This window comes from Neoarius graeffei, chromosome 28 (genome assembly GCF_027579695.1).
Source record: "Neoarius graeffei isolate fNeoGra1 chromosome 28, fNeoGra1.pri, whole genome shotgun sequence".
In the NCBI taxonomy this organism is placed as follows: Eukaryota; Metazoa; Chordata; class Actinopteri; order Siluriformes; family Ariidae; genus Neoarius; species Neoarius graeffei.
The window spans coordinates 46311981-46384069 of NC_083596.1; the positions used below are offsets into that span (position 1 = coordinate 46311981).

A 72089-nucleotide genomic window follows, 5' to 3' on the forward strand; every position below is an offset into this window, starting at 1 on the left:
ATAACATTGAAATAGCTATGCAGTCTGGTTAGTCAAATGACTTTCTATGGATTTGCTCACCAAGTTGCCATTGCCTTGTCCATGGCTAACGTTAACACAGTTAGTTAACTTGGACACTGTTAGTTAGCATGTAAAAACAGAGTTACGCTAAGATGAATAACGTTAACTTATCTGAAGTCCTTTCAGAAATGTTTTAGCATAATCTTGCCAAATAAACAGAATGTAGAAATCTTTCTTTTCTAGTAACGTTTGTGACCCGATATGATTTCGAGTCTGAAAAGAGTTTGCTAGCATGTCAGGTGGAGCTTCACTGACTAGCTAGCTTAACATTAAACCACCATGATGCACAGCATGCGTTCATTTTGTAAATCCAGTAAATCCAGTCGGTTGCTTCAAAGGCATTAGGTTTTGTAAGCATTGTGGCAATAATAACAATGCGCTGACAGAAAATGTACTTTTAATACTTAAGTATTTTTAAAAGCAAGTACTTCAGTACTTTAACTTACAGGGTGTCTGCAGGCTTGAACAAGTTCAATTTAAGACTTTTTAAGACCATAGCAGGTTAAAGACTTATGCCGCACAAAAAAAAAAAAAGAAAATTGGGAGAGCCTGAATTACTTTCGAAATAAAATTTATCATCATTCACCAATGAACTCATTACATCCCTAGGGTGCGCTCCTGCATTAATGAGGAACTAAGTTGCAGTGGAGCCAAAGACATCCCGCAAATCACTTGAGGATGAGGCATTCGATTCCGTACGGTTTGCATGTTGTAGCGTTACAGTTCGCACGGAGTTAGCTGATACACCGTCTCGAGATGTGCTTGGACCTGACAACGGTGATCAAAATTGAGTGATGGCATGCGATTGTTGCAGACTTTTATGGGCAGCCTGGTGCTTCTCCGCTTTCGAGTGTGATTCCGGTGCCTTTACACCCAGGGTGCTGAGTTTGAGTGTTCTTTTGCACAATGTGCATTACGCCTCAAACGGATTGTTTGGTACACGTTTTAACCAGTCTACGAAATCATTGCATTCAAGCCAGCAGTCGTTAAACTTGCATTTGCCCATTTTGCTACAAACCGTGACAATAGGGCTGTGCGATATGGGAAAAAATGAATATCCCGATACATTTTCTCCATTTCACGATATACGATATATTAGGGCTGCACAATTAATCGAATTTAATCGAAAAATCACGATTTTGGCTGCCATGATTAAATTAAAATCGCGATTTATTTCCATTTAAAACGCGAGCTCTGCTGCATATCTGATCAAGCACTTTTTGACCAATACTCCGCCAAACCATTAGGGGGCGAACCGACGCATGTAAGGTTTCATTACTCCGCCTAAATAAGCAAGCAAGCCAAGTGCAGTGTTGCCAGATTGGGCGGCTTTAAGTGCATTTTGGCGGGTTTTGAACATATTTTGAGCTGGAAAACATCAGCAGCATCTGGCAACACTGGCCAAGTGCGCAGAGCTTCAGTGCGGCGGTATCTTCTTCAAGGGGTGATAGCGTGAGAGTAGGTAACAGATTGAGGTGAGAGAGAAAAGCTAACTATGTCGGAACAACAGACTATTTAGCACTGGAGGCAATGCTGTGACCTGCCTTCGCTCATGTTTAAAGCCAGAGCATGTTGATAGGCTGGTCTTTCTAGCTAAAAACTTGTAGGCCTCAGTATAATGCTATGTAATTGAGTTTTCAGTTCCTTCATCCTGTAATTTCTTGGATAAATTTCATTTATTTGTCATTTGGAAATCAGAATTTCTCTTTTAAATTTCATTCTGCACTGAAAGCTGTTCATATTGTTTGTTTGAATATAGTGAAATAAAATTTAAGTGATTTCCCTAACATCAAGAATAATCATGATTAATAATCGCAATTACAATTTTGATCAAGATAATCGTGATTATCATTTTTTCCATAATCGTGCAGCCCTACGATATATATCTTGATATATTTAAATCTCCTCTAAAGGACCCCATAAAATCTAACTTTTACTCTTTACTGTTTTCACTCCAATCCCTGCAGATTAAATAACATTCTTGGTTAACTTTACAGGTGGTTTTCAACAACACATTTTAAATTTTCATGTTAGTGATTAATCACAATTGAATTGAAATAAGACTATTTTTATTCAACAAAGATGTGGCACAAACTGCAAAAACAATCTTGAAAATTGCAACAAAGGGGCAACACAATACAGAGCTGCTCAGAGCTCGAATCAGTAAAGTGCAAGATCAACACTGAGAAAGACATTTAGCCTAAATTAAAGTGCTCATTCATTAAATTATTTTAAAAAATAGATCTCCAAGTTATTAACCTGACTACTGAGAACCACTGGAACATTCACAATAGAGAGAGAGAGATTGAGGGAGAGAAGAGAGAGATCTGCAAAACATCATTTTTCTCTTTGCACACTTTTGAACTGAATGTTTTCTGGCTCCGCCTCTCAGATGTGTATAATTCCGGTATTGCCTTCTCTGTAAAATGTCTGCGACCAGGCAACTCATATTTGGGATCGAGTGTGTTTAGTAATTTTTGGAAGCCTGTTTTTTTCCACTATACTAACTGGGATCATGTCTTCGGCAATGAAGTTAGTGATTGCATCCGTTATAGCTCTCCATCTCTGACTCGTTTTCTCATATGGGGTGGCTTTAGAGAACGAGGCCACTATGGTCATTTGTTTAGCTCGTGGGCAAGTAGTTCGGAGTTTAAGAGACTCTTCATACTGTACCGGGTGAGTTTATGGAACATATTTGTCGTGCTGCTGCCTTTCGTGATGACAGGTTTTTTTTGCACACTTTACAAACTGGCATTTGCTGTTCCACGTCCTCCTCACGATATCCAAAAAAATGCCAGATGACTGACCCCTTACTAGTTCTTTTAGGAACCAATTTGTCCGCTTCCATTTTTAATTTGTCGCTGAAATTGACAGAGCTTACACGGTAGCCTACGCAACACCGGCGATTGCACGAACTGAGTCAGCACTGTAAACAGGAACCAGGAAATCTTCCCGCCCGCAGTGTTGCCAGATACTGCTGACGTTTTCCAGCCCAAAATATGTTCAAAACCCGCCAAAACGCACTTAAAACCGTCCAATCTGGCAACACAACCGAAACTAGAAAATTTTCCCGGAAGTTCCTTTCAGCACCGAGATGTCGCCCGGGATTGGTTGGCGAGTGCGTGACGTTATTGTTTTCTTTACCCTTAAGGCCTCTGCATGCTCGTGCGACAAGGCTTTCGCAGATAGCTTTTCGCAGACAGTTGTAATTTATTGTTGAGCGGGGAGTAAAGGCGTGCGCGATGTTATTCACCGGCACAACGCAAGGGGGCGCGAAGTCGCTAGGAGTAGTTGGTGGGTGTGGTTAGTGGAGTGTTTATCCTCCGGTTACTTATAATGACTAGAACTTTTTTTTTTATAATGACTAGAACTGGAGTCGAATAGATGTACGTACTTCCTCAATCAACCGCTCTTCATGCTGCTCCATCTTCGCTCGTGTTTTTAAAAATGCCAGCCGTGAAAACAAAACAAACCAGGAAAGTAGGGAAGCGGAAGTGCGTGTACAGCGGATGTAGAGTGGACCAATCAGAGCCCTCTTGTCTGCGGCGCTGTCTGCGAGGCTTCTGCGGTGGTCACAATTTTTGGGAGGTGCGCGCAGAGCGTCTGCGAAGGTGGGGGGGCTACGCAGACACTGTCTGCGACGCTATCTGCGAGGACTGGGTTGTCAGCATAAATTGGCCTTTAGGCAGCCTCTCATGTTACTGCCTGAGGGACAGGGAGAAAACCACCGGGAAATGTTTTAAACACACACAACAAACACGAAACGAACGCAAGTCGGAAGATGACCATAAAATACTCGATAGTTACGATATAATAATTTTATGTATCGCACACAGAATTTTCGGCGATATATCGAGTATATGCGATATATCGAACAGCCCTAAGCTAGAACCATGCCCAGTTGCAGCCCTATTTGGAGTCCTACCAGATACAATTAAACTATCCAGGTCTAAATCTGATTTTGTTGCATTTCTTTTACTTATTGCCAAGCGTTTAATATTAATATGCTGGAAAGCCCAGCACCCACCCTCACACACGCTCTGGATAAGAGATACCTTAAAGGGCATATCACGGGTAAATTCAGGAGCAAGATCAATGTAATTCTCCTATTTTATATTAAACTTTGGTCAAATATCTGTAACATTCTGCATTCTCTGCAATTTTTTTACCTTGCGCAATACCAGAAAAATTCAGTTGAAATCGAGCCATTTAAGGCGAATTGGTCCGCCTCTGAAAAAACTTTGCATTTGGATTTCCCAGCAAACATTGATTTTCGTGACGTCATCTGCGGGACACCTCCTTCTGAATCCTACGTCAGCGCTGGTTTGTTTATGAGAAAAAGACCTGGTGGTTTTCTGCAAATTTCTTCACCGCTATCACGTAACTATTAAAATGGTTAACAGATGTATCATAGGAGGGTGTCGCAAAACCAATCTTGATGGGATTAGTACTCAGTTTCCTAAAAGACCGGGCAATGAGAGAGAAATGGGAGCGCTTGGTCTACACAGGCTGTGCACTGAAACCGTGCAAAGCTCGCACAGCCTGCTGGCGCTTCCGCAGGTAACGTCACGATTCTAGCTCCAGGCTCCCTTGGGATTTTTCCAGATGCGTTTTGTTATTTTATTTTTTTCTGCTGTAGACAGATAGCCTTGTGCAAAATTACCCTTCTGGATGAGTATGTAAAGGGACATACTTTCATATAAAAAAAAACAAAAACACGAAATTGGTCCAGAATATGCACTTTAATGTTTTCAAAACTAGAAAAGATTAGGCACCTAGTGCGAGGTGCTGTATCTAAATTTGACAAACTCTGGCAGCCTTTCCTCCTGTATGTGGATTCCCTTGTCCTGCAGCCTCCAGATTTGCCATGAAATGTCCAATATGTCTTGATGGCCTACTATTTACCTTGGCTCCCTTTTTTGTTTTTGATTTTATTTTTCATTTTTTGTTTTCTTTCCCTTCTGATTTTTATACAGCCTGGACAGGGTGGGTTAATGGGTGGTAAGTGGGCGGGTAGAGTAGGGTGGATAGGTGGGAGTGGGGTTTGGTTTATTGTGGCCAAAAAAGCCCAACAGCGTCTGTACTTCCTCTGCAAACTGAGGAGAACAAGAGTCCCGGCCCCCATCATGCAGACATTCTACAGAGGCACCATCGAGAACATCCTAACCAGCTGCATCACCGTGTCCTGCTGCAAGACTCTGCAGCGCATCGTGAGAGCAGCTGAGAGGATCATTGGTGTCTCTCCCTTCTTTAATGGATATCTATAACTCCCGCCTCACCCGCAAAGCCATCAGGATTGCAGGTGACCCCACCCACCCATCCATCCATCTATCTATCTCACAGCCTCTTCAGTCTGCTGCCGTCGGGGAGGAGACTGCGGAGTCTCCGGGCCAAAACCAGCAGGCTCAAGAACAATTTCTTTCACCGGGCGGTCAGGAGGCTCAACTCCCTCCCTGTTCTGCCCCTCCTCCTCCTGCTACAGATTCTGCTCGCACACACCCCTGCCCCCCCTTCAGCATTTGACATGTCACCCTCACAGTCCTCCCCCAACACACACACACACACACACTCTCAACGTTCATTAACACACTGAACTCAGGGACTGCACATTTCACTTTACCTTGCTCATTTGCACTATTCCGCACTACCTCACCTTAACAGCCATTAGTTTATTCTGCTTATTTAATGTTTACCTGCTATCAGCGCTCGAAACTAACGGTGTCCCGATGTCCCGGGGACCATAAAAAATGTCATCGGGACACAAAATTATCATATCTGGGACAATCCCGGGACAATGGAAAAAAATAGATCTAGAAAAAAAGTTCTACATTAATATTATTTACAAAGCCGTAACACATACGTAGACATTCACCTAATTTGTCAATTTTAATTTTAAAACGTTAACAGCGAAAAATACATAGTAGCTACACTTTCGATGCACCTGCATCCGTAGGCTACAGAGCAGCGCATTCTGTTCTAGAATCTTCGGCCGGTGTCCGCATTATATGGACTTGGAATGGAATTGCTAGCGCACACGCTGCGCCGACTCTTGCCAGAACAAAAATGCTGAAGTGGTTGAAGCGGACCGACCGCGGGGAAGAAACTGAAAGCCCAGACATAACGTCTCCGGGACCTTCAGGATCCAAAGTGTCATCGCCTGGTCTGCAGGCAACGCTAGCAACTGAATAAACTGAATCAACACTGTTAGACACGTTATAAAATACAACAGGAATGATATGGATGATATTGACGGAAGATACCGTTCAACAGAATAAGTGAGTTTTCTTGGTGTCTTTCTAGTTCAGAAAGTTTAGTCAGTCAGCAGCACAGCTAGGCTCGGACCTGCCACTATGCTGATGTTGCTAACGTTTGCACCCGGCAGCGAAAGTTCATAAACTGGATAACGGAAAGTTCATAAAAATGGATAACGGAAAGTTCATAAAAATGGATAACGGTAATGGATAACGGAAAGTTCATGAAAATGGATAACGGTAATGGATAACGGAAAGTTCATAAAAATGGATAACGGTAATGGTGAAAATTATAAGTTGGCCTTATAAGTGCCAACAGATATTCAAGGTATAAGTAGATGAAATGAACATAAAAGGGGTCTGATTCTCAACTAAAGTGTACTGCAGATGTAGGGAGTTGAAACATTTTCTGAATGAGCTAGTTGGCCCCTTTAAATAAACGGGTATCTATTCATACAGTGAGATCGCCAAAGTTTAATAAACTGAAAATGCAATAACTAATTTTGAAGTAGATGATGTATTGGACATGTGTCGCTTGTGTCTTGTGACTTATTGTAAAAATGATATAAAGGGTTCAAAATTGCATAGTTACAAATATAATAGTAACTTCATATGATAATATTAACCACTGGTTATTTCAGAGAGGAAAAAATGGGGACACTATTGCTTCCATTCGGGACAATACAACACAGAATTCGGGACCACTGGGGGACACAAAGAAAAAAAGTTAATTTCGAGCCCTGCCTGCTATACCTCAAGTGCCCTTGACTGTTTATTTGCTCCAATTTATATGAGTGTTTAGTCTATGTCTAGTTCTTATCTAGAGTGTTTATACTGTTTATTTCAATTATTCTATCTTTATTTATTGCATCGCCTGTTTGCACCATGGGCAGAGCATTTTTTAACATGGTTACCAAATGGTCTCCCAGTGGCCAGATTTGGTCTCCTAGTCAATGCCAAACCAGCTTCACTGGGAGACCAAATTTTAAACCAAGTTATGTCTTATCATTTGGTTCAATCAGTTGCAATTAATTAACCAAGTACCATGTAAGTATACATTTAACAAGGAAAACGAAGATCTATGTTATAAGATATACACACAAGATCATGTTGGTTAGGAAAAACAAAAAAATTTGGTTACGGAGATGGCTGATGTCAGAATCCAATGTCATTACTGTGTAACTTTGACATAACATTTGTGCTTGGTAATTGCTCTTGATAGCTGTGTAGTCACTGTAGTGTGTTTGTCTGTATGGTGATTGGTGAACCATTTTGCATCACAGAATATGCCACAGCGGTGCAGCCGCATGGACTCTGGGGCCTGTGATTGTATTGCCCAGACCAGTTGGTCTCCTAGTGGAAAATCCTTAAAAAAATGCGCTGACCGTGGGTCAGAAAGGACTGAAATTTCATTAGTGCTGTATGTCGAGCATGTATAGTAGGGTGCATCAGTTGCCCCCTAAAAATGAAAAGTTCCTCCGATCATGATGCATTTTTGTTTTTATGTTCCTTTTGGTAAGAAAACACACTGGGTGAAATATTTTGACAAAATTCAAAAGTTTAATGGTGGCACCACGAGCTCAAAGTTATGGAAAAAGCTGCTATTTTATGACTTTTATGACAAAATTTCGATCACTTTTCATGAAACATTATGGCACCTTATAGAGTAGACCAAATATCTTAGATACACATTTTTAGTGCATATTCTAAATATATTATCAAGCACAGTTTGAGTTTTAGCTGTTCATTGAATCATCGTTCAACTACTTTTAAACAGTACAAATGTATTATGAATCACATTAATGCTTCTCAATCCCTTGCAAAGGTTCTTAACATGATCTCTGGCTCACAAGAAATCAATAAATGGAGTCCAACATTGCGATTCAAACCTTACGCGAAAACATAAAATAAGAGTTTTTTGGCAAAAAATGAACCTCATGGTTTCACCATTAGACTTTTGAATATGGTCAAAAAATTTTACAGGATGTCTTTATTGGTGAAAAGGAACACCCAGACAAAAATGCATCAGATTTTATGAAAGTGAGGGCAACTGATGCACCCTAATGTATAGCATATTTGACAAAGTTGACTTGACTTGATTCTTATTAGATTTTCTGTTGTATTGTTATGGAATGGCTCTCTATTTATTTTATACCTTGAAAAAAAAAAACAAACAAAAATATTCTGCTTCCCAGGCTCAGACCTCACCTTCCTGTGACTGGTGTTCAGACTGCTCTGCTGATAGATTCGGTTTAACGTCCTGCGCGCACTCGATCTTGCAAAACGGTTCCGTGCCACGCGCATACGAATCACCGGGGGCGTCTTTGTGCGTCCGGTTGACGTCCAGCGAGGAATCGATTCGTGGTGCGGACGGAACCGGGTTCGTGTTCACGGCGATGTCGCGCGTCTGGCGGGTCCGGGCAGCGCGCAGCTCCGTCTGCGCCAGACTCAGCCTGGTCTGGAGGTTCCGGTTCGCCAGCAGGGTTTTGTGCAGGTGCTCGCGCACATCACGGAAAGCTTTCCCGACCAGTTTGGACACCTCGACCACCGCGAGCTCTCCAGCGACACCGAAGGCGCTTTGGATGCTCGCCGTGAGCTCATCATGGAAGGAAATAGACAGTTCGGCGCACAGACCCGAGTTGGATAAACTTTCGTGGTTGTGCGCCATAACCGCGCTCAGTAACGACACAGAGCAAAGCAGCCTCGTCCTCCCCGGTGAAACAATACGCTAGTTAATAACCTACCGGCATACCAACCCGGCACAGCGCTTTTCTTCACAGAAAACAAAGTAGGCTCTTCTTATTTCTCACCCGGAACCAGAACCTCGGACCCCACCGCGTCTGAAACCGAATGCAGCCTCAACTTTACCTCAGTCTTTCATTCTGCTAAGTTGACCAGCTAGCAACAAACCGGGTAACACATTTCACTCGGTTTCTCCTCACAGTCCGTCTTCCTGAAAGCCTGAAACTCGACCAACACTCCCGAATAAACCGAAGATTTGCTTTTTAAAGCACAAACCGTCAAAATCGCGTTGTATTAATTCATATTTACATTGTGTGACGCGTTTAGCTCATCACTTCCTCCTCCCAGGACGTTGGGGTTTTTTTTTCCCTCGACATGTCCCGCCTCCTGCTCTGTGATTGGCTAATGTGAACTCATAAAATGTCAATCAAATGGCTGTCTCTGTATCTGTATAACATAATTGATAAACTTTGTAAATGAATATCTCATCTCATTATCTCACTCTTAGAAAATAAAGTACATTACTGTACCTCTTGGGGGTACAATGGCTTGTCACTAAAACAGCAATCTGGTTAGCACTGTCGCCTCACAGCAAGAAGGTCCGGGTTCGAGCCCCGTGACCGGCGAGGGCCTTTCTGTGCGGAGTTTGCATGTTCTCCTCGTGTCCGCGTGGGTTTCCTCCGGGTGCTCCGGTTTCCCCCACAGTCCAAAGACATGCAGGTTAGGTTAACTGGTGACTCTAAATTGACCGTAGGTGTGAATGTGAGTGCGAATGGTTGTCTGTGTCTATGTGTCAGCCCTGTGATGACCTGGCGACTTGTCCAGGGTGTACCCCGCCTTTCGCCTGTAGTCAGCTTGGATAGGCTCCAGCTTGCCTGCGACCCTGTAGAACAGGATAAAGCGGCTAGAGATAATGAGATGAGATGAGATAGTTACCTTGAGGTCCATTCATGAGCCCTAGGGGGATACAATAGTGTAGACTGTACCTTGGGGGACAGAAATGGACTCCTATTGTACCCCTATTTCCAACACTACTACTACTACTAATAATAATAATGCGGGGCGGTACGGTGGTGTAGTGGTTAGCGCTGTCGCCTCACAGCAAGAAGGTCCTGTGTTCGAGCCCAGCAGCCGACGAGGGCTTTTCTGTGTGGAGTTTGCATGTTCTCCCCGTGTCCGCGTGGGTTTCCTCCGGGTGCTCCGGTTTCCCCCACAGTCCAAAGACATGCAGGTTAGGTTAACTGGTGACTCTAAATTGACCGTAGGTGTGAATGTGAGTGTGAATGATTGTCTTTGTCTATGTGTCAGCCCTGTGATGACCTGGCGACTTGGCCAGGGTGTACCCCACCTTTCGCCCATAGTCAGCTGGGATAGGCTCCAGCTCGCCTGTAGAATAGGATAAGCAAGCGGCTACAGATAATTGATGGATGGGATGGATAATAATAAAAATAAATATTTGTAAATAGGCTGAATGTTTAATTAGTCTGTGTAAATGAATTTTATTCTGCCTATATTTAACAGTTATTCCACGAAATCGAGTTGTACATGAGCTGATAGCTGATGAGGTGCATAGCGTTGAGTTGGCTATAAGCCATGTATGATGAGATTGATTGGAATAACTGTTTTATTCTATCCATAGTCACTGGATTTTGAGGAACAGAGCATTTTTATTTTTAGCAAATTTGATAAAAAAAAATCATGTATGTCTTATATAAAAAATACGTCAGATGAAATAATTTCCTCTTAGAATGTAAATAAGCCAGCGAAATAACAGTAGCAATTTGTGAAAAATGCAAAAATAATAATTCTTAAAAAAAAAGAAAGATATATTCTTACCATGGTGGTGTAGTGGTTAGCACTGTCACCTCACGGCAAGAAGGTCCTGGGTTTGAGCCCAGCAGCCGATAAGGGTCTTTCTGTGTGGAGTTTACATGTTGTCCCCATGTCGGTGCGGGTTTCCTCCGGGTGCTCCGGTTTCCCCCATTGTCTAAAGACATGCAGGTTAGGCTAAATGGTGGCTCTAAATTGACAATGAGTGTGAATAGTAGTTTGTCTCTATGTGTCGGCCCTACGATGACTTGGCGACTTGTCCAGGGTGTACCCTGCCTCTTGCCCATAGTCAGCTGGGATAGGCTCCAGCTTGCCTGTGACCCTGCACAGGATAAGTGGCTACAGATCATGGATGCATGTTCTTACCATCAAATACTTTTATTCCATATTTTGTTGCTTTTTTGTATTTTTTGGGGTTTTATTTTTGAGTAGAGTTTTTATTTTGTCCTCGGTTGGTTCAACAACATGCTCTGCCATTTTCGTTTTTCTCTACTCATGGTATATGAGCTGATAGCCTAGTAGTAGAGTAGCCCATTAGAGCGCGCCATTGCTCATATCCAGTGAATGTGTATAGAATAAAGCCTAATAGCCCTAAACAATAATAGTACTAATAATTTCTAAACCTAATGGCAATATACAGTGCGCGACTGGTGATTAAAGAACAGTTTATTTATAATAAGCATGACGATTAATTGCGGCTGTTCATTTGACATATACTACATGGCCAAAAGTTTGTGGACACCTGCCCATCACACCCATATCTTCCCCACACTGTTGGGAGCACATAACTGCTGTATATACTGTAGGATGCCTTTGTACGCTGTAGCATTACAATTTCCCTTCACTGGAACTAAGTGGCCCAAACCTGGTCCAGCATAACAATGGATCAGTGCACAAATCAAAGACCACGAAGACATTTGTGAAGGTTGAAGTGGAAGCACTTGAATGGCCTTTTCAGATCCTTGACCTCAACCCCACTGTTCATTGGGATGAACTGGAACACAGACTGCATCCCAGGCCTGCTCTCCAAACATCAATGTTCAACCTCAAAAATGGGCAAATCCCAACAGCACAGTTCCGAAAGCTAGTGGAAAGCCTTCCTGGAAAGTGGGATCTGATGTTCAAAAGCACATGTAGATGTAATGGCCATATAGTGTATGTATGCGTTCTGTGGACAGAATTTATTTTGGATTTTAGCTCTCACAAAATATACAGGCAAAATATTATGACACCCTGATGAAGACCTAGAGTGACATGTTGGTTTGTTTGTCTGCCTATTTGCTTAAACAATAAATTAAAAATATTATTGCACCGGAAGATGGAGTGCCTACGTCCATGGTTGTCCCCCATGGTTGTCTGCATTATCCTACATCAAGCAAGACTCCTGGGATTTAGTGCTTTTTTAAATAGGCAAAGTATTATAGTATGTGTGTGTTTATTAAATTAGTAGAAACCATATAGTCGACTTTAACAGTATATTCTACTTTAATTTTAGGCTATGTTTCTCCCAAATCTGATTGCAAAGCAGTAAATATAACAAGTGATGTAATGTGAATTTATAATATATTAAAGTCGACAGTGATTAATTTTAAAAGAGCCCTAGGAAAGTTGCATTGCTAACCAGGCAAAATGGCTCAAAGATGTCATTGTACGGTCAGCCTAATGACAGTTCAATTTCATTTCTACTGGTGCTTTAAGCACCTGGATGTTCATCATGTGTACATGCAAGTCGAATGTTTGTTCAGAGCACTAAAGGCACGTTCACCCAGGAAGTGATCTCTTGCCATCTTCTCGTGTTGGTAAGTAGGTTTCAGGAGTGTACAGGCATCACTGGTAGTCTTGTAACTTGAGATGAGTTGGAGCTGCAAACTTTTGCCCTCCAAAGACTGCGATTAGCCTTTTATTTACAGTTAAGTGTGTTCCGTAGGCTTTTGAGCAAACCAAGGATAGTGTTATACGACAACAGGTAAGTAAATCTTTTTTTAAAGCTGTATATGAATGGACTCACTCTGATTTGACAGTCTAAGAGAAATAACTAAGTTTGTGATCAGGTGGTGTCTCTCGCCTTAACGCTGATCTCGAATGCAATTAATTTGAGTATCGGGCTGGGATCTCCTCTTGTAGAACTCCATTATAAGATGCAAACTATGTTAGCATAACAGGCCTTTGTTTGAGAGTTGGATGGTAACTATCCACTTTTATGTTAAAGTGTTATTGAAGGGTTATTCCCTGCGATTTTCATTTATATTGTAGAATTGACACATTGTTTGTAGGAAAGTCTAAGTACGTAATTAATCTTTGTTCATTTATTATTAAGTAAGTGGAAGGTGGTTGTTTGCCCCTAACTGCACCAAATACACTTGCTGCACAGTATTTCACTTACATAGCTACCTCAGTGAAACCCTCCGAATAGGCTAGTAATTTGGCTACTGCATCAACCTAGGTTTAGTGGAAGCAGTACTTGATAATGTTTACAACATGCATTTATTGCCAAGCCCTTCTTGAGCCAGATGATGGCCATGATCAATGTCCCTCTTGACTTGTGGTTGAACACTTAAGGCAGGGACTGACAGGGCTGATGTGCATGAATTGCAGCTGTATGAGTCTAGCAACACGGTCGGCCAGGCTAGCCCAACTAGAGAGCAAAATGAGCTCTCAATTGCCCTCACAGAGGAACAGCACTGTGTCTCCTAGTGCACACAAGCACTGCAGATCTGAGTCACGGGTGGCCCCCTCTAGGGGCAAATGCAGGAAAGTAGATCCCCTGGCCCAAAAGGTTGATACTTTGCCCTCTGAGTTTGCAGAGATTAAGACCCTCCTACTTAATCTGCAACAACCTAGTGCACAGTCTGCTAGCGTACCTACTATAACCACACAATAGTCTTGTTCTGAGGCACTGCCTCTGGCACTGTCACTGACCTTTGAGATCCAGGAGGAAGATGTCCTCTCCACTAGGGCTTTAGAGAGCCTAGTTCTCAGTGGTAGGGGGGTTGAGGAGGGGGTAAAGGAGAGCTCCCACTTCTCTCATCCCAACTCCCAGGAGACAAGCCACAGTTCAGTGAGGGACTCCGAGACTAGCCAGACATCAGTCAGGCCTGCTGTGAAGATGGCTCTAGCACGTCTGGGGTTGGATACAGCACCAGCCCAGATGACTCCTCAAAGTGCATTTTTCAAGAAGACCTCTCGGTCTGCAACTTTCTCTGTCCCACCTTTGGCCCCGTATATTGAGGAGCTGCAGAGATGCTGGGCTGACCCTAGACATTTCTCTCATCTCCCCAGTGACTGCAGAGTGCTGGCTAGCATGCAGGATGCAGGTGATCACAGCCTAAACTGCGTGCCCAATATGGAGCCAGCTGTCACTGCCCTGGTGCTGTTGCCTGACGAAGCACTTAGGCCCGATGCGTGCTGTCCCTGGCCACAATGTCATTTGACAGATGATCTGATTGTAAGGAGCTACAACACAGCAGCTTGTATTGAACACACTGGGAATGTCACACCTTACAATTGCCCTGTCCCAGACGTTGCAGACCTCTGAGGTCGACCCTACTACCCAGAGCCTGAGTGATGCCTCCTTGCAGGCATTTGCCTGTATGACTAGAGAGTTGGGTAGGCTAATGTCTTCACTAACCCTTGCTGGGCATCAGGTATGGCTTGCCTCATCTCTGCTTCTGGAACCCTGCAGGAAAGCCCTCCACTCTCTTCCTGTCATTCTGGTACTGTTGTTTGGGCCTGCTGTGCAGCAAGCTCTGGAACATAGCCTACAGGTTACACAGACCAGACAGCTGTTTGCCAGTCTGCACCATGGCACCCCTTCTCCAGACAGAGGTTCTCTGTGGCAATATATACAGCTCAGACAATACCATGGCCAATAATGCAGCCGAGGGCACAACGCTCAGACAGGCTTCGCCAGTCAACCCACACCCAGCCCCCTTGCTTGGTACAGCATGGCCAGTCTTCTGGCCATTGCTCCTCTAGGAAGGGGTGAGTGGGCAAACAATGATTGTAGCTATCCTGCGGTCAGGTGCTTCACCAGGCAGTAGTTCAGGTGCTGGGAAGTGCTTACATTGGACTCCTGGTTTGTGTCAACCCTGTCACAGGGTTACAGCATTCAATTCGGATGTCGACCGCCTAGGTTCCATGGGGTCAAATTGACTATTGTCAAGGACTTGAACAGGGCTGTGGCACTATCCCAGGAGATCTTGAATCTCCTGGAGAAGGGTGCCATCGAGCCATTAGACAGTTGTTCACAGAACAGTGGATTCTATTCCACTTATTTTATAATCCCAAAAAAGGATGGTGGACTTTGCCTCATACTGGATTTGAAGCCTCTGAACAAGTGCCTTGAAGTTTTCAATTTCCATATGTTAAGAACAGTGGATGTGGTGCAGGCATCAGGTAGAACGACTGGTTTACAACCATTGACCTGAAAGATGCATACTTTCATGTTCCCATCATACCTCAGCACAGGTAGTTCCTTTGTTTTGCCGTCGAGGCCAGGGCTGACCAGTTTCATGTGCTCCCATTTGGAATCTCACTAGCACCAAGAGTCTTTACAAGGTGTGTAGCAGCAGCACTGTCCCCACTACAGGCCAGAGGGATGCGCATTTTCCCATACCTAGATGACTGGCTGATTTGTTCCCAGTCAAGGGTAGATGCTTTTAAGGGAATCAGGTTCACTGATCTCCCATGTCACCAAGCTAGGGCTGACAATAAATTATGAAAAGAGCTCCCTTATACCCAGTCAGTGCACAGTGTTTATTGGCATCCAGTTGGACTCACAACTGATGACTGCCACCCCCTCTCCATGGCAGATTCACAACATCCTCCAGCTCATCAGTCACTTCAAGAGAGGCAGAGCCCTGGCCTTCAGATAATTTCTCAGACTGCAAGGCATGCTCACAGCAGCCTCATCTGTGATCCCTTTAGGCCTTCTGTCATTGAGACCTCTCCAGATCTGGCTGAACGATCTTTGTCTGCACCCCACTCAATACAGATGCAAGCTGGTCAGAGTCACTGCCAGCTGCTTAAGATGCCTGCATCCATGGAGGAGAAAAACATATCTCACCCAGGGTGTTCCTTTAGGGTTCATACCTTCTCACAGAAAGGTTGTGGCCATGGATGCCTCCCCAGCGGGGTGGGGAGCAGTGTGGCAATGCAGAATGATCAGAGGCCAGTGGAGTCTTCAGCAGCAGAAACAACACATGTGTTGGAACTACAGGCTGTTCTGCTTGCCCTCAAACATTTCCTCCCAGTGCTGGTAGGGAAACATGTTCTTATAAGGACAGACAACACATCTGTGGTCTACCATATAAACCACCAGGGTAGCACCAGGTCCAAACAGTCCTTAAGGATAGTGCAACAGCTATTACTGTGGGCCTATACCCACCTATTGAGCCTGAGGGTAATACACTTACCAAGCACTCAGAACAGGGCAGCAGATCTCCTATCCCAGCAATGCCCCCATCCTGGGGAATGGAGATTGCATCCAGAAGTGGTACAAGATATTTGGCACAGATATGGCAAGGCGGAGGTGGATCTTTTTGCCTCACAGGAAATAACACACTGTCCCCTCTGGTATTGTCTGGGGGAATCAACAAGCCCCTTGGGTCAACATGTGCTGGCTCATGTGTGGCCAGATCAGCTACTGTACGCTTTTCCCTCCACTACTGTTAATACTGCCCACTCTCAACAGGATCCTCAATGGGAATAACAAGGTGCTACTAATAGCCCCCAGATGGCCCGGGAGAGTGTGGTTCCCAATATTACACAGGTTACTGGACAGGGAGCCCTGGTGCCTTCCTGTACATTGGGATCTCCTCTCACAGCTGGAGGGTCAAATCTGGCATCCCAACCCAGCTCAGCTGCAACTCTGGGTCTGGCCTTTGAAGGGCTCCTTCAAAGGCTTAGGATCCTGTAATCCAGCAGTTGTTCAGACCATCAACAGCTCCTGGGCACCTTCCACCAATGCACTCTATGCTAACAGATGGAATCTTTTTTCTGAATAGTGTCACGCACAAGATCAGGAACTGATACACTGTTCTATACCAGTAATCAACCATCAATCTGCACATTTGCAAGATTCTATAGGGTTACTGTGGTCTCTCACATCCCAGTGGCAACAGCCATTATTCATACTCCTTCACAGCCAGTGGCGGCTCCTGAATTTTTTTTCGGGGGGGGGCAATTTCCCCCATTATGTCTACACGGACCACAAATGTCCACAGGACTGAAGTAAGTTGACCTAGGTAGCAAGTCAATAGTCAACCAAACCCAGAAAAACACCACGGTGACTGGAGCCCTCAGTTTCGTCTTTGCCTCGTAGAGCTAACTCGAACACTCCACAAAATTTCACGCATTGGGTGAGCCGGTTTAATATGTGCCTGTTCTTGCTCACCTGATCGTTGTGGCGGCGAACTGCTAGCCTGTAGCCCTCATCCGGTTGTGTAGCGATGTTCACTCTCCCAAAAGCTGAAAATTTCAGGCAGCTGCCCATGTGAATCTTTGATGACTCATGTTTTTTTATTTTCTCCGACAAATGATGCATGTCCGAAACTCCAGTGACCGTCCAAGCAGTGTTGTCCGTGGAGCCACCTCCAGGGTGGAAAAGTAAGCAGGGGGAGCAGAAAACCGCTGAGGCGTCCTTGCAGCCAGCTCGCCAGGATTTGCGCTGGGACCATGTTGAAGTAAAACCTCGAGTATATGATTCCCCCCCTTGTCGAAATTTGTTTTATGTTTAGATTTGGTCGAGGGGGGTCCAACTTGTTTTGTTGCCAATTTAGCTCGATTTGATCGCTGACTAAATGGAACTTCTTTTAAGGACCGCACTGAATTGCTTTCCGCATCCATCTCACCTCAGAAACTGACATAGACATATAAACATAGACGCTGCATTGAGCTGGTGGCCCCGTTGCTGGGATACGTCAGAGTGTCCGCCATATTTGATGTGGCAAATCTTCCCCGTAAACCAATGCAAGTAAATGGACTGAACTTCATAAAGCCCCTTTCTACAATAATATTTAACTCGATGCCTTTTATTCACCCATTAAGACACACACGTATATATTTGGGAAACAAACAGGCATCAAAACAACATATATAACTTTCAATGTGATGGTTATAAATAGTGTGCGAAATACCCTGTACACTGCAAACTAGCGACAGATACGCGATAGATAGCTCAGGTAAGCTAATCAGTCAGCATACCGTAGCAAGCTACCAAAACCTGAGGCCAAAATAACCAACCTACAAGACTGAATATGATAAATGATGGAAATAGTGGAAAAACTGGAAATAGTGAATGAAAATAAAAATTTACTGTTTTATTTATTGAGTCACCACACAGACCTACTCTCGTTGAATAAAGTGAGCTGAATGACTGCCAAACTGAGTTCGGCCAGGTTCTAACGTCATACCAAAACAAGATACATCACTGATTCCTTCACATTCAGAAAGGTTAAAAACATTCATCATACGTTCAAAAACGTTCATCATAGTGTGGCACTGTATTCTCTAATTCTCACTGCTTATAACTATACACCTACCCGGTGGAGATGAGCTGGGAAACTGAAGACTGAAGGAACAGCTCCCTCTCTGATCCTGACTGTCTGACCTGTTCTGTCAAAATCCTTCATATTAGCCACAAAGTCAGAAAAATCTGTTCGTAAAATTACGTTATAATGACCAAATACAATGAAAAGTATTTTTCCAGTCTCACCTGTGAAAGGTAATCCCATGTGATCTCGTTTGGACGGTAAACCTGTTGGTACAGTTAAATGCAGCACATGAATGAGGCATCTTTATTCTCGGCTACTGTCTAGACGCTATACCAGAGACGGGTGAAGAATCTCCACTTTGCCACATCCAATATGGCGGCGAGGATGACGTATGATTCTATGCAGAAGGCGGCGTCTATGTTTATAGACCCCTTTGCATGTTTGTAAACCGACCGTTGCCAGGATGCGCGCGCAGCCTGGACTCAGGGTGTATTCAGACCAGGATAGTTCGATAGTTCACTTGCTTTGGTCTGAACCAAATGTTTTTTTTATTTTTTCATTTTGGTGCAGTTCGCTTTCACACTGTACATTTTAGTAAGCGGACCAAAATCTGTCAACAAAGCCACGCGCCCTGAGGTCGTTCAGCTATTGGTCAGAGACGACACGCGCACAAAGCGTTAAGTTCAAAAGTAGTCATGGAGGCTTTCCGTGCTGTTATTCTTTTTAATGTCGTCAAAGCTATATGTTTTTTTCCAGTTTTTACTGTTTTCACAATTGTGCGATTACTATGCTGTTGTACAAGTAATTTATCAACGACGACGACAAAGGGCAAGGCGGCTACGGAGGATAGCGCTGATGAGCGCACATCATGTTGTGACAGTTCTGGCTCTTCACGCAATAGATGAATTTCTTTTTTGCGTCGCTAGTACCGCCACTTTTTGAAAGAATGTCCCTGATTTTAATGTAGGTCTGACGGAGTTTCTTCACTTTTAGCCGACATTGTTCTGGGGAGCGCGTGAACCCCTTCTCCTTCATTTTCTCACTGAATACAGCAAACACGTCGGCATTTTTGTGTGTTCTCTCCAAAAGCTCAGATATGTGGACATCTGCCCATATATCCACAAGGGTACGCGTTTCTTCCTCGGCCCACGTTTACCCCCTACTCATTTTTTGTACTCTGTAGTCTAGCCTACCACTGGTCTGAATGACTGAACGACTGTTGTAAGGTTCCCTTGACAACCGAAACAGTGTTTGCACTTTGCGGTGGAGTGTCAAGACTCTGTTTCCCATAATGCTCAACAAACGACGGAAGCTCCCGAGGTACAAAAAAGCAAAACTGTCGGATTAGGTCCGGTCTGCTTTCACACCTCCAAAAGATCCGCACCAGGGTTCCTTTGGTCCGGACCGAGTCCGACCTTGCAGCTCGGTTTCGGTCCGCTTGTTTGGTCCGGACCAGAGTTCGGTGGTTTGTATTCAGACCAACCCAAAAGGTCCGGACCAAGGGAAATTTGGTTCGTTTGGTCTGGACCAAACAATGTAGGTGTGAATACGCCATCAGAAACAATGGCGCTGCCCATAGACCGGCATTATGAGCTGTCAGATTATGCAAAACAATTGTCGTTACAAGATCGAGAATGCTACATAAATAAGTTAACTCTAACAGGTGGACATCGCCTACCGGATCCGTATTTAATTAAAGAGTGGACGGACGATGTTAGTAAGTTCCCTCCTCATTTTCCTCTGATACCTGAAGGCAGTCATACTATTTACAAAAAATGTCAAACTCAAAAAAAAAAAAAAATTTACAAAAGTAGCCTGCCATCAACATTCTGGTTACAGCAAGACTACAACTTGATTAACAATGGGACATTCATATTCATTTTGTTTTAATCAAATTATGCCAGTGATGTGATGGCAATGTGGCTTTAGCTACAACAGCAAATACCAACACTAAACAGCAATTTGCAGGAGGTGATGGCATGAAAGGAATGATAGTGTAAAGAGTGCAGCTAAGAGAAATCAGAGCTGCGTAAAAAGCGAGAGGCAGAGAGCAGAAATGAAACTGAACGGGGCGGGAGCTAGGTTAGAGCAGTCAACGTAAGGTGGCATTTAGAGTGAGGGCACACAATTTTACCTTTCCATCCTTGCTTTAAAATTGTGATTTTCGGCATACACAAATAACGATGGCACAAAATCTGGACTGCTTGAGTCAAGCGAGACCTCTCCTACAAACAAAATTGCATGCAAAGCTAAGTTAACATGCTAACAATATTCATTACATTGTGTAACTATGACCCAGCTAATCAGACAAACGTTACCAAAGTATTTTGCTACATCAATAAACGAAGACTAGAAAGAATAAAAAAAGAAAGATTTAATAAATAGCCTGATCTTACCTGTGATGAAGTGGGCGCTGCAAACCCGCGCATTTTTGATAGTGCTTTCATCCCAGTCTACACGTTTGATGGCTTGTAGCCATAGACGTCGGCGATTTTTTTGGAATGGGTGAGATCCTGCTGGAATTCTGTACATTTAAACCCCATCACTGCTACGATTCTGACACCCAACAACTAGGCATTTCTTCCAAATATTTCTTCTCGTCTCTATCGTCGCTGAGTCTTTTTTGGGTCCAGGCTGCACGCGCAATCTCCTCTTACGTATGAATGACGTTTACTGCGAAGGGGTCTATATGTCCATAGATTTGTATATGTCTATGAGAAACTGAGCGGATCGAACGCAACTTTGCCGCGCTTCGCAATGACGTATAAGCACGTTAGGGCAAGCCCCCCCGGAACCCATAGAGATTGCATTGAAGTGTCAGTCAGGAGAAAAAAAATATATTAACACGGGACTCTATCAGGGAACTCTTGGGCGACTTTCAGTGTGACCAAAATCGCCCCAAAAGGGGCGGCACTCTAGAAGCAAGACCACCCTGGGACAATGATACCCAGAGACAGATTAAAACTAGTCTGGCTAACGCGACTTCAAAGCTCTGCGAGCATTTGGTCTTGCAAAGATATTAAGCCCAACCGTTTCCCAAAAGCGTGGTTGACCCGCCTCCCTGAAATGCCTCAGTTTGCTACTGGTCGAAGCCAGAAAAGGCTGTGACGAAGCTTAAACCAATCACATCACTCTTTCCTCTGACGTATGTGACGCGACAGAAACTGCTTGAGTAACAGGAAGAAGATAAATACCTCCAGGGCTGCCCTTTGCTCCGTTTTCAATGAGAACTTCCCGTTGAATGCTTTCAATACAGCATCTACCGCTGTGTCAAAGGCTTGCCGCTGCTCCATGTTCGTAATGTTTCTAGTGAATGAAGCGCTTCCGGCATAGATTCTGTAAACAATCTATGGCTTCCGGTCGCAGTTCTACTACGTCACTGCCTTGAACACGCCTCTACCCAGGGCCGTTGGAGATGCTCAAAGTTGATTGGCTCCCGATTTTTCGGGAGCTTGGAAGAGCTGGAGATAGCTTGCCTTGCCAGACTAAGCTCGCAACAGGCCCTCGTGTTGCGTCACACTTAGGATGGGTGGGCCCAGGCTAGATTAAAACGGCCTCGAGAAGCGCTGGTTAAAGTTTATTTTAAAAAAAGAAAAAAAAGGTTTTTTTTTTTCGTTTTGGCAGTCGCCCAATCGCCCTTATGCACCAGCTGCACCTTGTTCACAGCTCTCTTAAAGGGGCAAGTAGGTCTTCCTCGTGACCTTGTTGGTATTAGTCATCCAGGTGCTTAAAGCATCACCTCTGGCAGTCAGTAGAAATTAAATAGAATGATGGTTACGTATGTATGTATGGTTCTATCAATTTCAGATGACCGCCAGAGCTTGGCAGTCACTCGGAATACTTGCGAGAAGAATGCCAAGAGGTTGCTTCCTGGGTGAACATACCTTTAGTGTTGGGGCAGGGAGCATATGTCACCGAGGTCACAGGTGACTTTGTTGATAGAAACACTTGACCTACATGTACACGTGATGGACATCCAGGTGCTTAAAGCACCGCCTCTGGTGGTCATCTGAAATTCATAGAACCGCGGTTACATACATAACCATTGTTCATGCAAATGCTAAAGTGCATGCAAATGGGTAAACACATCATCATTACACACCTTTTTTTTTTTTTGCAATGTTTAATGTTAATGTGTAACTGTGGGAAAAATGTCATACAAATTCATCCAGTGGTTCTGTAGTACCACTGACTATTTACATTTTGTTTTCCCTTCTTAAACCCACCAAGTTCAAGCTAGTTCAAGGTTTTTATTTAGTGGATAAGGTGAATTATTTGAGTTGGGAGTAAGAACAATACCAAAATGTGCACAGTGGTGGTACTCCAGGGTCAGGAATGACAAAAACTGAATTATATTTGAAAGCCAGAACTTTTAATTAAATAGAAGTATTTAATGTATTTTAAACCAATGATGAAAGCCCATTGCCGTCTGCTATATAATACTAAGGCAACAAAAGCTCAACCAGCAGATGTCGCAGCAGCTCAGAGTTGTGACTAGTCCTGTGTTGCCAGGTCGTGGGTTTTTCCTACACTGAGCTATTTCCAACGGCATTGCGTGAAAATGGCTTTAAGATGGAGGATATTTTATAGTATTAACAGTTGTTGTCGTTATATTTGTTTTGTAAACATATGCCTTTTAATTTTTTAAAATATTTTTTAAATGGTATCGATTTTAAACCGATATTGGTTTATGATCTAAGGAATCCAATCTGGCAACCCTGTCTCCAAAAGATACGCGCAGACTTGGCAATGAACATGGAAGGGGTGATCCCGCATTTATTAATAATAATAATAATAATAATAATAATAATAATAATCCGATGTAATAAAATAGTGAAAATGTACAGTTTCTGTACATTAATTCTGTGAAAACGAGTCGTCAGTCATTCTATAATGTTGATATTTAAGACATCAAATATGAGAAAAATACAGAAGGGGGGAAAGGAAGAACAAGAAGCTTAAACCATAGAAGCCCATTATCATGAGGCTACGACAGACACGGGGTTGCCAGATTGTGACTCGAAGGATGGGTTGTGTTAAAAAGTGCTTGGGTGTGTTGACAAAATTCGGGCTGTTTCTTAAATATCTAGTTCTGAGCTAAACTAAATTTGAGGAACTGGGTTGAATTGATTTAGTCTATTGTTCTCAAGAAGAAGAAGAAGAAGAAGGTTGCTATTTTTGTAGATATACTTCTAATTACGGTATTTCAAAGATTAACGTGAATTTGTACTGTTTCAGTATAGGGATGTCTTATGCACAATATGCTTTATGGATTAACTTTGCGCAATGGATAGGATGGAAGGCAGAAAGCCAATCTGGCAACCCTGCGTACAGTAAATAGTTGTGGTGCGCTCTGTCGCGCGCGGCACGGCCTTCAGTGCAGACGTCGCGCGTGCCGCATGTGCGCGCCCGTCGGTTTGGGTTCGTGTTTGGGTTGCACAGGACGCCAGAGAGACTGGGAGGAAAACGCACCTGCTCTCTGATTTCGAGGGCACGATGAGGGGAGAAGGACGAGGACGATGAAGACCATAGCGAGCATAACGATGAGCGAACGTACAAAATAAGGATTCTTGGTCAGGGAAAAAAAAAAAGAAAAAAAAAAGAAAAGCAACCAGCAATGGAGAACCAAGCGGCGACGGAGCCGCGATGCTATGAGGACGTGCGCAAGAGTGGTTACCTGCGCAAGCCGAAATCCGCGCACCGGCGCTTCTTCGTGCTCCGCGCGCCTTCTGAGCGCGGCCCTGCCCGCCTCGAGTACTACGAGAGCGAGAAGAAATTCCGGAGCAAGTCGCCGGTGCCTAAGAAGGTTGTCGACCTGGAATCGTGCTTTAACATCAACAAGCGAGCCGACTCCAAAAACAAGCACATGATCGTGCTGCACACCCGCGGAGAGAGCTTCGCCGTGGCCGCGGACACTGAAGAGCTGCAGAACGAGTGGTATCAGGCCATGCTGGACCTGCAGTGCAGAAGTAAGCGAGAAATAAAAGAAATACACCCCGTGTGGTCTCGGTACCAAATTCGCCATCGATCCGCCCATCAGTAATCCTAATGCACATCCCTGCTGCGCGTGCACAAGCATCATAATTATGTCAGATGCATTTCCCCACACCCTGCTCGCATTTTCATGGATAATGCATGCATGCATGGCACGGCAGGTTGCACGCGAGTGTCGAATGCATTTTTGATATTTACCCATGTGCAGTGTTTTGGTGCAGTCGGGAATCACTACGGTGCGTGTGAGAGAGGGTGTCGCATTGTGCAACGGAGACTGCTGCTGCAGCAGCGCGCGCGGTCGTCTGTTTTTGGTTTTGGTGCGCGTAACCTACATTTCCGTGCCACAGCACCGCGTGTCGGGGAGGGCGTCCGCAGCGGCGACGTGTTTTCATTGGGAAACGGGGTTTCCTTCGCACGTCTCTCGTGTTTTGGCTGCTGCCGTGCTCTCCCACCCCATCTTTGCACGATCACAGGGTTGAACGAGGGCACCGTATCGGTGGGACGTGATTAAGCGATTTGCTCACCAGCCAAAGCCGTGTCCTTGCTCGCTGGATTGCCCGTTATAAACCTTGCTTTATCTGCTTGCATGCATGTAAACGCCCTTGTCCACTGTCGACTCATAGCCTACTCCCGACAAACACGTTTACTATACGCTGGCTGTGTGTTGTTGTTTTTCCCCCCCCCCCCCAGTGCATCAAATTCACAACAGATGTGCAGTACAAACACATGCATAATATGAACCATCAGAAATTATTTCAACATTTAATTATTTCACTTTCCTGAAAATGTGCATTACCTTGCATTATTTATTTAAATTTAGTGCATTCATCCTTTCGAGCAGAAAAGTGAATTCCAGACTTATTTTTAATCATCTACCAAAACATTCAACATTTTGCAGTTCATTCATTCATTCATTCATTCATTCATGCTCAGTAACTGCTTTATCCTGGTCAGGGTCACTGTGGATATGGAGCATATCCTTGGAAAAACAAGGCAGGAATGCACCCGAAATGGGATGCTAGACCATTAAGACACACACACACACACACGTGTACGTGTGTACACGTACCGTACATAGCCAATCTACCTACCAGCATCTTTTTGGGAGATGGGAGGAAAATGGAGAACCCAAAGGAAAATAACACGGACACAGGGAGAACACGCACTGTAAAACCTCACATACAGAAGCTGAGTGCTTTCTGACACACTATATAAGCACTGTAGACTTCATAATCAAAAAAATAAACTAATCCCAAAATTATGTTTCGACAGTATGCTATTTATATGCCATTATGCCATTTTAGTTGTTCTTTTGTGTCTGTTGTCACTGCAGGTAAGACTCCAGATGACTATGGCAGTGGAGGAGAATGTGGACTGCTATCCCCTGGACCTACTTTTAAGGAGGTATGGCAAGTGAAGCTATGGCCCAAGGGCCTAGGGCAAGCAAGGAACCTGATCGGCATTTACAGACTCTGCCTTACTGATAATACGGTCAACTTTGTTAAGCTCAACTCGGATGTACCTGCTGTAGTGCTTCAACTGATGAATGTGCGTCGCTGTGGCCATTCAGAGAACTTTTTCTTCATTGAAGTGGGCCGTTCAGCCATGACAGGACCTGGAGAGTTTTGGATGCAAGTCGAGGATTCTGTAGTTGCACAGAACATGCATGAGACTCTTCTAGAAGCTATGAAAGCCTTGAGTGAGGAATTCCGTCAACGGAGCAAAACCCAAGCAGTAGGTACTTCCTGCGGAGGCGGCACAGCCTCTAATCCTATTAGTGTGCCATCTCGACGCCACCATCCAAATCTGCCCCCTTCCCAGGTAGGCTTCTCCAGACGGGCTAGGACAGAGACTCCTGGTGTGCCTCACAGCACCAACACGTCTCCAACATCTCGACATGGTTTCTCCAGGTCACGCACAGCCAGTATTGGTGCACGGACAGAGGATAGCAGTGGGAGAATGACTGCTCTAAGCACCAGTCCAAGCCTCAATGGCTCCTCTTGCTCCACCACCCCTACCTTACGACCTAAACCTACAAGAGCGCCTACCCCAGCCAAGATCACACTTAGTTTGGCACCATACACCCCTAAGAACCCAGCACCTTCCCCAGCTCCTAGCCTCTCCTCTAGCTCTGGCCATGGATCAGAGTGTGGACTGACTGGAGCTCCATTAGGGACAATGCCCATCTGCACCTATGCTCGGATCCCACAGAGAGTATCCATGTCAGGTTCTCCGAGTGACTATGGCTCCTCTGATGAATATGGATCTAGCCCTGGTGAGCATTCCCTTCTTGCTGCAGGTCTCTCTACTGCATTAGTAGATGGCTCTACTAGCTGCATATTAGTGGGGCACAGAGACACGCCTCACAAGAGAGTGCATGGGCGCAGGATTCTTCGACGCTCCTCTAGCAGAGAATATGAAGCTGAGCGTAGGTTACTTAGCAAGCGTACTTCTCTTCCACCTTCCACTGCTCAGGAGCGCATAGTGCCTAATTGCAGGGAAGAAGAAGATGAAGAAGATGAAGACTATGCAGTGATGTCTCGCAGCACCAGCAGAGAATCATTCACCTCTCGTCGAGGCTCAGGAAGCTCAGTAACTCCAAGTGCACAAGTGGAAACTTCAGCAAATAAAGGCGTCAATACAAAGGAGGGTTTGGAGAACGCATCGATTGACAGTGGCTACATGTCTATGCTGCCAGGTGTTACAACTCCTGCAAGTCTGTCCCTTCCAGTGTCTGAAACAGAACCAAAGGGAGGGGATGAGTACATGACTATGACCCCTAACAGCAGTGTTTCACCCCCACAGAACATCCGAGTTCCTGTCTCTGAGGGCTACATGATGATGTCTCCCCACAGCAGCTGTTCACCAGATCTACATGGCATGAGTGGGTGCTTGTGGGGTAGCAGGAGTAGCATGGAGAGTCGAGCAGGTAGTGACTACATGAACATGTCACCCATTAGTGCCAGGTCAGCCTGCAGCACACCCCCTTCACACCCAGAACAACATCCTCTACAGCCCAAAACAGTGTACTCCTACTTTTCCCTGCCACGGTCTTACAAACATACTACTCTCTCTACTCGCATTGAGGATAATTTGGGAGATGGAAGAAAGCCAGATGCTATTTCTCGGGGTGAAAGTGTTTCTGGAAGGAGGACTGGACGTGGTGGTTATCCCAATAGAGCTGACTCTTCTGCTGGCCCCAATGGAGGTGGAAACCTTTCCCTGTCCTCCTCATCATTCTCTTCCAGTTCAGCAAGCACTGAGAGCTTGGAGGACAAACCTCTATCTTTGCCTGCTGGTGGAATTGGGAAGGCCACCAGGTCCAGCACAGGACACAGGGTAGGGGGTGTTCACCCTAAAGATTCAGCTCACCAGCAGAGACGAGGGCCAGGTGTCCAGAAACAGGGTCATCCACAGCAACGAAAAGGCAGGCCCTTTAGTCTTTTTGTGGACATGTCCAAAGCCAACACCTTACCGAGAGTCAAAGAGACTATACAGCCATTAGTACCCCAAAGCTCTGGTGAATATGTTAGCATTGTTTATCAGGGCGATCAGGGAACGTGCAACAGAGGGGTAACGGGTGTAGATCAGGAAACCACTGTAGTTCAAGGGCATTCAAGAGCCTTATACCAACCATCTTCATGCCAAGTTGGTGGTAACAATCTGCCCCGCAGTTTCTCAGCACCCCTCTCCACTTCCACCTCTGTATCCTCAGAGTATGTTAACATGGAGTTGGGCCATTCATCATCTCCTCTGTCCTGCACATCTCTCACTTCTTTCAGTCCCACCCCAGCAATAGCTCCAAAAACAAGAGAGAATCATGCGAGGGCTCCTCAAGTGGCACAGGAAGCTGAAAAGGGACATATAAAGAGTAGTATGTCCACTTTGCCCTCTGGGGACATGACTGGTGCCCCTTTCACAGACTACACAGAAATGGCATTTGGATTGGGTATAGTAGAAAGCCCTTTACAAGGTTCTAAACCAGGGCAAACAGCTGAGCCTTCCTCTGTTGAGCAGGAACAAAGCATGGATTTCCATTCACCCAAGGCATTCCCCAAATTAGACCAAGGCGCTAGACTGGTCAGAGCAGAATCATCAGCAAGACGACGGCATCGCTCAGATACCTTCAAGGCACCTCCAGGACTGTCTCCCTCTTCCTCCACCTCTGCTTTTGCAGAAGCTCCCCAGGCCACTACACCTCGATGCCATGGACTAGAGAGTCCTCTTTGGGCTACTGGGCAGCCATCTGCTGCACAGTGCATTGGTGCTGGGCTGGTAGCTCTAACTACAGCCCAGGCTTCATCTTTGTCACTGGAGCAAGGTCTAAACTACATTGACCTTGACTTGGCTGGTAAGGACAACCCTCAAATGAGCCTGGATGGATCTTCTGGGCCACACTTCACTGTCATGGGAGAAGGGTTAACAATGGGATTAGGTGGAACAGCAACTGGGGGAAGCAGCAACTCCAGCATCAACACATATGCCAGCATTGACTTTTTCAAGTCAGAGGAACTAAGAGTCCACCAAAATACCAGGAAAGACAGCAAAGGTTTGTAATTGAGTATAAATTTACATTGCATCACAGAATTAGTGATTATTATTTAAATTTACAAGATAATCATCCCAGAGGAATGATTCCCAGTGATCACAGAATTTCCAGATGATGACCCAGAATGATGCATAAATTGTGATTACCCAGGGAAATAGGTTAATATTGATAGGGTGTTTCGTAGGAGTTAATTTGCACACTCAATAAACGTTACTTACCCTTGGAATTTCTGTTATTGTAGTTTATCATGTATTGGGTTTGTTAACCGCGTGCTTTATATATTTGAGTCCACTATGTTGAATATGTACCTATTAGCGCTTATTTTTTACAATGTATGCCTTACATACCACGTTAGTTGTACATATTGCTTTGAAACATATCGGGATTATTTTAATTTGACCAATATTAATTTTAATTTTATGCTATATGCTAATGATAAATGTGTGTTATGGACATCTCTGCTTCAGTGTTTATTTATTTATGGAACAGGCAAACACAGACATTGGTATTTTAATTACAGTATGGCTTTGTTTGCAGCTTAAATATTAGTATGTCTTTCAGTCCTTTTGGTATATTAGTATTTGGAGACGAAGTGTAAGAAGAGTGCAAACATGAAGGTTTCCATGTAGTGGCACTAACCTATGAGCGTGTGTGTGTGTGTGTGTGTGTGTGCGTGAGAGAGAGAGAGTCAGTCTAAGATAAGGGTGTTAAATCTTATGAAGCAGTACTGGGTGAAAGTAGTAAGCATGGGTGTGTTTCTGTAAGGGTTTCCTTAGTATAGCCATATACTATGCCATTTAAAACATGCTCTGTGATTAGACATAATTAAGAAAGTGTAAAAGCGTGTGTGGGTTTGTGTAGAATATAATGTTTATGAGACGGCATACACGGCTGAAACTGCGAAGCTGTTGTTCATCACAGCTGAAGTTGTACAGCCATTGTGTGTTGGGACTGGGCCAGATATTTTAGGTGCTAGCTACTAAGGGATTCCGCTGTGCAGCCTTATAGTTGAATGCATATATTTAATGCACATGGTGATTGTGGATAATTACGGCCATTTAGGTTCACTCCTGCTGCAAATGGCCCTGATTATTGCTTAGTGTTTTCAGTCTCTCTCTCTGGGTGATTTTACATATGCTGTGCACCTGAATTGAACCCTGATATGTTTAGACCCTTGACATTTAGATAGGTGTGAACACAGCAGTCGCAGTTGGTACAGGCCATGAGAACCATTATCTGCTTAGTTTCTTTCTTTATTATAATATCATGTTCATAAGTGTTTTATTCAGATTAAACCACAGCAATTTGCCAGCAATTCCATTTTTTTTGTTTAATAGTCATTCCCTGACTTTCTCTTTTTTATTTATTTATTTATTTAATTTTTTTTTTTTTTAGCATTTTAAGAAAATTCATCAAAACACTCTGACCAATCAGAAGGCCACTGTTAAAAGTGGTCTCAACTTTTTTCCATCGCTGTATTTTGCCTGAAGGACATTAGAAATAGTCAAATCCTATTTATCACATTCACAGCCTCAAGGCCAATTTATGCTGACAACCCAGTCCTCGCAGATAGCGTCGCAGATAGCGTCTGCGTAGCCCCCCCACCTTCGCAGACGCTCTGCGCGCACCTCCCAAAAATTGTGACCACCGCAGAAGCCTCGCAGACAGCGTCGCAGACAAGAGGGCTCTGATTGGTCCACTCTACATCTGCTGTACACGCACTTCCGCTTCCCTACTTTCCCGGTTTGGTTTGTTTTCACGACCGCCATTTTTAAAAACACGAGCGAAGATGGAGCAGCACGAAGAGCGGTTGATCGAGGAAGTGAGGAAGTACGTACATCTATACAACTCCAGTTCTAGTCATTATAAGTAACCGGAGGATAAACACTCCACTAACCACACCCACCAACTACTCCTAGCGATTTCGCGACTTCACACCCCCTTGCGTTGTGGCGGTGAATAACATCGCGCACGCCTATTACTCCCCGCTCAACGATAAATTACAACTGTCTGCGAAAAGCTATCTGCGAAAGCCTTGTCGCAAGAGCATGCAGAGGCCCTCACAGATGCCCCTTTTCCACCAAAACAGTTCCAGGGCTGGTTCGGGGCCAGTGCTTAGTTTGGAACTGGGTTTTCTGTTTCCACTGACAAAGAACTGGCTCTGGGGCCAGAAAAACCGGTTCCAGGCTAGCACCAACTCTCTGCTGGGCCAGAGGAAAGAACCGCTTACGTCAGCGGCAGGGGCGGAGTTGTTAAGACCAACAACAATAACAAGACCGCGAAAGATTGCCACTTTTAAGTGACGAGAAGCAGCAGCTGTACAAACGCGAAGTCATCCATTATTATTATTTTTGTTGTTGTTGTTGCTGCTGCTGCTTCTTCCGTGTTGTTTTTGCTTCGATATTTGCGCCAAGGTTTATGCAAACGTAGCGACGTAACTGATGTATACACTGGTTCTCAGCTGGCTCGCAAGTTGAACGAGTTGTGAACCAGCACCAGCACTGGCCCCGAACCAGCCCTGGAACTGATTTGGTGGAACAGGGGTAGAGAAAGACTGTTGTTCCTGTAGGAAATGAATGACTTTCAGTATGTCATGTCATCTGTAAAAAGCAGTGAAAAGGTAGAATAAGTGCAATAGTTGATATTATTATACATCCACGACACTTTCGATGGAATAAAAACGTGTTCTATTCCCTTCTAGCGGGTTTCATTCATTTGGTTTGATAGCATGCAATATTGTTAGCACGTCGCTTATCCTAAGTGTATTACGCCATTCTACTTAATTAAGAATGAGCATTGAATATGGTTTACAATATTGCAAAGTTGTCAAGACAATATGACGTTACATGTCAGAAACGTAAAACTTCCGCGCGAGCGAACAACTGTGACAATTTGTAAACAGACATGGTTGCCAGGTTTGCTTCATTAAATAGGGAAGATTTGGAGAGAATTTTGAAAAAGAAAGACGCATTGAACACCTGAAAGGAATGTGTATGTATAATAGTAATATTGGCTGGCTTTTTTTTCTTGGTCTATTAGATATATTCCATTCAGCTACTCGTCTTCGACTTGTTCATTGTCGTGCTAACTGAATGGAATATATGTGTCAGATAACGGAATCCAGGGACACATGTCCGCCCGGGGGCATTTTGAGTTATTGACAGATTCAGAAAGTACAGTTTCTAAGCTTTCCAATGATGCCTTCCATGTGGAGATCTGACAATATTTGAAGAATGTGTGGCCTTTTGAAAGTGTATACTTCTTAAAACAGAAAAGGGAGAAAATCGCCCTCAAAGTTTTCCATCTCAGCTACTCTGGGTGTAGGGTGGGCACATAATGGTGCTCATTTGCATGACATTAAGGAAAACCCTACCCCCTACGAGCTAGCACGATGCTACTTTCATGTAAACAAAGATCACCACGTCAATTTTCCTTCCATGCAAAGTATGCCCAACACAATTATGAAGTACAAAAATAAGTCCTAAAGTATACTTTAACGTTTTGTGGTTGAAAAATTATTCACACCGTAAGAAAGATAGCACGATGATAACAACTAACACAACGCTAGTTTCATGTAAAGCCTCGGTCACAACTGGCCGTACGTGCTCCTATGGCCGGTCTACATGCAAAAAATGCAAGAAACGCACGGAGGGCGCGCATGAAACGCACGAGAGCGCACGTGTGACGTGCTGATTTTCAAGCCGTAGACTGGCCACAGAGGTTCTTTGTCATGTCAAACAAACTCTACGGGCGCTTACGTTTTTTTCAGGTTGCAAGACAAACTTACGGCCAACGCGCGTCTTTCTCCATGAACAAAAAAAACCACAGCGATTTGGGAAACGCCAAAAATCGCACGGCCAAAAAATCGTACGTCCGGTTGTGACCTAGGCTTAACCAAACCACAACACTCTCCGTTACATGCAAAAATAACCACACAGCCTTAGATTAATAAACTCACCCCATCAGAAAGAGAAACGTCGCCTTGCACACATCAGTGCCTCCGATGGAAAGTAGTCCTAGAACGGTCTGTGTATCATCCGATCATTCAAGTATTCCATTCAATCTGGAAAACGAGGTTGCTTTTTTTTTGCTAGAAATGGTTATCTCCGATGTAACTACCGTGCGTCTGTTTGCTTCGCGGTGTTTCAGCTCCTCTGCGCTCTGTTTAGCTTGCTCATTCCATAGTGAAATTACATGCCTGTATGCAGCTTAAGTAGCCACGAGCTCAGCTCGTATCATACAGCTGATTCGCGAAAAAAAAAAAAGACTTAAATCATCATGTGAATGGCCCATATGGTAATTTACCCACACCCCCCAGCAGGCTACAGTCCTGACAAAAACGAGACAATTTGCAACAAAAAATGTATGCTTTTCCAACAAAACAATCTATTATCTGAAATACTGATTGCATTCTTCAAGATCTCAACTTGCACATGATGGAAAAAAATGAAAATCACAAATTTAAAAAAAAAATGCTTCTTTTGCGATTATCTCGGATTCGTTTCGGCCGACATGCGTCCCTAGATTCGGTGAGGTGTCACATATTTGATATACCACTCAATGCCAGCCAATATTATTTAATTATAAGGAGTGGGAATATATGTATTGAAAGTCTAATACTAAGAAAGATAAATACTACTAAGAAAAATATACGTGTAAGTTTTTATGGAAATGAAAAGGAGGTAACCAGTCTGGATGCAGGAGGACAAGTAGGGACATGAAGTGTAGAGAAGGAGACAGTCACTGAGTGCAGAGTGTAAGGTGTCATTGTGAATGAGGCATTGCAGACGTGCAATGAACCCCAGTACCGAGGTGAGATGAGGTTAGGTGATGTGAGCTGAGAAGAGAAGAGGCGTCTGTAGAATGGCAAAGGTAGAAGAGAGCAAGAGTGGAATAGGACTAGTAACGCTTGGGCTAAAAGGTGTCCCAATTTTCGCTGGTCTTAAATTATTATCTTCCCAGATTACCCTGTGGCATGGGATGTACGGTAATCTGAGTCATGGCTGCTCCAAATTAAAATATTAAGCATGTTCAATATGTAAGACTCAGCATCCTGTAGTGCATGTGGAGCAAACAGTGATCTGAAAGCAGAAGCACCGTTTGCAGTGTTGGATTTGATCTGAAGTCACGATTGTTCATGAGACATTCTGTGAGAAAACGGAAGGCAAGAATCAAGGAGTGGGAGGCTGGCTTGATCCAGAATTGTCCAGACAGTCAGCTTGCTCTGGGTCAGAGAAGCCATAAATAAGCCAGACAATCAGTGGTCCGAAGAACACTGCTGTCCATTATACACGATTATTTCTAACATTTTGCATACTGCAAGAGATAAAGAGAATTTGAACCCTTATAGAGGTATGTTTTTGTAGCATATTAGTGCGTGAGTCTCAGAGTAGAATAGAACATGGATTTTCAAACCTTTAAAGTCAGATACCTCTTTAATTAAAAAAAAAAAACACCCCAAATCCCACTGATCTTTATTTACTGGTGATGTTTTTACCTTTGCTCTTCCTCTGTCGTCTTTTTGTCATGAGCATCTGTGACTTTGTTACATGGAATACTTTATCTCATATTTTAATGGGTCAGTTTTTCTCAATTTATCACTTTTTATGTGAATATTTAGTCACAATATAAGGACATTTTTCTTGTCTATCTGCAAGCCAAGGACTTTGCTGATACTGATAAAATGGAATATTTACTGTGGAAGAGCAAACAGCTTGGCAATAACAGTGGTACTCAAGGACCTCTTCTGGCTACAACCAATGCACCTCATAAACATCATCAGCGATAATGATGTTTTAGTATCAATAAAAAATTATTGCGTTTAAACAGAAAGCACTAATCTATAATGCGCTGTTGGGAAGTATTGTTCTAAACTTACTGAAAACTGTCCAAGCTAACATCAATAGCTTACCATTATTATGTCTCATGACTTGCCCTAAGATGATTGAGCAACTTGATCCCAGTGTGACATGTGGGAGGTTTTGGCAAGATGCACATGTGCAGTAATCTACATGTACAAATATTTAATTACCTCTGACTGTTACAAAGTGCACACAATGGAGACTTTTTCCGTAAATGCTAAATTAACATTCGAAACTGAATACGAATGTCCAAATCCACACATTTCTATGCATTACTTTGGCTTAATAACGTAGCGAATACTACAGTATTTTAATATTCCTTCCACTACTGTAGTATGTAGATTGCAAGGATTTCAGAATAACAAAGATAAATTGGTGGTTCATGACACCTATGACTTCTTATTGCTGCATTCCATTAGTGCTAAGGCTGTTAGAATATCTTAAACTCAGATAGTGTCAGGCATTTTCAAAATATGCTTTGTAAAAATATATTATATTTTTGTTTTTGTCTTTGCGTCAGTAGCATCAGACCTGACCATGACCTTCAGCGTATAACACTGAGCACTTGGCCTCATATTCTCTCTGTGAGCTCTGATGAAAAGGCTTGAGGCGTATTGTTGCACTTTTTGATTTATCATAAGTCAAAGGAAGTGGTGCCAATGATATTCCCTCTCTATTTCATGCTCTTTTCTTTGGCTACTGTGTAATTGCATACATTTACGGGGTTTGGGATATGGATGTCTTGTTGTTTATGTAGGTTATATTTCCGTATATAAATCTTCACACTCAAGTCCGTGTTTAAATGAGATGTGATTGGATTGTGAACTGATCTGTCTGCTGACCCATTTTACACACACACACACACACACACACACACACACACACACACACACACACACACACGCGCGAATGCATACAATCTTTGATTACATTTGTGAGGTATTTCTATACTTAGTATAGTCCGATGGCAAAAGATAGATCTACATGTCACTTGGGGCCCAGCAAATGACCTCATAATGACCTCATGTTGTTTATTGGTCAGGTTTTTATAATTCAACAGTATAGGATTTCAACAGTAACATCTTTCCAGAAGTGGATCCACAAGCTGAAATTCTGGGAAAACCCCTGGGATAAGAGTTAATACAATTCCCAGGAAACTGTAAACATGGCCCCTGTTTGAACAGAACAAATACATTATCAAGAAAGGGCATGATGTCTTATTGACTGTTTAGCACAAAAGGATAAATAGCACCATGAAGAAACGACAGGAGGGAAAGCCTAAACTAGTTGTTGTTGGCTAGTCGACCTATACAGTCATTAGTTGGCACTGTAGGAATGTCGCCTTGTTGGTGAGGTGGTCACCTGGCCTCTCCTACTGGCCTTCCTACTGGCCCCTACTACTGGTTGCCTGGCCCCTCCTCCTCTCCACTCCTGCCCAGCCCACTCAAGAATGCTGTCTGTCCTGGCTCCCTGTTGGTGGAATGACCTTCCCACTGAGGTCAGAACTGTTGACTCTCTGACCACCTTCAAGCGTAGACTGAAGGCTCACCTCTTCAGGCTGCACCTCTCCCCTTCTTACCTGCCCACTGTGCAACTGCGTTTCAGTCTCAACCAACCCAGGCTGTGTACGGTCTAGTGTGGAGTTAACCGCTTGAGTTCTGTATTTAGTTGTACTTTGTATGGTTGGTTTGTTTCCTTGGCTGTTTGCATATTGGTACTTCAACAGAATATTACACTTGGTATTACTGTCACTTCATGTACCTGACTTTTGCGCTCATTGTACATCGCTCTGGATAAGAGCATCTGTTAAATGCCATGTAATGTAATGTAATAAGAAAATAAAACAGTAGCAAGGCAGCCAGTAAAGAAATCAGCCTACATTTACTTTGTTAATCTGGAATGGTGGCACAGTGGTGGTTAGAACTGTTGCCTCACAGCAAGAATGTTCCGGATTCGAACCTCACATGCAGAGAGTAGCAGCGAGGAGCAGAAGAGGTTCAGCATCTCGATCCCAGGACCAACATGTAACTCATGCCCCTTTTCCACCAAAGCAGTTCCAGGGCTGGTTCAGGGCCAGTGCTTAGTTTGGAACCGGGTTTTCTGTTTCCACTGACAAAGAACTGGCTCTGGGGCCAGAACCAACTCTCTGCTGGGCCAGAGGAAAGAACCGCTTACGTCAGCAGGGGGGTGGAGTTGTTAAGACCAACAACAATAACAAGACCACGAAAGATCGCCATTTTTAAGCGATGAGTAGCAGCAGCTGTACAAACGCGAAGTCATCCATTATTATTGTTGTTGTTGTTGTTGTTGCTGCTGCTGCTGCTTCTTCTGGATTGTTTTTGCTTCGATATTCGCGCCAAGGTTTATGTAAACGTAGCGACGTAACTGACGTATACAGTGACGTAACTGACGTATACAGTGACGTAATGACGTGGCTTCCCTTAGCACCACGAGCTATGGAAAAGCAAACTGGTTCTCAGCTGGCTCGCAAGTTGAACGAGTTGTGAACCAGCACCAGCACTGGCCCCAAACCAGCCCTGGAACTGATTTGGTGGAAAAGGGGTAACAGGGGCCTTTCTGTGTGGAGTTTGCATGTTCTCCCTGTGTCTGCATGGGTTTCCTCCCACTTCAAAGACATGCAGATTAGATTGAACTTGTTGTATGTCGCTCTGGATAAGTGTGTCTACTAAATGCCTGTAGTTCAGACTAGATGAAGCCAATTCTACAGTCTGCTTCCAAAGGAATCTTTACAATCCCACTTGTTCCTGCAGTTATTTTTGTTGTCTTTGAAAGCTAAATATAATTTAAGTAAAATTCTTGCACTGTTGCACAGTGAATTCCATTACTGTGTGAGCACATTTGGTGCCACAGGTTGCACATCACTATCCAAGCCCACTCAGCTAGTTTAGATTGCGTTAGCAGAGCATGCCATAAGACAAAGGCTGATCCAGACTTGTTTGCAGATGCTTCTTAGTCTGGAATACCCTCCCAGACACTACTCTAGACATAGCAACCAAGGAAGCTCGGTCACTGAGCTATACTGAGGGCTCTGTTGATGGACACGAGCTTCCATGCTGCGCAGTCTCAGTTTCAGAATCATCTGTTTCAGCTGAGTCACCAGGTCATCCACAGAAGTGCATTTTTTAAATTGGTACATCCTTAAATGGTGTAATATGATAGACTTTATTTATTTTTTATGTTACTAGTGGGCGGCACGGTGGTGTAGTGGTTAGCGCTGTCGCCTCACAGCAAGAAGGTCCGGGTTCAAGCCCCGTGGCCGGTGAGGGCCTTTCTGTGCGGAGTTTGCATGTTCTCCCCGTGTCTGTGTGGGTTTCCTCCAGGTGCTCCAGTTTCCCCCACAGTCCAAAGACATGCAGGTTAGGTTAACTGGTGACTCTAAATTGACCGTAGGTGTGAATGTGAGTGTGAATGGTTGTCTGTGTCTATGTGTCAGCCCTATGATGACCTGGCGACTTGTCCAGGGTGTACCCCGCCTTTCGCCCGTAGTCAGCTGGGATAGGCTCCAGCTTGGCTGCGACCCTGTAGAACAGGATAAAGCGGCTAGAGATAATGAGACGAATTAGATGTTAATAATGTGATCTGAAAAGCATCTGTGTGGCTGTTACATTAAAGCTTGGGAAGGTCATTTTGGATAAAACCAGCAAGAGAAAGCTAGATTTTGAAAGTATCCAACTGAAAAATCCCACACCCTCCCTTCAGCCCTCCCTCCAAAGCCACTCCTCCAGAACACATGAATGTGCACTGCCTGATTACTCCTGAAGGATAATTCCAAGAGAGAGTATTGGGGGAGGGGAGTGTACCTCATGTATTATTCACATATAAGAAAACATCTAATATGACCATAAATGTAAACAATGAACATGGCTATTAGCACTCAGGACTGTTGACTAACTCGCTAGCTTTAGCAATGTTTGGAGTGTTTCTGCCTAGCCTTGTGGAAGACTCCAGTCACGTGCAATGAGTGCATAGGCAGGTAGGTAGGTAGACTTGCAGGTAGGCCATCTAATCATATCATTTCATTCAGACTGAATGAAACGATTGAACAGGCTTTTTATTCCTTTGTTCCTCTGTTTACTCTCTTTTCCCCCCTCTGTCTGAGGTGGGGTTTACATTAGACCGTATCAGCGGATCATCAGATTAACGTTTTTAAAACGATTAGTGTGCACACAGCAACACCAATACACGATTCGCGTGCACACAGCAACACCAATACACGGATACCCTCGGCTCCGCAGGCATCCTGCGCTCCAAATCACTCCGCCCTGAACAGCGAGTGCCCTCTGGAGGGTGCGCACTCCGGCCCTGCGCAGCTCACAGAGCGCGCGAGTGAAGTGCACAAGCAGTGATTCGGGACTGAGCCGCTGTGTGTGTGATCCCAGCGCATATCACTTACCACTTGCAAGTGGAAGGATGGCAAGCCTAAAGACAATCATAACTACACAATGGGCAGTATTTGCATCAGTATTTGCAGTATTTTCATACTTTTATACTCTTTAATGAAAGGTGATACAAGGCGGAAGTCCGCGCCGTTTTTCAGCAGTCGCGTCACATGACCAACGCCAGCGAATCAGGAAGGTGGATGTCACAGTGACGTTGTCCAATGACGACGCCAGCTAGAGCTCAGTACAGCGTATCCGCGTATTCTCAATGTTTACACAGCACCGGACCAGACACGATCTGGATTGAATACGTGGATGCTGGCGGATTCCCGTTTCCCGGCGTTTCCAGGCGGTTTAATGTAAACGGACAGTGCATCAGCGATGAAAACGAGACAGATACGGTCTAATGTAAACTTGGCCTCACTCTCTTTTTCTTTCTCCGTCTCTCTTTTTGTTTTTGGAAGTGGAAATAGTGAGTCAGGGGTACTCGACCTGAATGAATTAGAGAAGGAGAGATGGAAAAGAAGGACGAGGAGGCAGAGAGATGTGAAAAGCCACTCCAAAACAGAAGTTGATTCATCCTTTCTTTTGTGATAGCTTCCTGTCATGAAGGTAGAGAAAGCGTGAGGGATTCAGGAGGAGGAAAGCGGGGGAGGCATGAAGAGAGATGTTTTTCAAACTTACCTCAATGGAGCTTAGTCAGATCAGATGCCATGCCTGCGTGTGCGTGTGCATTACTGTGCACATGTACACTCAATTTGAGAAGATGCAGAAGGTTTTCTGTACATGGATGTGATGTGCTAAGTAAGGAATAAAGCTTGGGAATATGCTGCTATAAGAAAATAATCAATGACATGGAGGCAGAGTTACTGTTACGACCCCAAACATGATTATTTTCCTATACCACCATGCCCCAAAGTGATCTGTTTCTCTTAAACCACAGTAGTCACATTTTGATTAATTAAACAGCTACACATCATACTCTTTTGTCAGTTTATAATTACATTTTAATGTTGTAGAACATCTGTGAAACAAGTTAGTACCAGTTCTCACTTACATTGCTATAAACATTTGTTCCTTCACTGCTTTTCTTTTTTTGTCTCTAAGATGAAACAAATGCAGCTTGTCATGATATGGAGAAACCACAAAGTACAAAGTCTTCTGTCCTGACTAACATGTGATGGAAAACGTACGGACTGTTGCAAAGTGCCAACACTGGAGACTCCTTCCATAAACGTCTCCTTTAGGGGTGTAAACCTCAGACTTCCATGTGATATGATGTGATTTTGATTCATATTCAATATTTGATGATACTACTGAACGTGGTACGATATTCTATGATGAGTTTTTGTAGCCTCAAATTGATATGTGAATATTATTTTTTCTCAGAATCTGGGGTAGGCCTCCTATTAATTTGCAAATGACATTAACATAGAAAAGGAATATTTTAAGTAACAAATACAGTGGTGCTTGAAAGTTTGTGAACCCTTTAGAATTTCCTATATTTCTGCATAAATATGACCTAAAACATCATCAGATTTTCACACAAGTCCTAAAAGTAGATAAAGAGAACCCAGTTAAACAAATGAGATAAAAAATATTATACTTGGTCATTTATTTATTGAGGAAAATGATCCAATATTACATATCTGTGAGTGGCAAAAGTATGTGAACCTTTGCTTTCAGTATCTGGTGTGACCCCCTTGTGCAGCAATAACTGCAACTAAACATTTGTGGTAACTGTTGATCAGTCCTGCACACCGGCTTGGAGGAATTTTAGCCCGTTCCTCCGTACAGAACAGCTTCAACTCTGGGATGTTGGTGGGTTTCCTCACATGAACTGCTCACTTCAGGTCCTTCCACAACATTTCGATTGGATTAAGGTCAGGACTTTGACTTGGCCATTCCAAAACATTAACTTTATTCTTCTTTAACCATTCTTTGGTAGAACGACTTGTATGCTTAGGGTTGCTGTCTTGCTGCATGACTCACCTTCTCTTAAGATTTAGTTCATGGACAGATGTCCTGATATTTTCCTTTAGAATTTGCTGGTATAATTCAGAATTCCTTGTTTCAACAATGATGGCAAACCATCCTGGCCCAGATGCAGCAAAACAGGCCCAAACCATGATACTACCACCACCATGTTTCACAGAAGGGATAAGGTTCTTATTTTGGAATTCAGTGCTTTCCTTTCTCCAAACATAATGCTTCTCATTTAAACCAAAAAGTTCTATTTTGGTCTCATCTGTCCACAAAACATTTTCCAATAGCCTTCTGGCTTGTCCACATGATCTTTAGCAAACTGCAAATGAGCAGCAATGTTCTTTTTGGAGAGCAGTGGCTTTCTCCTTGCAACCCTGCAATGCACACCATTGTTGTTCAGTGTTCTCCTGATGGTGGACTCATGAACATTGGCTAATGTTAATGTGAGAGAGGCCTTCAGTTGCTTAGAAGTTACCTTGGGGTCCTTTGTGACCTCGCCGACTATTACACACTTTGCTCTTGGAGTGATCTTTGTTGGTCGACCACTCCTGGGGAGGGTAACAATGGTCTTGAATTTCCTCCATTTGTACACAGTCTGTCTGACTGTGGATTGGTGTAGTCCAAACTCTTTAGAGATGGTTTTGTAACCTTTTCCAGCCTGATGAGCATCAACAACGCTTTTTCTGAGGTCCTCAGAAATCTCCTTTGTTCGTGTCATGATACACTTCCACAAACATGTGTTGTGAAGATCAGACTTTGATAGATCCCTGTTCTTTAAATAAAACAGGGTGCCCACTCACACCTGATTGTTATCCCATTGAATGAAAACACCTGACTCTAATTTCACCTTCAAATTAACTGCTAATCCTAGAGGTTCACATACTTTTGCCACTCACAGATATGTAATATTGGATCATTTTCCTCAATAAATAAGTGACAAAGTGTAATATTTTTGTCTCATTTGTTTAACTGGGTTCTCTTTATCTACTTTTAGGATTTGTGTGAAAATATGATGATGTTTTAGGTTATATTTATGCAGAAATATAGGAAATTATGAAGGGTTCACAAACTTTCAAGCACCACTATATATTATATTATATTATATTATATTATATTATATTATATTATATTATATATTCTGAGATGTAATAAAAACATATTTATATGCAAAAGTCAGAACGTAACAGAAGTGTTGTGGACATATATATTCTCAATTTTAACAATGTAGAATTACTTTTTGAAACATAGGAAGGTGATGTTTTAGCAAATATAATTAATAAACATGTGTCGTAGAATAAACATACACATTCTTTCAATAAGATTAACATGGTATAGAGCTAGATTGTAATTAATTTGTAACAGACACGAGATGGACAATCGTAACAGAAGTAATGTAACAGACATCATTTTGGAACTCATAGGCTTGACTTTGGCATATAAATATGTTTTTATTACATCTCAGAAAATTAAAGTTATCTTTTAACATATCATTCATTAAAGATTACATGTTTTGTGACCTGATGGTAAAAAAAGAAATGGTTTTAGGTGAATAAGTTCATGTCCCCATTTCAGTACCCATAAGCGTGGAATCACTCATTTATTTATTTATTAGGGTGGTCCCAAACTGTATGGGAAAAATTGTTTTTTACCAAAACATTCCAACCACCCTACCATTTTTTTACATAGGCTAAAAGAAGACAACAAGCAAAATTTCAGAAAAATTGGTTAATATTTAGAGGTGCCACACGAGGTTGCAAATCGGGTTAAGCCATTAACATTAGTTGGTGCGTAGACTGTTGCAGAGAAGATCTCAAACCCCCTAAAAGTCACAGTTCTAGAGGGAATATGCCACTTCTATGAAAAAGAAGAGGCAGGAAGAGTTTATAGACTGATAGAAGGTTAACTTTCATGCACTAAGGGGTTCTTAAACAATGAGCACTGATCGTAATATGCTGATGAAGTTGTGAATGTTTTTCTTTCTATGTTTTTCAGACGGCTAGCAACAGTAATACAAGTAGCACCGGTGGTGCAAAGCACAACACCAGAAAGGACAATTATGTTTGGTTAATTGGTCCCACTTCCAAGGAACTGTCTGGGAGAAAGCTTCCTTCTGCTAGGGAAGTCCTTAGTGTGTTCTTTTATCTCCACAAGATACCAGAATACTGAAGGGTTTAGAAAATCACAGACAAGTAATAGCTATTGTTACTTTGAACACAGGAAGTTATATTACTGCATTGTTTGTATTAATATGAAACAGTTAATAAGCCACATTATTTTATATTGCGTCTTGAGTGAAAACTTTAATGGCTTTGTGGCACCTCTAAACATTGTTCAATCTTAACCAAATTTCGCACAATAACTTCTTTTAGACAATGTAAAAAAAAGGTAAGGTGGTCGTAACAAAATCCTAAAAAAAAAAATTTTGGGACCACCCTAATATATATATGGTACTGTGCAAAAGTCTTTGCACATGTAAAGAAATATGCTGTTGACCAAAAATGCCTTACAAAATAATAAAATGAAATGTTTCAATATAAAAAAAATACTGTAAACAGTAAGCCATAATAAATGAAACAAAGTCAGTATTTGGTGTGAGATGACCCTTTGCTTTAAAAAAAAAGTAGTCTCAGGTATAATGAGTGCAGTTTTATAAGGAAATGAGCTGTAGGTTTTACTGAGCATCTTGCAGAACCAGCCACAGTTCTTCTGGACACTTTGACTGTCACACTCACGTCTTCATTTTGCACCAAAACCCAGTAGCCTTCATTATGTTTTCTTTTTTCATCTGAAAAGTTCTCTCTTATGGAATATGCTGCTCAGACAATCTGTAATGTTTAATTTTGTGCTGGAAAAAAAGCCCCATGAATGTTTGGAACTCTAAAATGTTTTTGTACTGATCCGATAATGTAGAAGTCATCTAATGGAAATCAGTAAAGTTTGTATGAAAAAAATAGGGGGCCTAAGACTTTTGCACAGTACTGCATATATTTGTGTCATGAGCTGGGCCTGTTTGCACATAAAAAATACAAATGAGTTTTTACCCACCGGGCGGCACGGTGGTGTAGTGGTTAGCGCTGTCGCCTCACAGCAAGAAGGTCCGGGTTCGAGCCCCGGGGCTGGCGAGGGCCTTTCTGTGCGGAGTTTGCATGTTGTCCGCGTGTGTTTCCTCCGGGTGCTCCGGTTTCCCCCACAGTCTAAAGACATGCAGGTTAGGTTAACTGGTGACTCTAAATTGACCGTAGGTGTGAATGTGAGTGTGAATGGTTGTCTGTGTCTATGTGTCGGCCCTGTGATGACCTGGCGACTTGTCCAGGGTGTACCCCGCCTTTCGCCCGTAGTCAGCTGGGATAGGCTCCAGCTTGCCTGCGACCCTGTAGAACAGGATAAAGCGGCTACAGATAATGAGATGAGATGAGTTTTTACCCATTTGTGGTCTTTTTTTTTCTTTTTTTGATAATGATCACTATTATCAATTATATTCAATAACAATTGCTTTAATTATCAGTTATAGACAATGTATAATCGATGTGTGATGGTTGCTTGGATTCATTTCAATCATTGCTTCACTGCATCGATTTAAATCATCCGCTCGCTACACTGCTAGTATCCTTACATAAAAATTCATCAAATAAAATTTTGCTAAATAGCATGTTTTTTGTCCCCCGCTGGCTGAAAGGCCCGAAGGGAGATTATGTCATGGCGATGTCCGTCTGTCCATCCGTCCCGGGAAGGGTACTCACCCTCTGATTTCAACTACTCTCACGATATTTGGAGGAATTTCACAAAATTTGACAGGATTCTTTGTTATATGTCGGTAATACGTATACTGCAATTTCGTTCAATTCAGTCGCATTTTACCAGAGTTATGGCCCTTAATTATCAAACTTGTACTTTGACAATTTCATGAGGGTGTATTAAGCATTTATAGCATCGATATAGTTGCCAGCGGGGGATATTGTGCTCCCAGAGCACTCTTGTAATTCATTTATTATTATTCGCTGCTGTTATAGAAAATTAATTTGAATGGAGAATTAAGAATTGAGGATTCAACAGTGCTGTGGGATAAGTGTTTGTTATATGTCTGGCTTGCGTGTCTTTTTTTTTTTTCTTTCCTTGTCTCTGACTGTGACCTCGTCTGGTCACTGGTGTGTTTCCAGACATGTCTGTGTGTGCAGACTTGTCCAAGCACACACAGCAATATATTATAGTGAAGAAGAAAATGAGAAGGAGTGACAGAGTGAGGAGGGAACAGAGAGAGACAAACTGAGAGGGCTGAGGAAGCGATACAAACGGTGTGTGTGTGTGAGAGAGAGAGAGAGAAACAGTAGAGAAAATCGCTGAGTGCCAGACAGGCCTGCCGAGGTCCCAGGGGAGCTATTCAATAAACGCCTATGTGTGTAGAGGCGACCAGACTGAGGAACAGACAGGCGAAAGACAGAAAGTGAGAAGATGGATAACACCAAGGGAAGTTAATGAACTCTTCAAACACTGAACAGTCACTTCTCCCTCCTTCCACTCTTTGACATTATTAAGAATCATGTCATAGCTCTCTATTGTTATTACCCAGGTGTGTGTGTGTGTGTGGGTGGGGAAGCGTGGGTCGTTTTTGTGGATGCCTAGATGAATATACATATATGTTTGTGAGTGTGTGTATGTTATGCTAGAGCTGATGTCTTGTGTCTGATGTCTCTGCTCTGTTGTTGGCTATAACAACAAGTGTGTATGTAACACTGGACATGCAGTACATCGCCAACAGTTTTTAAAACCAGACTTCTATTTAAGAAAGACACTGAATTACACAACAAACATTTGCTTTAGGGCTCCCAAGTGACACAGCAGTCTGAGCTTCACCCTCTCATTGCGAGATCAGGAGACTGAGTGAGTATAAATCACATTGCTGTCCAAGTGAGCGTTTTTCTCAGCCACAGAACAACACGAGTTAATCATTCCATTTGGCCGATGATGTCAAACAAGCAGCATTTTAAGAAAACGTGTATTTTAAGAAAATCTGGTGGCTTTGAGTGTTTCAGAGCAACCAGATGTGTTTTTCTAACACCAGTGTGAATGGATAATATTGACATTGACATTAATATTATTGTCTCAACATGTTATGCATTGCATTATACCACAGCACTGTTGAATTCTAAGATTTGATTAGTCACAAAGTGCTGATTCATTTCTAGATAAATTCTATAGTACATAATTTCTATAGTACAATTTACAGGGACTTGCATGGCACTAAGAAACTAATGAAAAACAATCACTGATGTGTTGAAGCCTTTGTAAATTTAACATTTATGGAAGGAATCTCCAGTGTCGGCACTTTGCAACAATCTGTAATTTTTTTTTTTGCTATAGGGAAATGGTTTTTGGCTGAACTTATGCTTTCTGGTTTTGTAGCAACATGACAAACTGCACAAAAAGGGTTAAGCTGGTGAAGAAATGATTTTATAGCTGCCATGACACAAGCTATAACAGGCACCAATAAATTGCTGTGGGATAAGAGGAATAAAATACTTCAGGGAATGCAGTTATTGGAAAATAATCAACTCCAGGGAGCTAATGGCCAAGTTTTCCAATTGTCTGTTATTTTCCAAAAACAATAAACAAGTGCTGTCATGTTTCATTTCTTGCTTATTACTACCATTTTCAGTCAGTAAATGCAAACCTTTTTGATTTATATTTGATTGATCCTGTTTAAGGAATATGTAAGAGAATGTATTACTTTTTCATAACTTACGATATAAAATACACATCCAGGCCAAAAAAAGCGCCATTTTTGTGTAAATAAGCAAATAGTTAAGAGTCTTTAATCACTGCAGTAATTATTCAATCAATTTGTTTCAGCTGGCAACAATTCTTTTAACCCTAACTGAAGCAGTGAGTAGCTTCTCATTTCTTAAAGCTGGACCGCCTTTCAATTTCATAAAATCAGTGAAATTTAGTTCCCGCTGAAATTTGGTCAATGTGATATATGTTTATGTTGCATCTGACCAGGTGGGTGGAGCACAGAAGCACGGCAGGCTAGAACTGAGTTCACAAAAACTCTTTTTATTCTTTAGCTTTTCAGCTTTCCACACTCTCCCAGCCACACACGCACGCACACAAGCTTTCTGGTTGGGGAGAGAGCTCCCTTTCTCTGCTCTCTCTCTCCTTTTAAAGGGCGCAGTCACTGGGGAAGACACACAAACACAGGTTAATTCCCATCAGGTGCAATGATTCCACCACTTACCTTCCCTGACTCCACCCTCCATTCACAGGCTGACGCTTGGCCATGCCCACACTGCCACATACCCCCACTGCCTGACTCAGGTCAGGGAGCCATCTGGCCTGTAACCGACTCCTACCCCACCCTTGACGGGAGAGGAAATCCACCACGACCATCTGCGCCCCCGGCCTGTGGACCACCTCGAACTTAAACTCCTGGAGTGCCAGATACCAACGGGTGATCCGCGCGTTGGCATCCTTCATGCGGTGGAGCCACTGCAGGGGCACGTGGTCTGAACAGAGGGTGAAAGGGCGCCCCAGCAGGTAGTAGTGGAGGGCGAGGTCCGCCCACTTGATGGCGAGGCACTCCTTTTCGATTGTGCTGTACCTGCCCTCACGGACTGACAGCTTGCGGCTGATGTACAGCACTGGACAGTCCTCCCCCTCCACCTCCTGGGACAGAACAGCCCCCAGCCCTCTGTACGACGTGTCCGTCTGCAAAATAAAGGGGAGAGAAAAGTCAGGGGAGTGTAACAGTGGCCCCCCACACAGTGCAGCCTTTACCTCTGAGAAAGCCTGCTGGCATTGCTCCGTCCACTGGACCGGATCTGGTGCTCCCTTTTTAGTGAGATCAGTCAGCGGGCTGGTGATGTCCGAATAATTAGGTATAAACCTACGATAGTAGCCAGCCAGCCCCAGGAACTGTCTCACCCCCTTTTTGGTCTTGGGCCCCGGGCAGGCCGCAATCGCTGCTGTCTTATTAATTTGGGGACGCACCTGCCCATTGCCCAAGTGGAAACCCAGATACCATACTTCCACCCGCCCAATCGCACACTTCTTCGGGTTGGCTGTGAGACCCGCTCGCCTCAGCGACCTAAGGACGACCCTTAGGTGTTCCAGGTGCCGCGGCCAGTCATTACTGTAAATAATAATGTCATCCAAATAGGCGGCCGCGTAGGTGGCGTGGGGGCGGAGGACCCTATCCATGAGCCGCTGGAACGTAGTGGGCACCCCAAACAGCCCAAATGGAAGTGTGACGAACTGGTGTAAGCCAAACAGTGTGGAAAAGGCTGTTTTCTCTCGGGATAGCGGAGTCAAGGGGATCTGCCAGTATCCCTTTGTCAAATCCAGTGTTGAATAAAAACGAGCCGTGCCTAGTCGATTTAGCAAATCGTCAATACAAAGCGTTGGGTACGCGTCAAATTTAGACACCGCGTTGACTTTTCTATAGTCCACACAGAACTGGACTGACCCGTCAGTCTTGGGAACCAAGACCACTGGGCTGCTCCAGTTGCTGTGGGACTCCTTGACGATGCCATTTCAAGCATGGCCTCGAGTTCTTCCCAAACCACTTTTTTTTGTGTTCGGGCAGTCTGTAAGGGTTGCTGCACACTACTATCCCCGGGGGCATCTCAATGTGGTGTTCTATGAGGTGGGTGCGGCTGGGCAGCGGCGAGAACACATCAGAAAATTCTGTTTGCAACTGGGCGACCTCTGTGAGCTGGGTCAGGGAGAGGTGGTCTCCACAGGGGACCGGAGTGGTGGGCGATGTCAATTTTCTTTTTTGAACCTCCGGCCCCAGCTCCGCCTTCTCTGGAACCACCAACGCCATGGGGACCTCCTCGTTCCAAAGTTTTAGTAGGTTGAGGTGGTATATCTATAACGCCCCACTCCTGTCCATTCGCCTCACCTCATAATCGACGTCCCCGACTCACCGTGTGACCTCAAAGGGTCCTTGCCACCTGGCGATCAATTTGGAGCTCGACGTGGGCAACAACACGAGTACTTTATCTCCCGGTGTGAATTCCCTAAGGCGCATGCCCCTGTTGTACAGACGGACTTGACGTTCTTGGGCCTGCCGCAAATTCTCCTGGGTTAGGTGCGTGAGGGTGTGGAGTTTGGCGTGCAGGTCGATAACGTATTGAATTTTCGTTTTTACTGGTCGAAGGTTCCTCCTCCCAATTTTCCCGTAGCACATCCAGAATGCCATGCGGCTTATGCCCATATAATAATTAGAACGGGGAGAACCCCGTGGAGGCTTGTGGGACCTCTTGCACTGTGAATAACAGGGGCTCGAGCCATTTATCCCAGTTGCGTGCGTCTTCGCTTACAAATTTTCTAATTATGTTTTTGAGGGTGCGATTAAATTGGGTCATGGTGAAATAGGAAAAAATCGTGGAGAATTTAGGGCCACGTGGTCCTAAATTCATTAATTGTTCTATTTTTAAAAATAAATAATAAAAAAACAACAAAAAAACCCTAATAAAATTGGAAGTCTGTGATTCGAATTCAGTAGCTTTCATTCTACTAAACAAAAATAATTGGGTGTTTTTTTATGACCTATACTTGAAAAATCTGAAATGCAGTCTAACTTTAAGCAACCATGTTGGAAGGTGTATGCTGTCATCGTGGAAAAGATGTTACTGTGTTTCCGAATGGTCAAATTATTGGCCTGCATTAAGCAAAGAAAACAACTAAGGAGATTGCTGAAATGACTGGAGTTGGGTTAAAAAAACTGTCCAAGGCATGATCAAAACCTGGAAGGATAGTGGTGAAACATCAACTTCACGGAGAAAAAAAAATGTATGGGACAAAGATCCTGGCTGACCATGATCAGAGATCACTTAACTGCTTGGTGAAGCCAAATGATAAAAAAAATCAACAAAAAATTGACATCTATGTTTAATAGTGAAACAATATGATGAGAACTCAACTTTGGGACTAAACAGCTGTGTGTCCATAAGAAAACCACTTGTTAGTGAGACTAATCAGAAGAACAGGCTTCAATTTGCTACAGAGCATAAAGATTGGACTCTGGAGCAATGGGAAAAGGTCATGTGGTTTGATAAGTCCAGATTTACCCTATTCCAGAGCGATGGGTGTGTCAGGGTAAGAAGGGAAACACATGAAGTGATGCACCATCATGCATCATGTCCACTGTACAAGCCTCTGAAGGCAGTGTTATGATCGGGGGTTGCTTCAGTTGGTCAGGTCAAGACTCAGCAACGTTATCAAAGTCCTTCCCACGCCATGTGGCACATAGAGCGGCACTGATCTCCATTTCCGTAGCCCTCGGCCTCTCGCCTATTACATGGCTAGGGTTACAGTGGGGGGCTAGTCCTCTGGTAACCGCGAGAGTTTGACCCCCCACTTGCATCTGTATTGCAGTGTGCCTTGCCAGATGGCAGTAGGCACCATTTTTATGATGGTCTCTGGTATGACCTGACCGTGAGTAGAACTTGCAATCAATCGATCGAGAGGCGGACACGCTAACCACTAGGCCAACTCGCGGTGTTCAGCAACATTATGGGGCAATAAAATGACCCCAGCTGATGACCTGAATGACCAGGTTATCACCACATCAGTGGACTTTTTTTTTCTTACCTAATGGCACAGGCATAAAATTAGGGTGCGATTGTGGAAAAAGTGTTTCAGGGAGCATGAGGAATCATTTTCACACATGAATTGGCCACCACCTTCACCCCACTGAAAGTCTTTGGGATGCTGGAGAAGACTTTACAGAGTGGTTCGACTCTTCCGTCATCAATACAAGATCTCAGCAAAAAATGAATGCAACCCTGGATGGAAATAAATGTCGTGATGTTGCATAAGGTTGTCAAAGCAATGCTTAAAGGCGGTCCAAAGAAATATTCAAGTGAGTGACTTTTTTTTTTGGCTGGGCAGTGTGGTTCTTGTTAGTGAACTCTAGGTTACAAAGGCATTTAATGGACATATTAGAGATGTCTATGTAATAAATTTGGGCTGTATCGTGTCACCTTAAGTGAAAGTCTATTTTTATTATGATCTCATCCACATACATGTACACAGGGAAGACAATTCAACATGCAAAGGAGTAAATAATGTGAAAGGTAAGGTCAGTGCTTTAGTGGAATTACACGTTCAACAATAAACACATGAGGCTGTAAGTGTCTGTTCAAAATGGATACAAATACAGATACGATTATGAGGGGCGCTATTCTTTTTTTTTGGAGCAAGTTTGTCAGAAAAATTCACAAGGCGTCTGGTTGAGACTAGACATATATATTTAAATCATAAATAATTTATTAAAATTTACTGGAACAAGCCACAGCCACTTTAAATCCTCATACAGATATTGTCAGTGAGTTAAGGCCAATTTATGCTGACAACGCAGTCCTCGCAGATAGCGTCGCAGACAGCGTCTGCGTAGCCCCCCCACCTTCGCAGACGCTCTGCGTGCACCTCCCAAAAATTGTGACCACCGCAGAAGCCTCGCAGACAGCGTCGCAGACAAGAGGGCTCTGATTGGTCCACTCTACATCCGCTGTACACGCACTTCCGCTTCCCTACTTTCCCGGTTTGGTTTGTTTTCACGACCGCCATTTTTAAAAACACGAGCGAAGATGGAGCAGCACGAAGAGCGGTTGATCGAGGAAGTGAGGAAGTACGTACATCTATACGACTCCAGTTCTAGTCATTATAAGTAACCGGAGGATAAACACTCCACTAACCACACCCACCAACTACTCCTAGCGATTTCGCAACTTCGCGCCCCCTTGCGTTGTGGCGGTGAATAACATCGCGCACGCCTATTACTCCCCGCTCAACGATAAATTACAACTGTCTGCGAAAAGCTATCTGCGAAAGCCTTGTCGCAAGAGCATGCAGAGGCCTTTAGACTCCTAGTATATACTACACACACTGCTGCTCCAAGCCGCAGGAACAGCAATGAGGACATTGTGGATTTGTTTATGGTGTTGGATGCAGGTTAACTGGCAGCTGTTGTTGTTTTCTGCATTAGCTGCCTGATGCAATAATTCTCATTCTGTTTGTCTTTCTTCCTCTTTCTCAGAGTGCTGATCGTCCTGCTTGCTGAAGAGGAACAGATGTGTGTGTGTGTGTATGTGTGTGTGTGTGTGTGTGTGAGAGAGAGAGAGAGAGAGAGAGAGAGAGAGAATGTGTGAGTGTATTGTGTGTGTCTCCATGTGTGTGAGTCCTGCAGGTGTGGACGCTCGCCCTGTAAGATGCATGTTTCCATCTATTACAATCAAAACAAAATTTGCCAAAAGACTATTGGTCATAACCAACCATGAATACTAAGATGGACACGTCCTTCAGCTAATTGGAAAGGATTAAAGCGACTCTGACTGCCAACCAGGAGCCAGTGATATTCCTTCTTTTTTTTCCCTTCATTATAAAATTTTAAAAATAATTGTAATACAGATGCTACGTAGTCTAATGATAGATGAGAAACGTATATAGTCTACTCTACATAGTATTACTGAGAGAAGTATATATGATCTTCTTCTTTTAAAAAAAAAGTGCCTCATTTTTGATTGTAGCCATTTTTACACAGGTCCTGATGTTCTGTGTGAGAGGAAAGAGCTTTCTGTTTATTGTTGCGCTTATTGTATGTCAGTCTGTGTTCCCGTTTCCTGAAAATGTGTGTGTGTGTGTGTGTGTGTGTGTGTGTGTGTGTGTGTGTGTGTGTGTGTGTGTGAGAGAGAGAGAGAGAGAGAGAGAGACCAAGAAAGGGATAAAGAGAGTGAGAGCGTGAGATATAGTTCTGATATAGTTTGTATTATCTGATTGCCTTACTGTGATTTGTCAAGTGTGTGTGTGTGTGTGTGTGTGCATTTGCATCATCTATGCTGTGCCATGCTGTGCCTCTATACTCAACCCAACAATGGTGAACCATAAACGAACACACACACACACACACACACACACACACACACACACACACACATATACCAAGACCTCAAACTGTCTTAAACTGCAGTATAAATCATAAGCACTGGTGAACACATACTTTGATCCTCAATAGCTGCTCTTCTGAGCATGGAGGCATCAGCTGACCGGCTCAGATATCCTGAGTGACTGAGAATGAGATTACTGTGTGTGTGTGTGTGTGTGTGTGTGTGTGTGCAATTGCAGTCACCATTTATATTTATTTATAGTTTTATAGCCAGGGTAATTACATTGTATTAAACTGCTACAGCTTAGATTTGATCACTTTTACACCTCGCACACAGACACACTTGCGAGTCTCCGCATCTACTTGCAGTTCTCAACTGACACATTCAAGTGCCTCCTCAATTCAGCTGAAGTTAAAGGAAAACTCCACCCCGAAACACATTAAATACATTTATGTCAAATATTTGTGATGTATTTCGCATCTGGTGCTCATTTGTTGGTTGTTGGAGCATTCGTGTGCCACACTGATGCTACAGGGGTCCATTAGTATTGCTTGCACAGTTACAACGCTGTTTAATAACGATAAAAAAGATACAGACATCTATATCTATCCAAAGATTTCAAACCTGTACGATAATGGTCAGGCTTCGCTGTTAGCTCCTAAAAACAAAACAAACCAAAAGAGCATTCACCATTTTCCAGGAAAGTTCAACGTCAATTTAATGACAAATCCAGCAGAGAAGTAGTGGAGATGTTCGGGCAAACATTGGACTCAAAGTTCTACATTGCAATGCAGTAGCAGTCAAAAGTTTGTTCACACCTTCCAATTCAGTTGTTTTTCTTTATTTTTGAAATTAAAAGACACTTAATGTCTTAAAGTAATGATGGACGTCGTTTCTCTTTACTTAGTTGAGCAGTTCTTGACAATATGGATGACTACAGTCGTGGTGTTGAATGGGGCTATTTACTGTTTGATCTCCAACGCATTCAGAAGGCAAGAAACTAGTCCACTAATTAACATTTGACGAGGCACACCTGCATTCCTGGTGACTACCTCATGAAGCTGGTTAAAATAATGCCACTTGGAATGCCACTTTGGAGTTATTTCATAATTTTAATGACTTCAGTATTGTTCTACAATGTAGAAACTACAGAAAAACCTATGTATGAATGCGTAGAGTAGGGGTATACAAACTTTTGACTGGTACTGTCTACAAGAATCTACTCAGCTAGTTAGTGATCTACAAGACGATGAGCTTGATGGCTCAATGGATTAAAGCTTTGGAAACTGAAATATTTGAGTAGAGTGTAGTGATGAGGAGGACGAAACCATCGCCGCATCGCTGTCTTTAGGTAGAGATGGAACGAAGGTGAAAGCCCAGTGCACCACTTCATGAATGGTATTGTAGGGAAACCGTTTAACCAAAGTGAAAATGGACCAAGATGAAAATGAAAGAAAGCAACTCAGAATATTATTCCAAAATAAATCTCGGGGCGGCATGGTGGTTAGCACTGTTGCCTCACAGCAAGAAGGTTCTGGGTTCGAGTCCAGTGGCCGACAGGGGCCTTTCTGTGTGGAGTTTGCATGTTCTGTGTGGGTTTACTCTGGTTTCCCCCACAGTCTAAAGACATGCAGGTTAGGCTAATTGGTGGCTCTAAATTGACCGTACGTGTGAATGTGAGTGTGAATGGTTGTCTGTGTCTATGTGTCAGCCCTGTGATGACCTGGCGACTTGTCCAGGGTGTACCCCGCCTTTCGCCCGTAGTCAGCTGAGATAGGCTCCAGCTTGCCCACAACCCTACACAGGATAAGTGGTTATGGATAATGGATGGATGGAATAAATCTTGGGTGCCACTGAAGATCACACGTTTCTTATAAAGATCAATATGCAAGTCGTTCACGGTGGAGTTTTCCTTTAAGATTACACCAGTCTGACCAACACAAGCTAGAGTAGAGAGAATTACACGAACTCGATCAGCATCAGCTACAATCAGACGTCTGAATACAATATTTTTTACACGCAATGGTACGCAACAGCAGGACTGTGGTCTTACACATATTCTCTCATACGCAATTTTATACACCACTGTTTTTACACACCGATCAGCTGCACATTTCCATTCTTTCTGCTCGACGAACTGTGTTTTAATGTCAATTCTAAAATCTAAGGGTGAGGGTTTCCACCAGAATGCTTTAAATCTGAACAGGGTCTTTTTACGATAGAGATAGCGGTGCCTATCTAAAACACCACTAGGTCCACTTTTCCTGGAAAAAAAAAATCTTTTCTATCATGATCACAAATATTCTTAAATGAATGTTTGTTTGCTTTTTTTTTTTTTTTTAGATTTTAGATATTTAGACCGGACTGCTTGTTTCGACTAACTAAATTTCAACTGCCTTTACACTTTTCTAATCAAACTCGTATTTCAGTTTGGTGAAAAGCTAGCTGTGATATCAGTGCCAAGATTCTCTGTAGTATTCATGCATCAGACAAGCCAAGTATTTCTGCTTTGATCTTTTTTAATAAAATTTCTGGCAGTACATGATAAATTGTTCAAGTTACTTGGGGGGGAAAAGCCTTGCAGCAGTCATAACGTTGATTAAAGTATTTGAGTGGGAAGTGTAGCTACACAAGGTTCTACACTAGTACCTGGAAGGTTGTGGGTTCAGATCCTTTTATTAACCCTTACAGAAAATATACATTTGCTGGCCACTTTATTAGGAACACCTACCCACCTGCTGTTTGATGCAGTTCTCTAATCAACCGATCTCTTGATGCATCAAATCACGCAGATACAAATCAAGAGCTTCAGTTAATGCTCACAGTGTTCGAACATCAGAATGGAAAAAATTGTGATCTCAAAGTGTGACTTTCACTGTGGCGTGGGTGTTGGTTTGAGCCAGATGGACTGGTTTGAATATTTCAGAAACTGCTGATCTCCTGGGGTTTTCACGCACAACAGTCTCTAGAGTTTACACAGAATGGTGCGAAAAAAAAAAAAACACGGGTTAGTGAGCGACAGTTCTGTGGGTGGAAACAAACACCTTGTTGATATGAGAGGTCAGAGGGAAATGGACAGGTTGGGTCGAGCTTTTTTGCCAGGAAGGATACAGTAACTCGTAGCAACTCTGTACAGCCGTGGTGAGCAGGAAAGCATCTCAGCATGCAGCAGTAGAACACATTGGGTTCCAGTTCTGCCAACCAAGAACAGGAGTCTTATGGCGTATTCACACCTACGTTGTTTGGTCCGGACCAAACGAACCAAATTTCCCTTGGTCCGGACCTTTTGGGTTGGTCTGAATACAAACCACCGAACTCTGGTCCGGACCAAACAAGCGGACCGAGACCGAGCTGCAAGGTCAGACTCGGTCCGGACCAAAGGAACCCTGGTGCGGATCTTTTGGAGGTGTGAAAGCAGACCGGACCTAATGCGACAGTTTTGCTTTTTTGTACCTCGGGAGCTTCCGTCGTTTGTTGAGCATTATGGGAAACAGAGTCTTGACACTCCACCGCAAAGTGCAAACACTGTTTCGGTTGTCAAGGGAACCTTACAACAGTCGTTCAGTCATTCAGACCAGTGGTAGGCTAGACTACAGTGTACAAAAAATGAGTAGGGGGCAAACGTGGGCCGAGGAAGAAACGCGTACCCTTGTGGATATATGGGCAGATGTCCACATATCTGAGCTTTTGGAGAGAACACACAAAAATGCTGACGTGTTTGCTGTATTCCGTGAGAAAATGAAGGAGAAGGGGTTCACGCGCTCCCCAGAACAATGTCGGCTAAAAGTGAAGAAACTCCATCAGACCTACATTAAAATCAGGGACATTCTTTCAAAAAGTGGCGGTACTAGCGACGCAAAAAAGAAATTCATCTATTGTGTGAAGAGCCAGAACTGTCACAACATGATGTCCGCTCATCAGCGCTATCCTCCGTAGCCGCCTTGCCCTTTGTCGTCATCGTTGATAAATTACTTGTACAACAGCATAGTAATCGCACAATTGTGAAAACAGTAAAAACTGGAAAAAACATATAGCTTTGATGACATTAAAAAGAATAACAGCACGGAAAGCCTCCATGACTACTTTTGAACTTAACGCTTTGTGCGCGTGTCGTCTCTGACCAATAGCTGAACGACCTCAGGGCGCGTGGCTTTGTTGACAGATTTTGGTCCGCTTACTTAAATGTACAGTGTGAAAGCGAACCGCACCAAAATGAAAAAATAAAAAAAACATTTGGTTCGGACCAAAGCAAGTGAACTATCGAACTATCCTGGTCTGAATACACCCTTAGAATCAACAACAAGTTCCTATTAAAGTGGCCGGTGAGTGTAGTTCACATGTAAAACTGACACGTGATTTTGAAATCTTTTCCACGTGTATGTTTCTGCATGTTGTTTTTATTTTCACATGTGATTTTTGGACGTGATTAATTTATTTTCTTTAGTCGTTTATTTCGACGTGTTTTTTTTTTCACGATTTGTGAATTTTTCAGACATAATTCATTTATTTTCCTGCATTATTGTTACTTTCCACATGTAGGGCATGTGGTTTCAAATTTCAGATGCCATTTTTTCACATGTATAATTCTTTGTGTGATCACGTGATCACATATAGTTCATATGATGTCATATTGAAGTGTTCAACTTCACACATATAATCACGTGGTAAAACTTACAATTACATGAAATGTGTGTGATTTTTCTGTAAGGAAACTAAGGGAACTCTTGAACTCTCAAAAGCTCTTTTAGTTATTGGATTATATCAAATAGTTTGCCAAATAAATACATGTACTGTAATGACTGTGATGCAAGGTTATGTTGATTGCAAATGCCAAATATAAAGATTTTCTATCATTCTTAACAGAAAGGCCCACTCTGCCATGCAATTTATTCAACATATCTGAAATATAGAGTACCTTTTTCCTTCTAACACAGATTAGCAACAGGGCCAGGTGGTGCTGCTACATGTACACATGGGTTCATGTCTTAAAGACCTCCTTTGACCCTTAGAAGATTTTTTTTTCTATACATAAGCCTGCTTAAATCTATCACAGGAGCTGGCTGGTGAAACAAATAGAGCATCTCGAACGTAAACGAGTATGTATGTTTGCTTGTGTGTGTGTGTATGTGTGTGTGTGACACCATGTCTGTCTTTCTTGTACTCTTTGCTCTTGCGCTGATGTGTATGTGTGACCACTGTCTGATTTGTTTAATCTCTCTGTTATTGCCTTATTGTCGTATTAGCTCTTACACAAACCATGGCAGCTGTATAAAAAAAAAAAGAAAAAAGCTTTGCATCCTAGAACAGTTGGAATTAATTTCTGTATTTTACAACATTATTTTTCCCCTCCCAAATTCACTCTAGTAGCCTATAGCTGAGATTTTGTTGGGGTCTGGAGATCCTTTAGTCTGGTTGTATGTAGAAATTTGCGTGTCTCTGGCCTTTGGTCTGTGAAGAAAAAAAAAAAAAAGGTTGAGTGTGATGTAGAAATATCGCCAAGGCCGATGTATACTCCAGAAAAAAGGACATCATAATTATTTAAAAAAAATATTAAAAGCAAAAGAAGGAAAGCCATGTCTTTCTCAAAGCACCTGCCATTTGTTGGGAAAAAAAGGGTTTGATATGTACAATCAGGGTTCTGTTTATTGAGATTTATCCTATTCATGTATATCTGGTACTAATGAAGAATCCAATGACAATGATGTATAAAGAAGACTAAAGAAAGTATTAATGGGGTCTGGGGTGGATACATGTGTGTGTATATGGGGAATCAGTAGGGATTTGGGTGGGCATGGGGCTTCTATGGCACGGCTCTGATAGAAATTTCTGTTCAGTCCAGAAATTCCTTCATGATTATTGCCTGTGATGTAGACAATGTCTTTTTGTTTTATGAAAACAAGAAAAGAAAAAAATGGAAATGTGTCTTGTGTCTTTTTCCCCAAAATTTGGTGTAACTTTCTTTTGTAACAGCCCATAACAGCTGTATATCCTTAAGCAGAACACACACACACACAAAACAAAGCTGCGTGAGTGTGTCTGTGTGTTTGCAGGCATATTTTTGTAATACCTTGTGGGGACATTTGGCTGGTCCCCAGAAGGAAAACTGCTTGTATTCTTTTTATTAAAACAGGGTTAGATTTAGATGAAGTATCACAGTAACTAGCTGTATTAACATCAATACAAGGTTCTCACAATGATAGTGAGACAAATGTGTGTGTACGTCTAGACAGAGACTCCCTTCCAGACTGATGTCTAGAGATAAGTCACCTGCCAGGCTTCATGAAAGTAAGGGACAGACTGTCTATGTGTATCTTTGTGTGTGTATCCTTAAGCAGAGCACACACACACACACACACACACACACACACACACACACACACTACAGTGTCTCAGTACCTGAGGTTGGCTCCTGAGGACACCATGTGGTTCAGCGAGGAAAAAAACAGGCAAACCCTAATTGCTATTTTCCAGTGGCGAAGAAAACAAGCAGGCACAACACTAATGAGTGTGTATGACATTCATGCAATGCAACGTCAGTGGATTTCCTCCAAATAACCTGGATCAGTTATAAAAATTTGACAATCCCAAAATGTGGTGCATAGGGGGTAAGTGGAAAATGACTACAGCCAGGAGTGTCACGCTGCATCGACTGTTTTCAATCTAGTCACAATTACATTGCTTTAATGAAATAAATAAATGAAGATAACATAACAATAGAAAACAAGAAAACCATGCTAAATTGTACCAATCAGACCAATGACAATTTTTCCAACCCAGTGTGGTTAAAGCCTGTGTTAGGGCTCCATCTGGTGTACAAAATGAGTGCCTGCTTTTAGGCATTCCATATCATTAAAGAATAAGACTTAAACAACCTTTATTGTCATTCAGTATGCAACAAGTGTACACCGAACGAAATTTCGTTGCAATTTGGCTCAGCACAGAAATGAATATGAAGTGTGTTAAATTAAATTCTGCAGCAGTTAAAATATTATAAATGAATGAACCCTTGGGGCGGCACGGTGGTGTAGTGGTTAGCGCTGTCGCCTCACAGCAAGAAGGTCCTGGGTTCGAGCCCCGTGGCCGGCGAGGGCCTTTCTGTGTGGAGTTTGCATGTTCTCCCCATGTCCGCGTGGGTTTCCTCCGGGTGCTCCGGTTTCCCCCACAGTCCAAAGACATGCAGGTTAGGTTAACTGGTGACTCTAAATTGACCGTAGGTGTGAATGTGAGTGTGAATGGTTGTCTGTGTCTATGTGTTGGCCCTGTGATGACCTGGCGACTTGTCCAGGGTGTACCCCGCCTTTCGCCCGTGGTCAGCTGGGATGGGCTCCAGCTTGCCTGCGACCCTGTAGAAGGATAAAGCGGCTAGAGATAATGAGATGAGAATGAACCCTTTATTGTCACTGTTACCAGTGAAATTGACCATCAACCTGTCCTTACAGAGGGGGAACAGGACAGGGATAAAAGAAAAAGAAACACAGTAGTAACATGAGGAAAGATGAGGAAAAAAAGACCCCCCCCCCCACTATGCTCCTATCAGGAGTACAGTGTGGGAGCATTTAAAAAACCTCCGCACAAGCACACAATAACACAAGTACACTTTAAAACATGGGACTGGGGGGAAGGAGGGAGCAATCAGGGGTGGGGCGTAAGGGGGTAGGAGGGGAGGGGAGGAGGTAGAGGTAACCCAGCGCAAGAAAGCAGCCATCCGCTCCTGCAGCCATGCAAGCGGCGCTGGTCACGCACCCGCTTGTCACACTGGGTGCAATAGTACAAAGTGACCTGTGGAATTAGGAATGTTCAAGTTATAAATAGAAGTTTAGAGTTTGGGTTTGGAGTTCATCAGTCTGGTGACCTGTGGGGAAAAAGCTGTTACAGAACCTGATGGTCCTGCACCTAATGCTGTGGAACCTCTTTCCAGAGGTCAGAGGGGAGAACAGTCCATAATGAGGGTGTGAGGGGTCACTGATGATGTTTCTGGCTTGAGACATGCAACTCCTTGGTGCAATGTCCTGAATGGAGGGAAGAAAAGTCCCAATGATTTTCTCTGCTGTTCTCACCACTCTCCTCACATTCTTCCAGTCAGAGGCACCGCAGCCTCCACACCACACAGAGATGCAACTGGTTAGAATGCTCTCTATGGTGCTTCTGTAGAATGTAGTGAGGATGGGCGGGGGCAGGTGGGCTCTCCTCATCCTACGCAGGAAGTGCAGATGTTGCTGTGCCTTCTTGACCAGTGACACGGTGTTTACAGACCAGGTGAAGTTGTCTGTGATGTGCACCCCCAGGAACTTGGTACTATTGACCACCTCCATGGCTGTGTTATTGAGGAAAAGTGGAGCGTGGCTGGGTTGGTTTTTCCTGAAGTCAACAATGATCTCTTTAGTTTTGTCCACATTCAGGATCAGGTTGTTTTCCCTGCACCAGCCCACCAACTGCTCCACCTCCTCTCTATAGGCCAGGTCGTTATTGTCCCTGATGAGGCCCACCACTGTTGTGTTGTCTGCAAACTTCACAATGTGGTTGCTGGTAGCCTTGGGGACACAGTCGTGTGTCATCAGAGTGAACAGCAGAAGGCTCAGGACACAGCCCTGAGGGGAGCCTGTGCTGAGGGTGATGACACTGGAGGTGTTTTGCCCAACCTGCGCTGTCTGTGGTCTTTCAGTGAGGAAGTCCAGCAGCCAATTGCATGGGGGGTGCTGAAGCCCAGGGGACCCAGTTTGTTCACCAGATGCTGTGGAATGATAGTACTGAACGCTGAACTGAAGTCCAGGAACAGCATCCGCACGAGTGTTCTTCTCCTCCAGGTGTGCAAGGCTCAGGTGAGGAGTGGAGAAGATGGCATTTTCAGTGGAGCGGTTTGGCCAGTAGGCAAACTGGAAGGGGCCGAATGTGGGAGGGAGCCTGGAAGTGATCTACTCCTTTATCAGCCTCTCAAAGCACTTCATCATAATGGGAGTGAGTGCGACTGGCCGGTAGTCATTGAGTGATGTGATATGGGATTTTTTTGGCACTGGGATGATGGTGGCAGTCTTGAAACATAATGGAACTTTCTGCTACTGGTAACATTGTAACCCAGTACAACCTGCTGCATGGATGGGTGGTCGGCATCTAAACCGGTTCCCTCACTAGCACCATGTTAGTGACGATGGTGGCATGACACCCAGCAAGATTACAAACAAGACCTGTCAAAGGGCAGAGGAGCTCTATATGAACAAACAGCCATCACATACAACAGTTGTTGCATCCAGCTGTGAAGGCAGTCCAAAATGGTGGATCCTGGCCAGCCGCTGCACCCATGTCCATTGTCTCCACTTTGCAGTAATGTAACTGTAACCATCGATGTCCATGGGAAGAGAGAGGGACGTTGGGCCAGGACAACCCCGTCATCCTGTCAATCTTATCTACCTTGCAGGTTTTTCTCTCTAACGGAAACCAACAACTTTGTCTGTCCAGACTGCCAGTACTGCTGTCAATCAAGAATGGGCCTTTTCAGCCATCCCAGGAGCCACAAGCCGTGCTAATCTTCAGAGAGAAAAGAGTTCTGCTGGATACGACAGCTCAGTGCAAATGACATGTGGACAAATTTCTAAGTGATAGAAATAACTAGTATTATTTATGTTACATTAAATTAATTGCATTTAGCAGATGTGCTTATACAGAGCAACATACCCAAAGAAGAATGGGGAGCAGTTGGGGATTAGGTACAGTACCGGTTCACCCAATATGCACACTACGCACGTTGCGTAGGGCCCCGCAAACTCATAGAGGCCCCGTGGGGGAAAAAAAAAACGTGACGACGTGACCGTCCGTCGCGCTGCTCACGCACGTCAGATTCCCAGTGCATGTGCATCAACCTAGCAAGATGAAGAGGAGTTATCCCTCGGGGAGTGAAAAAAGGAAAAAGAAACTGCATGAAAATGAACAGTGGGAACAGCAGTCAGGTAACTCTCCTCTCCGGGTGGGAGGGACGGGGCTAGTCGGTGTTTGACCTACATAACAGGGCAGTGAGCCCTGGGTGAACCCCGGACGGTCTCTATGTGCATCTTGCTGGCTTCTACAATTTAAGTGTTATATCAATCGTTCTGAGTGTAGTTACAACTGCACTTGTACAAAATGGAAAGTAATGGATAAATATTTACTAAGATTGAATTTTGTTTGCTTGGATAGCCCACAGGCAAATATAGATGCAGATATATTAGTGAATAAATAAAACTCGTGAAATATTATGACAATGGTGCTAAATAGGCTAAATAATAATCTAAATCACCTACATTTTAAGTACAGTATCTGAAGGTAAAACAAGTGCAGTCAAGGCCCCATGGATGTCTGAACCGGCTCTGATTAGGTCTCATCTCATCATCTCTAGCCACTTTATCCTGTTCTACAGGGTCGCAGGCAAGCTGGAGCCTATCCCAGCTGACTACGGGCGAAAGGCGGGGTACACCCTGGACAAGTCGCCAGGTCATCGCAGGGCTGACACATAGACAACCATTCACACCTACGGTCAATTTAGTCACCAGTTAACCTAACCTGCATGTCTTTGGACTGTGGGGGAAACCGGAGCAAACCCACGCAGACACGGGGAGAACATGCAAACTCCGCACAGAAAGGCCCTTGCTGGCCACGGGGCTTGAACCCGGACCTTCTTGCTGTGAGGTGACAGCGCTAACCACTACACCACCGTGCTGCCCTCTGAGTAGGTGTCTTGCTCAAAGACACTTCAGCCATTCCTGCTGGTCCAGGGAATCAAACTGGTGACCTTTTGGCCCCAAAGCTGCTTCGCAAACCATTAGGCCATGGCCCCACATAGAGTGTTATGTAGATTGTTCAAATAATTGGTATTAAAATAACATTAACAGATTCACTGCAGGCGACACGGTGGTGTAGTGGTTAGTGCTGTCGCCTCACAGCAAGAAGGTTCTGGGTTCGCGCCCCGTGGCCGGCAAGGGCCTTTCTGTGTGGAGTTTGCATGTTGTCCGCGTGGGTTTCCTCCGGGTGCTCTGGTTTCCCCCAAAGGCATGCAGGTTAGGTTAACTGGTGACTCTAAATTGACCGTAGGTGTGAATGATTGTCTGTGTCTATGTGTCAGCCCTGTGGTGACCTGGTGACTTGTCCAGGGTGTACCCCGCCTTTCGCCCGTAGTCAGCTGGGATAGGCTCCAGCTTGCCTGTGACCCTGTAGAACAGGATAAAGCGGCTAGAGATAATGAGATGAGGTTCACTGCAAGAAGAACATAAAGGTAAGACATCTTAAACATCACCAAATTTATCAAGTCTATGATTATGAGATTAAAAATAATATAAATAGATTCAACCTATTTATATATATTTTTAAATAAAACTTATTTCAAGTTTAGTGCTTTCAGGTGCTTATTAAGAAAAAAAAAGAAAGAAAAAGACGACTGAGAGGGTGAAAGTGCACGGCCTTCACAGAAGCGATGCGTTTTTCCCGGAGTCGGTTTGTGTTCACGGAAGTTGTCTCATTGCAACGTCAGGCGTTAGGAGCCGGGAGGCGTGGCTTACCAAAGCGAAAGTAACCTGTGGTTTTTGTTCAGGTTGTTTTCGCGTTCGGTTTAATTCCTTTTGAGCTAAAATAAATTGTAAACGACTGTGAACGATTTATTTTATTTTATTTTTATATCTCCAGAAGGAGCACTAGGCTTCAGAATCGACTTACATTCAGGTGAGCGAACATTTTCTCAACTTCACTCGAAATGACTTCACTTTTCCTCATGTAATTTTTTTTCCTTTTTGATCTCTTCTACAGATAATGGTTTGGAAAAGAGGTAAGAGTTCACTGACACGTTCTTAAATAGCAATACTGCATATGGTCAGTTGAATAATTGGGATTTTATAATAAGTGTCATTCTTAAAATATGTGAAATTCTGACCAGCAAATGTTGACATTTTTAATTAAGGTTTCATATGTTTTCTATTGGAAACTATGACTCTAATGAAATTTTTGTTCAGTGTATAACCAATATTCTTGATCTTTAACGTGGTACCATTACTTGAAGTCACTGGAAGTATTGATTGTCACTGGTGTCATACACTGATCAGCCATAAAATTAAAAACACTGACATGTGAAGTGAACTACATTGATTATGTTGTTAGAGTGGCACCTACCAAGGGGTGGGATATACACTACCGTTCAAAAGTTTGGGGTCAATTTGAAATTTCCTTATTTTTGAAAGAAAAGCACTGTTCTTTTCAATGAAGATCACTTTAAACTAATCAGAAATACACTCTATACATTGCTAATGTGTTAAATGACTATTCTAGCTGCAAATGTCTGGTTTTTGGTGCAATATCTCCATAGGTGTATAGAGGCCCATTTCCAGCAACTATCACTCCAGTGTTCTAATGGTACAATGTGTTTGCTCATTGCCTCAGAAGGCTAATGGATGATTAGAAAACCCTTGTACAATCATGTTAGCACAGCTGAAAACAGTTGAGCTCTTTAGAGAAGCTATAAAACTGACCTTCCTTTGAGCAGATTGAGTTTCTGGAGCATCACATTTGTGGGGTCGATTAAATGCTCAAAATGGCCAGAAAAATGTCTTGACTCTATTTTCTATTCATTTTACAACTTATGGTGGTAAATAAAAGTGTGACTTTTCATGGAAAACACAAAATTGTCTGGGTGACCCCAAACTTTTGAACGGTAGTGTATTAGGCAGCAAGAGAACAGTCAGTTCTTGAAGTTGATATGTTGGAAGCAGGAAAAATAGGCAAGCATCAGGATCTGAGTGACTTCGACAAGGCCCAAGTTATGATGCCTAGATGACTGGGCCTGAGCACCTCCAAAATGGCACATCTTTTGGGGTGTTGCTAGTATGCAGTAGTTAGTACCTACCAAAATTGGTCCAAGGATCCAAAGGACAACCGGTGAACCGGTGACAGGATCATGGGTGTCGAAGACTTATTGAATCGCATGGGGTATGAAGGCTAGCCCATATGGTCAAATCCCACAGAAGAGCTACTGTAGCACAAACTGTTGAAAAAAAATAATGCTGGCTAAAACAGAAAGGTGTCCTTGAAATCAGTTCCTGGCCACACCACTGGTACACTCGAGCACTTCAGCTTCCAATGCTTCATCTTTTATACTAATACCATTATCCACACCAATGTGTTTGGCATCTCATAAATCATTAACTAGCTGAATTGATTAATATCAGTGTTTTCATGAGTAGCCGGATGTGAAAAGTTAAATCTGTTAATCTGATAACCAGTATTGAATAATAAATAATATTCACTGAATATTATTCATTGAATAATGAATATTAATTATTTTTCTGGTTGTCAAGACCAGAAAAAGAAACATAATAGACAGGGAAGAAAACAGCAACAAACACAAGAACATTGTCATTCCCTGCATTTCTGGACTATCTGAGAAACTCAGGAGGCTCTTCTACAAACACAACATTCCAGTACATTTCAGACCCAGTAACACTCTGAGGCAGAAACTGGTCCACCCCAAGGACAGAATACTCATACAAACAGGACAACGTAGTGTATACAATTCAGTGCAATGAGGAATGCACAGACCTGTATATTGAGGAAACAAAACAACCGCTTCACAGGCACATGGCTCAACACAGGAGAGCCAGTTTCTCAGGCCAGGACTCTGCAGTCTATCTTCGTCTCAATAACAAAAGACATTCATTTCAGGACTGCAGTGTACTCATTTTAGCCAGAGAAGACCGGTGGTTTGAAAGAGGAGTAAAAGAAGCCATCTTCGTCAATCTGGAACGACCATCACTGAACAGAGGAGGTGGTCTGAGACACCACTTATCAGCCACCTACAATGCAGTCCTTGGAACCCTTCCCAGACAACTGAATACATGTTGCAAGTAAAACCCGTTCTCAGGTTAAACCTGTATTTAACCTAGATTGAACTGGTGAGCCACATTTTACCTACGTTAAATATATAGACAGCATTCAATCGAGGTTAAATTTATAATTTTTGTATACTTTGAGACAGTTAGCTTTTTGTTAGGGTTTGGGTTAGTTTTATTTTAGGGTTTGGGTTAGTTTTTTTTTTTAGGGCATGGGAAAGTTTGCAACGTTAACCTGTGTAGTGTAGCGGTAAACACTGTGGACTACAGCTCTATAGGGTGTGAGTTCGAATCCTGGTAAATATAATAAAGCTTATTTATTTCATTGTGGTTTGTAGAGAGGTAGTTGAGAAGGTATGACATCAAGGGAAGGAGTCCAGGTGATGAGAACCAGAGAGGGGAGGTTAGTGGGTAGAAAGAAGAGAAAGAGCGTATGTGAGAGAAGACGACAATTTCCATGTTCTTATTTATTTGTAATCATTTCAACCCCCCCCCCAAAAAAACAAAAACAAAAAACCCACACTCTTATTTTTTAATGACACCCCATAAAAAAAATCCCTTTTCACACAGTTGAATCTAGGTTGAATACACATTTTACCTAGGTAAAATGTGGTTCACCAATGCTACCTAGATTGAATACAGGTTTAACCTAAGACTGTATTTAACCTGCAACATACACACCAAAACTCAGCTGACTTCAATGACTCACAGGATGACAGAGAGAACCAGTGACCCACAGATCACCCTAACGACACTATAGGCTGCTAATACCATTCACACCCGGCCCCCAGTGACCTACACCTACAGGATGACAGAGAGAACCAGTGACCCACAGATCACCCTAAAGACGCTATAGGCTGCTAATACCATTCACATCCAGCTCCCAGTGACCTACACCTACAAGATGACTCAATGACTCCTTAGGGTTGCTTTTGATCCACTAAAGGATAAATACCTGGAACTCCCCACTAGTCAGACAGAACTGAAGAAGCCTTTCGGATGAGAGGTGAAACGTCTTCAAGGATTTCAAGCAAGTTCAGTTGCCTTCTTTTAGCACCTACGGATTAGTGCAAGCTTGAAACAGCCTCTAAACATGGTCACCTTAAACTACACTTCCCATGAATCACAGCGCCCTCTGTCTCCTGTGTATTAATTACACCTGTCACTCATTTCCTCATCAATCACCTCCGCTATTTAAACCCCTCTCTCACTCACACTAGATGCGAAGTATTGTTCAGTGTTTTCTCTCTTGTTGTACTGAGCAGTTTACTTTCTGCCTGTCCTCTTGACCATTATCATGTTAACCTTGACTTTGACTTCTTGTCTTGCCTTTGTTATTCTGTTTGCCGATCGACTGACCCCTGCCCGTTTCTCTGACCACGATTCTCATCTTCTGATTTGGCTTAGTTGACATTTTGCTTCACCCGCTCTCCCCTGCACCTACATCCATAAGTGCCTGCACCCTGACAGTTATGATTAACAGAATGAAAAAAAAAAGCTGATAGAGGATATTGTAGAGCCTGAGTAAAGCCATTTCAGCCTGAGTAAAGATTTTGCCATTTTTTTCTCTGGACATCACATTGTGGAGACACATTGGCAGGGTGTATTTCAAGTATTTCTTGGAACAGATGTATGTGTCCATGCAGCACTGGACAAAGCTGAGACCAGTGTTACAGATGATAAAGTTTCCCGCTTGGTATAATGTTAACAGTAGAGGATAGTGACTTATACGTGTTTCATCACTAGATGGCACTACTGAGTTGCAGGTCGAAGAGTTAGATTATATGTCTGACTTCAATATTTTGTACCTGGCCTCTCCCCTGAAACCTGTTCACCCATTAGGTGTGGCCCCTTTGGCAGCATTAAGCTTTTGAAAACATAGAATGTGCCCTTCAGTGTGGCAAAATTCCAGTCTGTGAAGAAAACTGTTTATCCCAATGTCTTTTTATGAAATGTAATAATAATGTATGGTAAGTGAATACATTGGATAGCTTAGAGCCCACTTGCTCCCACTCATCCTCCTTCTCCTTCTTCAAAACAGAAAGAGTTAGATGCTTGGAAATTGATCCCGGAAATGTGGGAAGGACTTGCAAAAAGTTTACAGAAAGACTTAAAAAAGAAAGAAAATCTATGAAGATGAAGACTAAAAAGAAAGACTGTCAAGCTATTCTGTTATATTGGCCCATTGTTTCACGGGCTGGGACTGATATTCAAGCTGCACTGCAAAAAATCAACAGTGATTATAATGGTATGATTCATTCCATGGCACATTTGATATTTTATCAAAGTAATTTTCTGCTTTTTCTTTTGTTTTTACTGAGGAATCGATTGCTTTATAAATACTGTAAATATTGTTTACAGGCAAATATGTTGCTCTGGTATTGCTCCATCACACATTTGACCCAGAGACCATTGTACCAGACAGCAGCAGAGCTGTAAATAGCGAGAATCAGGGGGGTCCAGAGAATCCTATTGTGGTTGACTGTCTGTTCCATGAGGATAAGGGGCTTCTGCAGTGCCGTAAGAATGATGACGCTGTAAAGAAGGTTGCAGACTGGCTCCATCGTGTGGTATGAGCAATTATTGTTCATTATGCAACATTAAGATTCCAAACTTAAGTACAGTTAAATGCATCTCTTAATACGACTCATTAGCATATTCTGCTGACAGACGATGAGCTTATGCCATCATGTGTTGTCCATCGTCCATCCGGCGTCATCCATATTTCACGAAAACCGCTTCTCTCTCAATTCTTCACCAACATTTATTGCGTAAGGAAGGTGGCCCACTTTAGATCGTTCCTTCTGGACTAGACGGGGCCAGAGTGAGCTGTGCCGTCATTGACGGTCTCGTTGTCATTATTATACAAAATATGATCTTTGTGTTCGTCATCCGGTAGTAAATGTTAAGTGTTACTCTTACAGAACTAACACACAAACATCACATGTGAATAACCACAGTTCACATTTCAAAATGACGCGTGTGGTTTTTAGATACTTCATGTGACTTTTCACATTATTTCACTTTACATTTTGTGATTTTTTTTACATTTTTTATGTGAGCATGCAAAGGCACTTGCTTTTTATTTATTTATTTATTTATTTATTTATCCAAAAGAACACATTTACAGAATTGATTTTTGTTGTGAAGAATAGTAATGAGAATTGTACAAATCATATTAACACACATCATATTTTGATCCACAGAAACACAAAAAAAAATAAGCAACCCAGAGGAAGTAAGTCACAGTGTGATATTACCATGTTGTATGAACTGCAACTGAAAAAACTACAGCCAATGAAGGAAGGGGAAAAAGAAGAGAAAAACAGAAGTTCTTTGGGTTCTTAAGTGAGGCTTGGCTCCAAAAAACATCTTTATTCCACCTGATCAGAGTTTTTTTAATCACATCAATAACAATGTAAAACAGTGATGAATTATGTGTATTTTCTCTCTCTACATATAGTACACAAGTACAGTGCTCAGTGTAAATGAGTACACCCCCTTTGAAAAGTAAAATTTTAAACAATATCTCAATGAACACAAACAATTTCCAAAATGTTGAAAAGACAAAGTGTAATATAACATCTGTTTAACTTATAACGTGAAAGTAAGGTTAATAATATAAACTTAGATTACACATTTTTCAGTTTTACTCAAATTAGGGTGGCACAAAAATGAGTACACCCAACAACAAAAACTACTACATCTAGTACTTTGTATGGCCTCCATGATTTTTAATGACAGCACCAAGTCTTCTAGGCATGGAATGAACAAATTGGTGACATTTTGCAACATCAATCTTTTTCCATTCTTCAACAATGACCTCTTTTAGGCCCAATCCCAATTCTAATTTCTACCCCTCCCCCTCCCCCTTCCCCTTGGCCCTTCCCCTTGAAACTGAGCTACAAGGGATAGGGCTTGAAATTCAACCCCTACGTATTGGGATAGCCCTTCAACGATCGCATACGTCATCGCGTACCTCCGTCAGCGTTTACGTTAGCAAAACGCGACCAAATGCGTCATTGGCTGCGACCAGCCGCTACAGTCAGAGCCAGAACCAGAAATCTCTGCTGGCAGGGTGTGATTTGTTAACTAACACCACTGAATGGGATATCTTTGGCGCTTCGTGCACCACATCCGACAGAATGAGGTGTCAGAACACTCATGTAAACAATAAAAGCGAGAATAACAGAACAAAACGTACGCAGTCAAGCAACCGAAAACAATACTCACTCCCAAAGCTTTTTAGCAGCAGCTTGGATTTCAGAAATCGCTGCTCATTCTCAGCTCGAAAGCGAATCAAGCGGCGTGTTTCCTCTGGATAACAACTTAAAACACGTAAATAATGGAGAAAATACATTTATGACAACCGCCATCTTTCTGAAATCCGCATGAAATCTCGCTGAAATCCGCATGGCATTGTGGGAAATCACTCAAACCCCTTCATTCGGAGTCAGCTCCAGGAAAATCTCCGTTTGGAGGGGTACAGAAGCCCTACCCCTTCCCCTACCCCTTCGCGTTAACTGGGATTGGGATACCCCTACCCCTTCACGTGAACGCTCAAAATGGAGGGGAAGGGCCAAGGGGTTGGTCCAAGGGGTGAAATGGGATTCGGCCTTAGTGACTGGATGCTGGATGGAGAGTGATGCTCAACTTGTCTCTTCAGAATTCCCCGTAGGTGTTCGATTGGGTTCAGATCAGGAGACATACTTGGCCACTGAATCACTTTCACCCTGTTCTTCTTCAGAAATCCAACAGTGGCCTTAGATGTGCGTTTAGGATCATTGTCATGTTGGAAAAGTGCATGACGACCAAGGGCACGGAGTGATGGTAGCATCTTCTCTTTCAGTATAGAGCAATACGTCTGTGAATTCATGATGCCATCAGTGAAATGCAGCTCCCCAACACCAGCAGCACTCATGCAGCCCCACATAAGGACACTGCCACCACCATGTTTCACTGTAGGCACCATGCATTTTTCTTTGTATTCCTCACCTTTGCGACGCCATACAGTTTTGAAGCCATCAGTTCCAAAAACATTTAACTTGGTCTCATCACTCCAGGGTATAGAGTCCCAGTAGTCTTCATCTTTGTCAGCATGGGCCCTGGCAAACTGTAGGTGGGCTTTTTTGTGCCTGGGCTTTAGGAGAGGCTTCTTTCATGGACGGCATCCATGCATGCCATTCCTCTGCAGTGTACG

At 43.2% G+C, this 72089-nt stretch overlaps 2 protein-coding genes across 3 annotated transcripts in view; one reads left to right on the top strand and one right to left on the bottom strand.

Annotated features, from left to right (window-relative positions):
• si:ch211-284e13.5 (uncharacterized protein LOC793850 homolog) overlaps positions 1 to 9410 on the bottom strand; it is a 39880-nt gene extending 30470 nt beyond the window's left edge. For both annotated transcript variants that reach the window (XM_060912561.1, XM_060912560.1), the window contains exon 1: positions 8520 to 9410. In XM_060912561.1, the coding sequence (XP_060768544.1) occupies positions 8520 to 8979 (460 nt within the window). In that variant the 5' untranslated portion in view covers positions 8980 to 9410. The remainder of the gene's footprint in view (positions 1 to 8519) is intronic.
• Positions 9411 to 23993: 14583 nt separating this feature from the next.
• Positions 23994 to 52522, top strand: si:ch211-284e13.4 (insulin receptor substrate 1-B). The gene is made up of 3 exons (XM_060913246.1): positions 23994 to 24345; positions 25704 to 28919; positions 52205 to 52522. Exons 1-3 carry the CDS (start codon positions 23994 to 23996, stop codon positions 52210 to 52212), a joined length of 3576 nt encoding a protein of 1191 aa, XP_060769229.1. The 3' UTR covers positions 52213 to 52522.
• Positions 52523 to 72089: the final 19567 nt, after the last annotated feature.

What these genes read in the sequence shown, in the direction of transcription:
- si:ch211-284e13.4 (XM_060913246.1), top strand. Translation starts at nt 23,994, where the DNA reads ATGGAGAACCAAGCGGCGACGGAGCCGCGATGCTATGAGGACGTGCGC. An exon ending in GCTGGACCTGCAGTGCAGAA is followed by an intron (nt 24,346 to 25,703) that starts GTAAGCGAGAAA and finishes TTGTCACTGCAG; the next exon opens with GTAAGACTCCAGATGACTAT.